General features: G+C 27.7%; 3 protein-coding genes across 7 annotated transcripts in view; all 3 read left to right on the top strand.

The window, feature by feature from the left end:
- The window catches only part of LOC130672532 (uncharacterized), a 4231-nt gene extending 3332 nt beyond the window's left edge, over positions 1 to 899 (top strand). The window contains exon 2 of the mRNA XM_057477200.1: positions 1 to 899. This exon is cut by the window's left edge and continues 1619 nt beyond it. The gene's annotated coding sequence lies outside the window, so the exon portion shown is untranslated.
- A 3634-nt stretch (positions 900 to 4533) lies between these two features.
- On the top strand, positions 4534 to 19185 carry LOC130672531 (ubiquitin carboxyl-terminal hydrolase 31-like). Its single transcript, XM_057477199.1, has 4 exons — positions 4534 to 5607; positions 14963 to 15336; positions 15436 to 16852; positions 18378 to 19185. Exons 1-4 carry the CDS (start codon positions 4741 to 4743, stop codon positions 18510 to 18512), a joined length of 2793 nt encoding a protein of 930 aa, XP_057333182.1. The 5' UTR covers positions 4534 to 4740; the 3' UTR covers positions 18513 to 19185.
- Positions 19186 to 22772: 3587 nt separating this feature from the next.
- Positions 22773 to 59830, top strand: LOC130671174 (protein tweety). Of its 5 annotated transcripts, none has more exons than XM_057474900.1 (7): positions 22773 to 22892; positions 34598 to 34806; positions 47313 to 47920; positions 50339 to 50872; positions 52174 to 52413; positions 54584 to 54777; positions 59690 to 59830. In XM_057474900.1, exons 2-6 carry the CDS (start codon positions 34669 to 34671, stop codon positions 54753 to 54755), a joined length of 1692 nt encoding a protein of 563 aa, XP_057330883.1. In that variant the 5' UTR covers positions 22773 to 22892; positions 34598 to 34668; the 3' UTR covers positions 54756 to 54777; positions 59690 to 59830. The 5 variants fall into 5 exon arrangements, with proteins under 5 accessions (XP_057330883.1, XP_057330885.1, XP_057330886.1 ...); XM_057474902.1 differs by lacking the exon at positions 22773 to 22892 and adding an exon at positions 23659 to 23811 and having other exon boundaries at positions 52174 to 52266; XM_057474903.1 differs by lacking the exon at positions 22773 to 22892 and adding an exon at positions 23659 to 23811 and having other exon boundaries at positions 52177 to 52266.
- The last annotated feature ends 7012 nt before the right edge of the window (positions 59831 to 66842 follow it).

Genomic DNA, 66842 nt, shown 5'->3' on the forward strand with positions numbered 1-66842 from the left:
AAAAAGATTAAAAATATCAATTCATTTGAATCTTTTCCAGTTCCTTGGAAGTTTAGAGATTCTTATATTATTTTGGGATTGAAAAGTATTCATTTTATGTCCAAATGAAAACCTTTGGGTATAGAAAGTATTCAAAAGGATTCAATTCTCATCTTTTTCAATGAACATTTTTAATGAATATTTTTAATCAGGGTAGTCCGGTGTCGTTGTTTTCAGCACCCGCACAGTAAAAAAGGATTCGTCAAAATTGACACTTGCCGTGTCTGGATCAACTCTGAATCAAGTTTTATTAATGACCCAAGTAACTTATTCGGAATCTTTTTGCAATCAGTTTCGGAGTTTTTTTATACGGGAATTTTCAATTAATTTTTATAGTTTTGTTTTTGACTCTGCATAAACAGCAATAAATTTAATAGAACTTCATTAAATAATTAATACTATTAATTGATTAATCAAATAATTAAATTTTGCAAAAATCTACGCTACTTTATGCGACTTGAGAATTCGAACAGTATCAGTGACATCTATCGCCAATTCAAGATTTGCAGTTTAAAGAGTCGTAGACAATTAGCTGACCTGTCCTTCTTTTATAAAGTAATTAATGGGCTGGTAGATGCCCCTGAAATTCTGGCTGATTTTGGCTTTATTTGTTCGAGAACTGACCTGAGAACTAAGAGGATACTATCGGCTCATAGGTCTGGCAAAAATTATGTGTATCATGGGCCAAAAAACAGAATCGCTAGACTGGTTAACCAATACTCTACTGATACCAACTTTTTTGGTGGATCCTTCTCCTCATTCTCGACGGCGGTGAAAAAGATTTTATGTACTATTTGATTCTATTAGGTTGTCTGTAATAATACTTATACAGGCAATATGGTGCAATATGTTTTTCTTTTTTTAAATTAATTTAAAATGATTATATTTTTGTTGTACAATGCCGATTGGCGTAAAATAATAATAAAATAAAATGAATAATTCATATAAAATGAAAAGCGCATTATGATTTCAGTGTATCTTGTTCTTTTAATATTAACATAATATTCTAATTTATATTTCATAAAAATATTTGTAACGAATGTGAAACTGATCTTTTATATTTGATATATATAAAATATTTGAATAACTAGAAAACAAATGCCTTCTTCTCTTGTTTTATAGATGCGCGACTAAAGTCAGTCTTATATTTAAAACTAAACAGCATGAGTCTTGTATTCAATAAACTATATTTTTGATTGCCTTTCTTTTACTGCTATTAATTGTGGTGTTATTATTTCTATTTTAAGTGTGTGATTCAGCACAGTGGTTAACACATCAGACTTCGAATCAGAAGTGCGTGTAAGGGTGTATGTCGTGTGAACTTACAAATATAAAATTTAAAAGAAAATAAATTATTTAAATCTATTAAGTTGAATTATCGCGCAGAAAATCAAATTTATCTGAGTAAAAAATGAAGTGAAGAGTGCGTGACATCTATAGAGAAGATGGATATCTCATATGTATTATTTATAATCTCATTCTTTTTTTTATGACTCGTATATGATATAATAAACTTGTTTAATTTTGTATGAAGAATTTCAAATTTATAATTTAAACCGTAAAATTTTTTAACAAGTTTGTATTTTTATTTCTTAAATTTTAAATAAAACTTCATGATTTTAATTTCTAAAATTAAAAAATTATAATATATGACAGTTTATTTACAGAATGTTTAAATAATTTTAAAGTAACATTGTGTTACATAGCTCACAAGTATTCAAATCAATTATTTTTTATCAATATCAAACGTATAAGAGAAAATAATCAGAAATATTTTTTTATATAATAAAAAATTAATATCTGCTACAAAAATTATTTGCCAAAATCTATATAAAACCAATCACTTTCTTCAATTTTTCAACAATTAATTAAAATTAAATTGCATTGAAAATTGTTTGCCAGTTTTTAAATCGAAAAAAAATTTTAGTGAACTTACAAACATTACGACTGTTAGTAAAGAAGGAAATAATTTTATTTTGTTATCTTTGGATTATTTAGAGCACAATAAATTAATAAAGTTAATTTAAATGTGAATTGTAATTATTGCGTCGTCATATTTTTAAAATATGCTTCACTATACAGGGTTGGGGGAGGGGGTGTACTTAAGGAAATAGTAAGTTTTTGAGGATTCAAATACGTTAAATCTTTTTTTTTTCAATGATACCCAAAGTAGATAGAAAAAATTTTAATTTTTTCATGAAAATATTGTCATAAAAAATGATTTCTTAACTATTAAGAAATGATTTTTTAAATAGTAAAAAATATATGTTAAATACAAAGAAATGATGTTTAAGAAATGATTTCTTAGATACTAAGAAATCATTCTATAGTGCATGATACAATTTACAAGTTTTAAATAAATAAATTAAAATATTTGTACCTAAATACGCTTTTTTCATTTTTTGTTCTAAGGTAAGAGATCCAGTACCCGACCACTCATGTATTTGTATATCTATATTTATTAAATTTTACTAAATATAGATATACAAATACATGGAGTGATCGGGTACTAGATCTTTTACCTTACTTACATTTTATTTAATTGGGTAATTATATAGAACTGGGGCTGCCTAAGTTTTTGAGGATAAAAAAAAAAATTATTTAAGACAAGTAGGGTAAGAGTACCAGTACCCAGCCCCTAACCAGTAACCAGCCGGTCATATACTTTAACATTGGCTCAAAATATATACCCTGATTAAACAACTGAATTCAATCGAATTAAACAGAATTGAATTTTTAATTCTATGTAATTTAGATAAATTCTGTTGATTCGGTAGGAAAACCCGAATTTATCCAAATTGAAACGAATTTAAATAATTCTATTCTGTTTAATTCGAAAATAATTCTCAAATTTCTGGTTCCGATTTCGAACTAAACCGAATTAAAACCAATTCAAAAATTTTAAATCAGTTTTATTCTGTTTGATTCGAAAATAATCCTTGAATTCTTTTAAATTCTGTCTTACCAAATTTAACAGAATATAAAGGAATTGAGCAGAATTAAAATTTTTAATTCGGTCGAATTCAGTTGTTTAGTCAGGGTATAGATATAATTTAACATGAGGTGGCTGGGTACTGGTGCTCTTACCCTACATTGTATTGGTGTCATTTTTTTCAGCTTTTCGGCGGATTTATTATTTTTTATTGATATTTATTCAAAAACTTTGTTTACCTCTTTGTGTTTTCACTTTTATATCAAAAATTTCATAGTTTTTTCAGTTTTTCAAGGATTTTTCTATCAAAACTATTTTCTGGGTTATTGTCATATTCATTTTCGTAAAGTAGATTAAAACTTAAGAAAATATATATATATATATATATATATAATATATATATAATTATCTTTATTTGTTCCAAAATTCAAAAATCATCAATTGTCATGAGTGTGAATGTTGCAGACATCAGACAAATTTAAAATTATAAATAAACAGGGTTAAAAATTAATAAAATCAAATGATACTGAAGTTAGCCAACGTCTATTAATTTTTCAATTTTTTTTAAACGATAAATTATTGAAAAAAAAATATTTGAAAAAATCGCACCTGTAGTTTTAAAAATTTTTTACATGTCCATATTTTTAGTTTTTATTTTTTCGTAATTGATTTGTCAAAAAAAAAATCCAAAAATTGTTAACTGTCTGTTAACTTCACGTTCATAAAATCAAATTTTAAAAAATGCGCATTTAAAAAATTTTCAAATTAAGAAGTGCATTTTTTAAAATTATCTTTTTTATTATTTACCCTCTTTATTCATAATTTTAAATTTGTCTCGTCTGCTACATAATTGTGCGTAGCATGCAGACATGAGACAATTTACTAATTTCAAATAAATAAATTATTTAAAACAATGAAATTTAAAAACTTGCGCGTCTTTTTTTTTTTAATTTTTATCTAAGTATTTTTAAATTTTTATTTTACTTACATTTCATTTGTTTCTTCCAAAATTGAATAATTTCCAATTGTCCGTTACATTATACTCATATATATATATATATATAATGATCCTGAAGATAGCAGACATTTAAAAATTTTTGAATTTTTTTTTTTAACAAATCAATTGCAAAAAAATAAACTAAAAATATGCACATGTAGAAAATTCAAAAAACTACAGGTGCAATTTTTTCATATATTTTTTTTTATGATTTATCGTCCAAAAAAAAATTCAAAAATAATTAGACATCTGCTAACTTCAGTATCATCTATATATATATATATATATACATTTTCATATTTAAGTATTTTTAAATTTTTATTTTACTTACGTTTCATTTGTTTCTCCCAAAATTGAATAATTTCCAATTGTCCGTTACATTATACTCTCATATATATACATATATATACATTTTCATATATTTACAATAATATATGAATTTACATTATCAACAGTTAAAATTACAGAGCCAACGACAAAGAGCGCCACAGTATAATATCTCCAACACTAAAAATTGGAGGTCGCGTGATCAAGTGAAATCGTGGAAGTGTTGTCCCATGATATTGTCTTCAGTTAGTGGCAATGGCAAATGGCTGCCGTATTCATAAGCTTATTAACTGTCCAACATAATACTGAATAATAATTACATCAATAATTACAACTATGTAACAATTAAAAATTCAAACATTCAAAAAAACAAAATTCAAATGATCATAAAGTAACGACAGTAAGTGTTTAAAAAAAAAAAAAACCAAAATTGTGTGAAGTGGAAATGAGTATTGAGAAAATAGGCTCGGTGATGAAATCAGTTTCTGAGGGCGAGTTGGGTGTGGGAGAGGTTAAATCCGAGAGTAAAAATCGTGAAACAAATTCACAATTAAAGCGAACACTGACGTTAACTAAAAATCAATTTCAAAACGCAACAAGAATGTCACGTCGACGGCTTAAATTTCGTGATACTAAAGACAGTACCAATAATATAACAAGTGCGCGGGAAAATTCACGTAATAATATTGGGATAGATCAAAATAATCATATTAAAATGAATGATATTAATTATCAAGACCGACAAATAAGTAATAAAAAAATATTTCGACGGCCTTCATGGAAAAAAATAATAAATAAAATGGTACAACATATGTCTAATGTCGGTGTACAAAATCATAAAGTATCACGACATGATGAATTTAAATCTAGTGTCAATGACATACGTGTACCACCACCTAGACCACCCCATATTCCTCCAGATCGTGTTCCTGGTGTTATTGGGTTGAGAAATCACGGCAACACGTGTTTTATGAACGCTGTATTGCAGTGTTTATCACATACAGACATACTTGCTGAATATTTTGTACTTGACAGATACAAATTTGATTTATCGAGAAGAAATAAATTGAATTCTAAAAAATATGGCACTAAGGGTGAGATAACTGAACAATTAGCGTTGTTATTAAAGGCAATATGGAGCTGTCAGTATGATCCTGAAATGAGCACAGCTTTTAAAAATGTCGTTGACAAGTATGGCAGTCAGTATCGTGGTAATTTACAACACGATGCTCAAGAATTTCTTCTTTGGTTACTAGATAAAGTCCATGAGGATCTTAATCAAGCGACGAAAAAAAAATACAGAAGTATAAAGGTGATTATTTATTTTTATTTGTTAATTATTTTATGAGATATTTAAATGTTAGTCTGTTAAAGACTTAGGTATGATTAATTTTTAAATATCTTAATTGTTTTATTGTTTTAAAGTTAAGGCGTGTAAAAATGGTCAGGATATTCCATGGCCATTGTTTTCATTAAATACACGGACTTATATTACGATAACAAATGACGTAACAGCGCAGAGGAGAATGACTGCATTTGTAGAATGAATCATTTCGACTAAACTTAAACTGTCTCGCTTGATTCAATACTACATAATATCACCATTATTTATATTCCGCCGTTATCTATTTTATCGGGTTATTGTTATTATTTCCAGTATGTCGGTAATAGAACACTTGTAAGATCGATCAAATTACCGCTTCGAATTAATTATTTGAGTTTAATGTCTTCTAAGATATTCGGAATTTGTTTTATTTAAGGGAGAGACAAATATTTGAGGGAGAGACAATTTTTTACAAAGAAAATGATGATCTTGAAGGCAGCAGACATTTAAAAATTTTTGAATTTTCGTATTTCAACAAATCAATTGCAAAAAAATAAAATAAAAATATGCACATGTAGAAAATTTTAAAAACTACTGGTGCAATTTTTTCAAATAATTTTTTTTTATATTTTATCGTCTAAAAAAAAATCCAAAAATTATTAGTCGGCTGCCTTCAGTATCGTAAAAAAATGTCTTATTTTTATATGATACTGAAGTTAGCCGACGTCTAATAATTTTTGGATTTTTTTTTAGACGATAAAATATAAAGAAAAAAAATATTTGAAAAAATTGCACTTGTAGTTTTTTTAATTCACTACATGTGCATATTTTTAATTTTTGTTTTTTTTGTAATTTATTTGTTGAAAAAAAAATTCAAAAATTATTAGACGTCGGCTAACTTCAGTATCATTATTTTTATTGGGACTTATTGCAGATAATTTTTTTTTTTATCAAAATTACATGGAATGAAATTAAAACTTAGAACTGATATATTTTTATAAGTAAATTTTAAATAAAAATATCTCTTACTTGAACGTAAAAAATTTTGTAATAAATTTTACTTTACAATGGCGCGTAAACTGGTGCCAGGTCGAATAATTACTCTATTGTTTCTAAATATTGTTGGGTTATGGGATAAAAAATACTTAATTTTAATTTCCAGTGATTTTTAAACAAAAGATAGTAAAAAATGAAAACAAAAGATATTAATTTTTATTCTTTTAATATTTCTTTTGTTTTTAATTTTTATTTATAGCAAGTTCGGATTATTGCTCATAATGTATAGGTTAGAGAGAGGTACCATTTGTAGCCACTGCTATATTTTTGTACATTTAATACTTTATTTTTCGAGTATTAGAATAAAATTTAAGTTTGAAGAATAATCTTGATAATTAATTATTATTAATTTTTTAAATAAGCTCCTTGAGTGTACCCATAGTCGCTCACTAAAAGTTGTCATGTACCATTACTCGACCAACACATGGCCCTATAGTCGCTCAAAAACAATATCAATTAAACTATGATAAGTTTATTGATTTGGACAAATAATTTATAAATTATACTACTTTATTCTTTCATAATATAAAATTTCATGAATTTTAAAAATGTATTTAATAAGATATAGTTATAACAATTCGAAAAAAATTTGACGTACCCTAAATTTAATCTAACGAATGAACGTTAAAGTAAAAAATGCCCGGCTTTGCGCGATTTTGAAAACAGTCATTTAATTTAAATTTATAATCTATTATAAAATAATTTGATACATGATATTTAAATATATTTAGATTCACAAATAAATATTTATCAATAATAATATTTTTAGTTGTAATTTTTTTTAATAAAAATTATAAAAAAACGCCTTAAACAGTTAAAGTGAGCGACTAATGGTACTGAGCGGTCATAGGGGCTTTTACCTTATTTAATATCACGGGCATTATTCGTGAATGCAAATAAGTATGAAAAAAAGCGATGAGGAAAGTCAGAAATAAATGGTGTTTAGAATAGTGATACAAGGAAAGAAATGCTCAGCAGAGTCCGAAAAAGTATTATTTATTAAAAATGTAGTGAAATATTTACCCAAGAAAATGGAGGCTCGAATTACTTGCAATAAAACTTAAAGACTGTAATTTAAATATAAAAGTGTAAAAAACTACACAGAAAAAAATGATTTATTGACACATAAAAGTTTGCATTATGAAATGAAAACAAATTTCTTGGCTCAAGAAAATTTTTTCTCGCTCCAAGAAAAATTTAGTTTTCAATTTATTTATTTATTTAGCAATAAACCCAACAGCCATAGCCACAGGGTAACTTTTACATAAAAATACAAAAAAACAAAAAATATATTTGCGGGCAGATGTGCCTCCGAATAAAACTAAACATAATTTTTAATATTGCAATATTATATAGTAAAAAAAAAATAACAAAATGAAAAAGATAATTTTTCCTTAAACATATACATAATAATATGTACCTGAAGATCGGAACGTTTTTTGCAGAACGAAAATAAAAAAACAAAATGAAATTTAAAAAATCTCCTTAAGCAGTCAAATTACATAGTTGTCATCTTCATTGCGCGAAAAACGTTTCGATCTTCAGGTACATATAATAATAGATTTAGCGCAGTGAAGTTACTATTTTGCCGTGATGCATTTGATAAGCCCATAGGATTGTCCATTATGTCAAGCAATCGTTCCCGCTCACAGAAACAGAGATCCGAAATTTAAAATGCAAAAGAATTTCTCAGGACAAGTAAAAATTATTTGCGCCAAGAAATCCTTTCTTCTGTGAAAGAAACGGAAATTAAAGAATTAAGATCACAACAAAAATACTTATCACGAGCATTATTTTAAATATATCAATAGTATAAATTAGTATCCTTGTCAATAAGTTGTAAAGTAGATCAATTCATTTAAAATTCTTTCGAACCAGTATGACTACTTGTATGTTTACTTTTTTATTCGTTGATTTGTTCCTTATAAAATAAAGACCTGGTTTTTTTAATGACCTTTAGCGCACTAAAAACAAATTTTTTTATTTGTTCACTTTGTTGCATATTTTTAATATTAATATTTAAATGCACGAGTGATTAGTTGCAATGAATTATAATGACGACCCGGAATTTTTTAAAAAAGTTGGTCAGGGTCACAATACTTTCTGTTTTTTTTTTTTTTTTTTAATTTTTATTTTGAATCCTGAATGTCCTTCCTGCATGTGTGTTTTGATAATTTTTTCTTCTTTAGTTCTTAATTAATTGATATTTAATATCTATATCCTCTCAGAGACTGGCTAATAAATACTGGATACACGGACTGCGATTTATTGAATGTAAAAGATCATCAACACCTAAAATCTGTTGCAAATTATGTTATCGACTGCTTAAAAGTGCGCGTATGAAAGAGAAAAAATGATCCTTGACTACCTCATATTGCAAATGATTATCTAATTGGCATCAGTTGGCAATTTGTTTTCTACTCAAAATTTTTTTTTATATATAATTAATATTTAATATTGGAAACGCGTTACCTATTTAGTTGCCGCGTAACGAAGGATATCTCGAGCTATTAAAAATTTGATAGATAGATTTCGTTATCAATAAGTCTATTTATAGACCAAACATCACTCGCGAGACTTGTAATCTTTTTTTTTTTACAATAATGTATAGTATTAATGTAGCAAGTGAGGAAGGGACTGGTAACCTTGGAGCGCGCGGTTTACCAGAACCAATCAACAAGTTCCTCGTGTTCACAAAACCAATGTTCTGTTATTTAATGTCGTCACATACATTTGTACTGTTATATTATTTAAATTTCGACAATTATTTCTTACCACAATTTACAATAATTACTAAAATAAATAACTCTGTGTAATTTCGTTTAAATTAATTTTACTGCACAGTAAAGAAAAATTATTTATATTTAAAAAAGTCAACAGTGTAGACATGAAAAAAATATTTTTAATTTAAATAACACATGTTAATTTTTTTTAAGACCTCATTTTTTTCTAAAAAAATTTTTAATATAAATATTTATATTATAAAATTTAAATATTTTGAAATTAAAATTCAGAGCATTTTTTTTTTTGATAAATATTTTTATGCATTCAGCATAACTTTTAAAATCGTGCTCTATCTTGTAAATAATATTTATCTTTAAATTTGTGTCGCGTAGACGTTAAAAAATTAATTATACTTTAAAAAATATATAAAATAATTGGGAATTTATTTAAAATGTCAATATGTATACTAGATAAATATAAATATGAGAAATTTGATATTCACAACATTTTGTTTGATTATAATGCGTACGATGTAGCCTTCGAGGTGAGTTGCACACACGATGCCACAAGTGTCTTGTCGGATCAATTATCTCTTGTTCATCAAACCTGATACTGTCTCGTATATCTAATTATTTTGAAATAATTATTCCGCCTTAAGTGATTCATCCTTCATATTTTAAATATTTAACTACGTTCCGTGAAATTTTAAAAACAATATACAAAAATAATGTATACTGTATTCAGAAATGTAAAATATCAATTAAATTATTTATATACTTTAGTTTTATTTTTAATTTTCGAGTCATAAAAATTAAAATCATAATTTATTTTAATTAAATGATAATATTTTTATTGTTCATAAGTCAATTAATTTTAATTTCAAGCTGATAGTTAATTTAAAAACCTGAATTTTAATTGAAAATTTGTTTTTTTCGTGTATAATTAATTTTTAAATACGAAAAATTTCATAGCAAAACTTAAATAAACTCGCAATTATCAAAAACTAATTAATTTTTTTAAAATAAAAGTAAATAGTGTATTTTTTAATTAAAATCCAATTCAATATTTTAATTAACCACGATCATATATTTTTAAATAGTCACATTGTATTTTCATCAGAAATTATGCTTTAATTTTTTAATTATGGGAACAATTCGAAATTTTTGTAAAATAAATAAGTTGGCAATTATTCTTGAAAATTAAAAAATTTTTAACAGTACGATATTTTTTCTTATCGTATTTATAATATAGGACTCTAACAAACCACTTTCTCCGATATTTTATGATTTAGCTTAAGCTGTAAGACTCGTGAAATTTTCACGGACTATGCACTCAGCATTAATTAATGCTTGCATTAGCTAGATAGTTTAGTATAAGTGTATCCTAATACAATGAACAAGATATGCTGAAAGTGTATATTGTATATAAACTATGCTAAACTTGCCAAGTATTTTATTTTTATTTATAATAATAATAATAATAACAATAGCTATCGAGCATTGTCTCGTTTAATGATAAGATACCAGACATTCATTTTTATTATTTATAATAATTTATATAATGAGGACATGTCATATTAATTATCGCTTATTTTGCTGAGCCATTTTAGATTAATAAGACATTCTTACCAAATTAATTTCAAGATAAACTAAATTATTTTTTAAATTTCCTTCCAAAAATTTTGATGCGATAAAGCGATTTTTAAAACCGCTGAGTTTTTTAAAGATCGAAAATCACTAAAATCGCTAATATACCCATAGGAAAAAACAATCGATAGTTAAAATATATAAAATCATATATGTTTGCAACAAAAAAATATATGATATATTATATTGTATATTATAAAAAATCATATAGAGATTTTGGCCGATTTAATATAAAATTATATACAGTAGTAAATACATGTATTCCATATATGTAACTTACATGTTTTTTATATTAAGCTATATATACATTTACATTTACCTTATAATATATTGTATTGATATATTTCCGTTTATATTCAAAAAATATATAATTTTTATATGAAATGAAATATATGGTAGCATATAATTTATATTATATATGGCATCATATATTTTCTTTGTTATATTTAAGCATATATTTTATTCGGTATATGTATATGTATATGGGTATATATTCGCATCAAATTAACTAATTTTGAAAATTTTAACTGCAATTTAAAGAGTATATTAAAATTTAGATCTAATTTAATTGGAGTTGGTCATACGAATAAGAAACTTTTTTTTTCCATACACAATATAAATATATGTTTTTATATATGATCAGAATATATTTTTTGTATATGATAGAAATATATATTTTTATGTATGATAAAAATGTAGTTTTCGTATATGACAAGAATATATATTTTCATATATGATAAAAATATATTTTTTTTATATGATTGATATATATATTTTATATATGCTAAACATATACGGACTCGTATATGATGAATATTATATTTTTTAATATAAAAAAAATATATCAGAAAACATAGTTAAATTGGCCACATATATTTTCTGATATTTATCATATATTTTTACATATATGTTATTTCAAATGATACTGAAGTTAGCAGATGTCTAATAATTTTTGAATTTTTTTTTAGACGATAAACCATAAAAAAAAAAATATTTGAAAAAATTGCACCCATAGTTTTTTGAATTTTCTACACGTGCATATTTTTAGTTTATTTTTTTGCAATTGATTTGTTGAAAAACAAAAATTCAAAAATTTTTAAATGTCTGCTATCTTCAGGATCATTATTTTCATACGGGATCCTCCCTAAAATGTGAAGATGATTCAAGGGCATATTATGTGACAATGAGTCAGTAACCAATTGTAATTTAATTAGATGAAGCCCACACTACCTCTGCATCACGCGGCTCTTCACATGCGTTCTAGACTCTTAAGAGAGAAAAGTCGATAATTTTGTGTTGTCATTACATTTACCGTTGCTCTATATACTCTCGACAGTACTATGTACTACAGATATATACACATGTATGTAGTTGCCAAGTAAAAAAATTCTTTTAGCATCACTACAAAAATTAACTAAATATATTAAAGCTAGACTGCAAAGTTAATTGATAGAATCATTTACATTGTGATTACGTCGGGTAATTATAGTATGACAGTAATAATTAAAAAAGAAATAAAACATTTCTATTGATATATTGCACATTATTATATATGTAATTACGTTTTAATTAAATCGCTGATTCAGATATTACGTAAGTTCAAGTTTTTTTTTTCCTTCCGTTTCCGTATCTAGTTGAACCTTGAAATTATTTCATATAATTGTAGAGTCGTAGGCTGGTGTATTGTACGCATGACAAATATTTGTCAGACGGCAACCACATCCACGATGACACGGAAGTCTATGTAAATTGTATACCGACATAATCATAAATGATCTCTGAAACAATATAGAGATTATATGCCTAGTTGATAAATTGACTAAATGTAGTACAGGTTTTGATGTATAGTTCAAACTACCACTCCGACACCAGTTATGTGCGCCAGATATAATAAATATAGACATCCCTGATATAGATTCTCTTGGATGTTAAGATAAAAAACGATAACAGCAAAAAGGGAATTTATTTTCTCGGTTTTAATTTAACCCTCGTAAAGGAAGTTTATGTTTTGTGTAACAATAAACTCTTGATGGATTTTTCCGGTTGATTTTTTTAAAGTCGAGCTATTGAATTTGTCCAAATGGTAGATTTTTAAAGGAATTTTGCCATAACTTATAATAATTGGTCAAGTAGGTTCCAAAAATACAACTCTTTAGAAAATTTGATATATGTATGTAATATAATCAGCCTCGTCGCCACGATAACGCCTCCCAGATAGCAAAATGACGTCTTGATGAGTTCTGAATGAGTTCCTATTTATGATTTGGACGTCTTAAAAACACGTTAAAGAAGTCTTTAAGAAGTTCTCAAGATGTCGAATGCGCCACCTAGCGAACTCAGTAAGACATCTTTAAAAGTTCTCAAAGAGTTCTCAAAGAGTTCTTTTTTCTGACTCTGCAAATAAGACTTCAGAATGAACTTACCATGACGTCTTAAGGAGTTCCTAATTTTGACTTCATTTTGACTTCAAAAAAGTTAAAAAAAGAATACATTTAGACGTCACAAAACTGACGTCTTATTTATGAAGTCTTCAAGAACTCTTAATTTAGAGTTCTTAAAAATGACACCTTTAAGAAGTCATTATAAGACTTCTTGAAGACTCCTTCAAAAATACGTCGTAAAGCAGTCATTCTGACTTTCATGCTGTCTGGGCTACAATTCTTATCGGATCCTAATGAAACTTTATACACTTATTCTATAGGTAATTATCTTGATCACGATTGAAGATGGGCTAAATCGGTTGATTACTTTAGAAGTTATGGTTAATTGAAATTTTCACGGTTTTTCGAAAAAATCTGTTTTTCACTATTAGTTGATAGAACTTTAAAACTAAAATTTAGGAAAAGTTTCTTAACCACGGTAAAAAATATTTTGCGGATATCCCCGAGTCGAAATTTAAATCGTAGATTGAACGTAGTAGACTTGACGTACGAAAACGTAAATAAGAGCCTTGTAGGAAAGACGCTTTTACGGCCATTTACGTCTTCAAAGGTTGAATTTACGTTTTCAACGTCTACTACGTTCAATTTAGCTATAGCATCAAAAATAACATAGTAAAATTTCAAGCGCATATCTTGAATAGTTTTTTGAGTTGAAGCCATCTGAAGAGCAGCCGCTTATCGGTTCTCGAAAATACATTTTTCAAAATTACTGCAGTTGTAACTCGACGATTCAATCAAAAATGTAATTTTGCCAGGCCAAAAGTCATAAAATTTTCACGTGAAATTTGAAATTTTTTTTGGAAACTCCTCCATTTTGCTAAATTTCAAATTTTTTCTTGGCCCGAGGGCCATGGTACAGAAAATATCTTCTAGTTTAATAAACTTTTTGGTTTTTTAAGAGGGATTTTTTTTTAGCCTTGGAAGATTGTAAATAACTCGCTGAATTTTCCATTTTTTGGTCCAAAAATTTCATCTGGTATTCATTATATATCCACAAATATATCTTTCAAACATTAAAACATTCTATGCCGTAGTTTTCTTTGAAAAAAATTTCAAAAATCATCTTTTTTTCAGACCGTCACACTAGTGGTCTTGATGTCTGATAATTTTACTGCTTTTATGAGAACTCAAAATTTTCAGAACATCTTTAGAAAAATTCACTTTCCATTCTAGCTGTCAAATTTCATTTTTTTATTTAAAAAAATTTTTTTTATCAATTAATTTATCAAAAAAAATTAATTTGAATTTATTTGTCATTTTTGTTAATTACAAAAATTTAAATTTGATAACAAAGAACGCTATTGTTAATAATTTTTTTTTCTATCTCATAAATTTATTATCAACGTAAAATAATAATATATATTTATTTTTTACCTGTAATTATATAACCCAGTAAAATTACAAAGATAAATTTCGACCCAAAAATAATAAGTATTTAAAATAAAATAAATTTTTTAAAAATTTCTATTGTTCTAGAATTCTTTTGGACGACCAGATCACGTGGTAGCCGACGAAACGTTAGCGAATCACGTAAGATGCAATCACTCATTCGTACACGAAATATTTCAGGCACAATTTCGTTCAAGTTTGACGTGTCCAAGATGTCAACGGCAATCAAATACATTTGATCCATTTCTCTGCGTATCAGTGCCAGTGCCTCAGCAACACCGTCAAATAAATCTATATGTTAATGTTTTGTATACTTCACAACAACCTCGGCAAGTGAGAATCGGGGTCAGTGTAAATCAAATGGCGAATGTTAAAGAGCTGAGGGAGATCTTAGCAAGCGATACAGGAATTGATGAAAGCCACATGCTGCTTACAGAAGTCCATGATGAAGGCTTCCATCGGTAAATTATAACTCTATCTACTTATTATCTACGGTATTTTACTTTTTTAATTTTATCTTAATGCTAATATTATCTACATTATTATTTACTATATTTCAGTACTTTTTCTGACTGCCAACCGCTATCAGTAATAACAGAGAACGATCCTCTCTACTGTATAGAGCTGCCTCAATTGAAAGAACCAACCGAGCAAGCTTATATTCTTCTTGTATGGGTTAATGTACTCGTTAAAGGAGATTTAAAGGAACGTTTTGGTAGTCCTTACACCATGCAAGTATCACGAGAAACTTGTTACGATGACTTGCAGAAGTTATTATTAAAAGAAATGCACACAACATTAACAGACGACGTTTTAACTTCAAGCCAAAGTCCTGGTTTATTTAACATCCGTGTTGCGGATCCAGCTGCAACGCCTATTCAAGACGAACATCCTTGTATTGATCCCTGTGTCGAGCATCCACTTTATACAGAGCAAATTGAACAGGCTCTGGCTCTCTGTGCCGACGACTCAGGTCCTCAGCACGTCAAATTGATATTAGAATGGGATGAAGCAACTAAAGTTAATATTATCCATGATGATACTGATCAAATAGAAGAGCATGCGAGTGTCAAACAATTAAAGACAAATGCTGAGCTCGGTGGCGCTGTTACGCTTGAAGAATGTTTCGATCTGTACACACGCGAGGAAATTCTTGGAGCTGAAGACGCTTGGCACTGCCCTTCATGCAACAAAAAACAAGAAGTTGTTAAAAAACTCGGGCTCTGGTCACTTCCGGACATCCTGGTGATTCATTTGAAACGGTTCCGCCAACAAGGAAAGCAACAGTCGACATCCAAGCTGACAATGCTCGTTGATTTTCCACTGTTTGGGTTCGATATGACACCGCATCTTGCTCATGGCGGCATACAAAATCATACGACTGTCGCTACACTAGGAAGTCTTGGTTGGTCACCCTGGAAAAAACCTAGAACACGTCAGCACCACAGTGCGCCCATAAAGTTCGACGAAAATGTATATGATCTATACGCCATTTGCAATCATCATGGGCAAGATTTACAAGGCGGACACTACACCGCATTCTGCAGAAACCCATATGACAGTCAATGGTATTGTTTTGATGACACCCGAGTTGAAAGTGTTACGGAGACAAGCTTAGTAACCAATTCGGCCTACATGCTTTTTTATCAACGGCGCAGTAACAATTCAACCGGTAATTCATCAGCTGCATCAACGAGTTCCACGGGATCTGGTCTCGATCATTGGGTCTCTCGAATGCCGCCATTTCATTTTAATAATAAAAATTCAGCAAATAATTTTTCAAATAACAAGCAAAGTAAATCACAGGAAATTCTTTGTCAGGATAAAATTGTTGAAGAAAAAAATATAAATAATTTTAATCGCGGGTGCCGTAATTACGCGACACTGCAACCTCAAAAGAGAAACGTAGCAACAGAGACTGAAACTGGGGAAACTGATCACTATTCTGATGATGAAGCTCCTTCGCGACGAGAATGGGTACTTATTTTATTTATTAATTTGTATGAAGTTAAAATATTATTTTCATGATAGCAGCATCGAAACTTTAAGTCTCAGTGTCTCTGCAATCTGTCAAAAAAAGATGATTTCAGTCCAATAACGCGATAGGGTATTACACACCTAGGGAGGAAAGGAAATTCCAACCCACATGAAAGAATAAAATTCTGTTTCTGTTTGTGGGAAAAATGGCGCATGTGCTAATTTTTATTATAAAAAAAAAAGACTTATTCTTCCCTTTAAACAGGGCGGGAATTTAAACTTTCGGCGCAGGTATGGAGAAAATGAATATCAACGAACGTGTAAATTGTGAATACGTCAGCGCGCAGAAACAAACTTGTTTCGTCCCTTGGGAAGAAACAAATAATGTTTCTACTTGCTAACTGGAGGCTTTCGCAATCTAAACTCGCATACTTTAAATTTGTTTCGTAGTATTCAGAGCATTAATTTTATTTACGTAAATGACAGTTCTGACTGTGATTAAGTTTTATAAAGAATTTGTGGGAATAATAAATAGCATTTATTAGGGTGATCCAAAAAATAACAAATTTTTTTTTTTTTTGGAAACAGGTTCAAAAGTTTCATTTGAATAAAAAATTTGGAGTCGAATTCATATTAAATTTCGAGATCTTTTTACTTTTCCGGCGAAACCATCAGACCTATTACGAAATATCAGGGGACCTTTTTTGTAGACAATTTTATTCCCTAGAAGTTATTTCGAATAAAGTTTTTTCGAATTCCGCATTGTTTTCTATTTATTTTTATTTTAATGTCATGCATAAAAAAATAGTCTTGTGATCGATTTTAAGAGCTTGACATTAAAATGAAAATAACTAGAAAACAATGCGGAATTCGAAAAAACTTTATTAGAAATAACTCCTAGGGAATAAAATTGTCTACAAAAAAGGTCCCATGATATTTTGTAATAGGTCTGATAGTTTCGCCGGAAAAGTAAAAAGATCTCAAAATTCAACATAAATTCGACTTTAACCTCAAATAACTTTTAAACAAATAGATTTATCAAAAAATGATAAGAAACTTTTTTTGTAGAGCATTCAATTACCTACAAAATATGCCTGCCATTTATTCTTACGACGCATCGTTAGCTACTTATAAAAATCAGAAGACGTAAAAAAATTTTTTCCATGTTATTCTTATGTCCAACTGAAACTTTTGAACCTTTTTCCGAGAAAAAAAAAAATTGTTTTTTGGATCACCCTAGTATTTATAGTCTTCTTAATTATAAATTGCAAATGACAATTTACGCTTACGCTAATAGTTGATGGCACCAGTGGCCTTAAGTTAAGATTTCCGACACTGAAACTTTAAGTTCCATTGCAGGTAATCATGAAAAATCTAGTAGGTAACTCAGGATGATGATTTCAGACTGCGGGTGATGTCAGCCGACTTCACCCTGGTCTGAAATCATTTTGTTTCATCCCTCGTCACATAATATTCTATTTTTAAAAAATTAATAAAACTAATTATTTATCTTTTTTAAATTTAGGCTTCGCCAAAACCAATCAGAAAGACGTCATCAATAACTCTCACGCCTAGCCAGCCAACAATTAATCACACTAATACCATAACCACTATTACAAATGATTCTGAGACTGCAGTAATACACGAATCAACATTGTAACGTACAATTTGAGCCAGATGAAACTCTGGCTACATAAAATGGATCCGCAATTTATTAAACGGTTTATTAATGTGCAGAAAAATAAACAATTCCAACGAATTTTGTATTTGCTAGTAGTTGGTAGACCAGAAAAAAAAAAAAAAACAAAGTAAATAAAATGCGAGTCATCCAAATTTTATTATTGCAAATAATAAAATATAAATTTTTAAAAAATGTAGCGGGTAAAGCGTTTCGAATATTTGTAAATAAATTATTAAATGATCTGGTATTTGACAACGCACGTCCGTGACAATAAAGAAAAATATATTAATTCATTTTGAAAGTAGTCTAAGTGAAAATAAGTATGATGTGAATTATTATTATTATCATTATTATTAATTATTATTATTATTATTATTATTACTATTATTATATTAAATATATTTGTTTATGTGAAAATTTTTGGACAACTTTGACTGTGAATAAATTATAAACGCGGTTAGTATTTGAGAACGCGATTTATAATAGTGCAGCTCGTTTGATAAGAATTAAAAAAAAGAATTAAATGCGGCGCTTTTAGAAGTTTAACATTTGTAATGTATTTATATCACCTACCATACTAGTGGCCTTACTCTATAAAATAATATTTGAAAAAAAAAAAAAAAAATTATTATTAAAAATTGATATTTTTTTTCACACTTTTTATTATGATTATTAGGCTGGGCCAAAAAAGGAACTAATTTTTTTTTCTTTAGTTACTGTGAAAATATTGTTAAAGATGATGAAAAAAAATCTGGTAAAGTTTGAGCTCTTAATATTAACACTAAGAGCTGGCGCTTCGTGATTTTTGATTTCTTATTTAAATAACGGAAAAAAAATTTTTAAGTTTAGAATTTTATATCTCGGCAATTGCTCATTGTACGGATAAGGTCGAGGCATAATTTAGTAGGGAATTGAATGCTCGACAAAAAAAGTCTCTTATTATTTTTTGATAAATCCATCTGTTCAAAAGTTATCGGAGCTGGAAGTCAAATTTATAGAAAATTTTGAGATCTTTTTACTTTTCCGGCGAAACTATCAGACTTATCACAAAATGTCATAGAATCTTTTTTGTAGAGAATTTTATTTCCTACAAATTATTCTCAGTGAATTTTTTCGAAATTCCTCATTGTTTTCTAGTTATTTTAATTTTGATGCCAAGCTCTTGAAATGGATCAAAACACTACTTTTTCAAGAGCTTGACATAAAAATGAAAATAACTAGAAAAAAATGCGAAATTTCAAAAACCTTTACTGAGAATAATTTGTAGGAAATAAAATTGGCTACAAAAAAGATTCTATTACATTTTGTGATAAGTCTGATAGTTTCGCCGGAAAAGTAAAAAGATCTCGAAATTTACTGTAAATTTGACTTCAAACTCCGATAACTTTTGAGCAGATAAATTTATCAAAAAATAATAACAGACTTTTTTTGTAGAGCATTTAATTCCCTACAAAATTATGTCTCGACCTCATCTGCACAATGAGCCATTGCCGAGATATAAAATTCTAAACTTAAAAATTTTTTTTTTCCACGTTATTTAAATAAGAAATCAAAAATCACGAAGCGCCAGCTCTTAGTATTAATATTAAGAGCTCAAACTTAACCAGAATTTTTTTTTTATCATCTTTAACAATATTTTCACGGTAACTAAAGAAAAAAAAATTAGTTCTTTTTTTTGGGCCACCCTAATAATAATTATTATTATTATTAATGTAATGTATTAAGCATTTTTTTAAGTATAATGCACCAAGTGTTTATAATGAAATTAAACAAGCCAAAATATTTTAAAAATTAATACTATATCAATAGTCTGAAATTATAATGTTATTTACACTAGATAATATAACAGTACACATTGTACTAATTTCTTCCTCTGATAAATTTTCTTCGTGATTTTAGACTTTGAGTAAATATCGAAAGAACAAAGAATGAAAAAAAAAATATATAAATTTTTAATGAATAGTAATAGTAATAAAAAACTAAATAATAATTTCAGTATATTAAATTGTTGTTTATCTAATAATTATTTTTGTTTTTTTTTTTTTTTTAATGAATATTAAATATATATATTTTTTTCTTTGTTTAATTGTACTGTTGAATAATGACATTTTTAAAGTCTCGAGTAATTTATTATTTAAAGTCAAAATTTTAGTGATATGAGATAAAAAAATAAAAGTTTATATATACATATATGTAAATATTACATATTAAAATGTCGGAAAAATAAATAAAATATTTAAGTTATTTTGAGGTAACAATTTTATTACTAGTCACGTAAAAGATAAAAATTTTTGACTAAAGTATAAATAAATATAAAATATAATACACATATATCAAATTTTTAATTATTATTAAATATATATATATATATATATATATATATATATATATATATATATATATATATATATATATATATATATATATATATATATATATATATATATATATATATATATATATATAAATGTATTTTTTTTTAAACATAATGTACGTTCGTTAACTGACTGATATAATTTTGTTAAAATAAACGATATTCCATGTATTTAAAAAATTAATTATATTTATAAATCCTGTAATAAATAATTTGAATTTTTTTTTTTAATCCTTCGTATTCATAAAACCAGATAATTTTATGATCCTGAAGTTAAATGATTCTGAAGTTACGAGTGTGAATGTGGCACGTATTAGACAAATTTAAAATAATAAATAAATAGGTAAAAATAAATATTTATAAAAAATGCACTTAGAAATTTCAAAATTTTTTAAATGCGGATTTTTGAAAAATTTTATTTTATTAATTATCTACTTTATTTAGTAATAATTTTAAATTTGTCTGTCTGCCACATTCACACTCATTCTGAAGTTAACAGATAAAAGTTTTCGGACTTTTTTTTTCAAAAAATCAATTACAAAAAAATGAAAAATAAAAATATGCACATGTAGATAAGTAAAAAAAACTACAAATGTATTTTTCAAAAATATTTATTTTTTTATAATCTATCGTTTAAAAAAAAATTCAAGAATTATTAGACGTCGGCTGACTTCAATGACCTGAAATTAAAAGGCAATTAACAATTTTCAGATTTTTTTTTTTTTTCAAAAAACCATTACAAAAAATAAAAACTACAAATATGCACATGAAGAAAATTAAAAAAACTACATGTGCAATTTTTTTATAATTTATCGTTTTAAAAAGCTTCAAAAATTATTAGACGTTGGCTGACTTCAGTATCATAATTTTCGTTTTTTTTATAAATTTTTATAATAAATAGTATAAAAATTACCAATTGGTCCAACAAATTTCAGAACAGAGCAACAATTAACAAAAAAGTTTTTTTATTCGAAAATTTTGTACCGTCCCTTATTGTCCGAAGACAAAATATCCGAATACATTTCATCTGAGAGGCAAAATATCCCCGGACTAAATACTCGATAGATAAAATATCCCCGACAAAATGTCTTATAATATAAATACTTTTAATATAAATAGTACGGTACCCTTTTATCAGAAATGTTTAATATATTTGCACATAAAATTTGAGTGTGTGATATTAAAATAGATCAACACATATCCTTGAAATCGTACTGTGCCCTTTTTCCACAGATTTTGCGTGGGTATTATTTTGGAAATAACTCAACACAAATTCTTGGAATGGTACGGTACCCGTTTATCGAAAACCATTTATTATTTTTTCACTTAAAATATATTTTTCTGAATAAGATTCTTCGACAGGATACTTTGTCTCTTGAATATTTAGTCCGGGAATATTTTGTATTCGGATATTTTATCGCTGATGTTTTATCCGCGAACTACAAGTCGTGCTACAAAAAATTTAACATCAATTTGTTCAGATTGACCCTAAGAAATAATTGATTATAAATATTTCTAATTTTCAAGTTCGAATTTTATCTTTTTACCAACAATCTGACAGAAAAATTTTCATCATCTAGTAAAAAATTTCCTCATTTACTTTTTTTTCACAAAAATTTTTTTCATTTTATCTTTACCCGGATGTTTTTTTTTAAATTTATATAAATATATATTAACAACAAACTAATATATATCCAAGTTCTCCGAAGTTTAAGACAATAAAATATAAATTTATTGACAAAAAATGTTATCAGTAAAAAAAGTTCGACAGCAGCATTTATTTATAAAACCAAAAAAAGTTCAATTTTCCTCGCGGGAAGTTGAAAATCGCGCCAACTTGGCGCATTGCCATTGGTTGAAAAAACCGCCGCCATATTATCCCCTCGAAAATACAACCGGTCAGTCGAGCTTGGAGCTCCGTTGTGTAAACATCGTGTAAAAACAGTGTCCTAGTAGTTATCAATATTTCGGACTAAAAATCTTCGGTAAGTAATTCAAAAAATCCTCAAAATATTTTAAAAATTATTCATAGCAACAAATATTTTCTCAAAATCATTTTATCCATCTACTCAAAATAAAAAGACCATCAGAACAATGACACTTTAAATAGAACGTCTTCCATTCATCTTATCCATTTTAAATTTAAATTTAAACGTCCATTTTTAAAATATTTTTCATTTAATGACTTCCGTGTCTTAGATGAGACAATTTTTCGTCTTTTTCTTCTTATATCGTAATAATACATCGGGGGATTATCCCCAGGGTAATCCGTAACAACAAGTCAGCGCCGCTCCCTCGAGGAAGACGGGACCAGGTGGCGCTCACAGTTGGCTCTTGTACTCTTATGTGTATGTCGACTCTCTGAGGGATCGATACACGGGTGTACACACGTTCATATATATTTATATACACACATACATATACATATATATATATATCTAGGATCATTTATCCATAGGATAAGAGTAGAGTAGACTGTCAAAGTGTATGTAGGTACGCGTGATATTGCGTGGTGTTGATTTTTACTCATATAAAAATATACACCCACATATATATATATAAATATATGTGCATATATTTATATACACCCACATTGTAATAAAACATTCACTGACATTGTACCCTTACTCTTGATATGACGGGTATGAAGTGCCAAGTAGTGGATATGTAGGATAGGGTGGGATTGTCAATTGTGATATATATGTATATATATATATATTTATAGGAATTTTATATCTTTAAAAGACGTAGCTCTTGTATATGTAATTTTACTCTTTGTTACTCATCTCGGCTCTCAGTGTCTACTCTGGCACTTTTACCATCGAGGCCTGTTGTGTTTATGCGGGCAACGCTGCTACTGAACAGGAAACAAATCAGACTGGATGGAAAGATATATATCATAATGTATGGTTCTATTTTAATTTACCTAGTTTTTAGTTTTTTTAATCTCGGTTGTGTTTTTTTTTTTATTTACTTTGATAGATAAACCGAATGTCGATGAACTTGGCTTACAAATTTATTTAAATCCACTCATGGCCGATGGCCAAAGTGCTATTCTCTAATGATATATTCAACAATAAAATATCAATGCTGATTTAAATTTTTGGGTTTTTTTTTGTGGATACGGAAGTCTGTATATGGAAAAAATATCCTGAAGTTAACAGACAATTTAAAATTTTTGGATTTTTTTTTCAACGAATTAATGACAAAAAAAAAAATGAAAAAATGCACATGTAGAAAATTTAATAAACTATAGGTGCAATTTTTCAAAATATTTTTTTTTTATAGTTAATTATTTTTAAAAAAATTCAAAAACTGTCAGACGTCTGCTTACCAGTATCATAAAAAAATATGATCCTGAAGTTAAGTGACAATTAAAAATTTTCGGATTTTTTTTTCAACGAATAGATGACAAAAAAAAAAAAATGAAAAAAATGCACGTGTAGAGAATTAAAAAATCTATGGGTGCAATTTTTTTAAATATTTTTTTTTTTTTTTATTATTGTTAACAGTGTATAGCATATTTATGCCTTTTACACTTCTTGCCTTTAATCGCAATCGCTACCTTTTTTCTATTCCCTCCTCTTTTTCATGCGGCTGTGGACCGACTTGTGCTTCTGTACTGCATCATTACGTGATGCCCTATACCCCACCTTTTTGCCGTGGGAGTATAGCGGCAAAGGGAAACCACAGAGAAAACCTTTTGCCAGTACAGCTGTCATTTTTCGGAGCAGGTGAAGTTCCAGTGATCGATAAAATTCCCATTTTACCGATCACTGGCTCTTCAGTCCGCGCCTAGCGCACAGAGACGTCCGATCAAGCTCAATGCATGGCTAAGCGGTCACCCAGCCAAACAGTAACCACGCTCGGTGCTGCTTAACTTTGATGATCGCCCGAGCCACACATGAACCGATCGGCTGCCTCTGCCCCCTTTGCAATTTTTTTAAATATTTTTTTTTATAAATTATCGTTTTGAAAAACAAATCAAAAAATTATTAGTCGGCTAACTTCAGTATCATAGTGTGAGGGTGAATGTAACTGACTAGTGGGAATTTTAAAAATTTTTGAATAAATATAAAGTAAAATGTAAGGAGAATAAAAATTTAAAAATGCGTATTTAGATCAATAGAAAATCTGTACGCGCATTTTTTTAAATTTCATTGTTTTGAATTTATGTCTGCTACATTCACTCGGAAAAATTAGACGGGAAAATTTTATGATACTGAAGTTAGCCGACGTCTAATAATTTTTACATTTTTTTAACGACAAATTATAAAAAAAAATTATTTTAAAAAATTGCACTTATAGTTTTTTAAATTTTCTACATGTGCATATTTTTATTGTTTTTTTTTTTTTTTTTTTGTAATTGAATTGTTGAAAAAAAATTCCTAAAGTTGCCAATTGTCTCTTAACTTCAGGATCATAAATTTTTTAAATTGTGATTTTAATTTTTATGACATTTATGACTTGGAAATTTAAATTAATGTAAAAATAAAATATATGATTGAGTTAATTTATGAAAGTACTTATATATTCTATTTCTGGCTGATTTTTGAACTTCTTAATAACTTAAAATAATTTGCTCGAATTTCAAAAAAAGTTGAGGCCATTCTCCGACAGTGCTCCCGCTTTTTTTTTAAATATTCAATGACTCAGCTGTTGTAACTGTATTAAAATTTTATTAATTAGTTAAAAAAAAATTAAAACATTAACTGAATAAAAGGTAACGTAGTTAATAGTTCGCTGAGATATACATGGAGAAAAAAATGTACGAATTTTCATTATGCTGTTGATTAAACCTGAAACAGAAATTTGAATTCAAAAAATGATTATGCTGTACGGTAATTATTATTTTGGGCCTCTTTATATTTTTTATTTTCTGCTATAATTCCTAATTTAGACAAATAATATATTCATTACAATTTATCAATAAATTTTAAGTGTACGATATTTTTTGTAGTGTAGCATATTAATTTTTTGGCAACTCAACTTCCTGTTTAAAGTTTCGTCGACAGCATAATAAAAATTCGTAGATTTCTTAAGCCCATTTTTCTCCGTGTAAATTTGAATGAAAATTACTTATTGTTGTTATCAATTAAAAGCTCAATAAATTTCGGCCTTCAAAATTAGACATTTCGAATCATAACATTGATATGATTCCACTGAAATTTATTTACCAAATTTTGTTTAACTTTAAATTTTAATAACAACTCGAAATAATTTTTTTCCAAATCTACATCTCCCCCAAATCGTAACCACGTCATCTTTTTTTCCATTCATACTTTAATTTTTTTTTAAATTAATAAAATTTTAACACAATTATGGCAGCTGAAAGTATGAATATTTAATATTTTTAAAAAGTGGGGGTTCACTGTCTGAGAATGCCCTTAAATATTTTGAAATTGGGGAGAGCCATTGTCTGAGAATGCCCTTAACAGTCAAGATTTATTCTTTACAAAGAAAAATATTTCTTTTATAAGCATCAAAATTACAAAACTTCAGTACAATAACTTTTTCATACTTACTAAAATTAATTACATTCAACTTTTATCAATAGTAATTATCAGTTCAATTTGATTTATTATTAGTACATAGTAATTTATGTTTTTTTTTTATTCAACATTTTATGCCCACAGTAATAATTATATATTTTTTTACTGTATCGAAAAAAAAGCAATTTATTTAATGGGAACAGTTGTAGTAATTTAAGGATCGATTTCAAAGCCGCCCCATAAAAATGAATGTAATACTTGAATATGATACAAACACAAAATCATCGATGCGTGACAGGAAACTATTTACATGTTTGTACCTTTCGCGTGTTACAACTTTACATGTGTATTAAATATTTGTGTAATATAGTCTACCGATCGAGGATATGTAAATTAATCATTTTTTTTACCATAAGATTGAGCGAAATTTGTTGTGATTATTTTCTCAATCACACAATAACAGAACCTTGTTCTTGCGATCAAGATTGTAACTTTAATAGTTTTTTGTTTATACACTGAATTTTATTTTTATTCTTATTGAGTAAATAAGACTTAGTTACTTAGAATAACATCCTATATAAATCAATTAGTGTATCATTAGACTTTAGTTTAATACTTCTATTTATAAATGCCGCTCGTAAGATAACGCCGCGAATTTTCAAATAAACCTCGAGGAATAATAAAGTCTTATTATATATACTCTTTGACGCTTATTATATATACATACATATATATATATATATATATATATTTACTTCAAGTGCTTTATTATTACTCCGATCCGTCTTATTTCATATTATATGTTATATATTATATATAGTAACAGTATCGCGCATTGAATATTAAATTATTTACTAGCGCAGAGAACTTTCACTTCAAAATTCGTTACAGCAAAATTTAGTGAAAACAAATTTATTTTTTAAATAATCATTAGTAATGTAGGGTTGGTTTTTTTTTGTTTTTCATTGTTCAAAGCTGTCTTCGCTGGCTTTTTCCCTGTTTTTTACCCGAGGGTAATTCGATTCTTTCTTGGCTGTGTACTGTGTGCGTGTCAGTAACAAGGGCTGAATTTTTTTTTTTTTTTTTTCAAGCTACCAAAGGACTCCCTCTTTCTTTTTACTTAACATTACTTTATGCTATGTGGCTGCACTCGTACAAATTATCTCACCATGAAAATATATTTGCTTTGTATTTTATACGTACTGAGTATTTACTGTTTTTTTTTTTTTTGTAATATTATGCTGCAAAAAATTGGGAGTGAATTCGGAGTGATTACGGATTTTATTTAAATCACTTGCAGTTCTGGAGTTTAAAAAAAAATCACTTTGCATACGGAGTAAATAGGGAGTGATCTAGATTTTATTTAAATCTGCATATACTTCAAAGCAGATTTTAAATATTAAAATAAACTCCCCTTTGGAGTGAATTTCACCCCGAGGGGATTAAGGGGGACCACTAGTGTTAAATTTTGAAAAAATTCATATTTTTGTGCATATTTCGATAGTCTAGAGCTTCAAAAATAACATACTAAAATTTCAAGTGCGTATTTCAAATAGTTTTTTTGAATTACAGCCACAGCCGCTTACTGGTCCTCGAAAATACATTTTTCAAAATTACTGCAGTTATAACTCGAAGATAAATCATCCAATCGATTTGATTCGAATTGCAGCTTCTTTTATATATGTTTCTCCATACCATAAACCTCCAGTTTTCCGATCGAATCAAAAATGTAATTTTGCCAGGCCAAAAGTCATAAAATTTTCGCGCGAAATTTGAAATTTTTCTTAAATACTCCGCCATTTTGTTAAAATTTCAAATTTTTCTTGGCCCGGGGGTCATGGTACGGAAAATATCTTCTAGTTTAATAAACTTTTTGGTTTTTTTTTTACAAAATTTTCAACAAAAACATCAAAAATATGTATTTTCGCACGTTATAAACTGAATTTGCTAATAGATAATCAAATTTTCACGAATTAATGAATTCATATCTTCAAATGCGCCGAAAAGTAGAATATTTTCAAAAAAAAAAAGTTAAAAAATATGCATTTTTCGATTTTTTATTGCCAAAAATAGGTGGAGCCGTGATTGTAAACAATTACCGGTTTTTTTCATTTCGTGCACTTTCGGGACTTTTTTTTTGGAGCCTTGGGAGATTGTGAATAACTCGCTGAATTTTCAATTTTTTGCTCCAAAAATTTTATCTTGTATTCATTATATATCCACAAATATATCCTTGAAACCTTCAACCATTCCATGTAGTAGTTTTCTCCAAAAAAATTCCCAAAAATCATCTTTTTTCAGGCGGTCACACTAGTGGTTTCCCTTAAATAAATAAACAGTCATCCGCTCCGCATTCACTCCACCCCAGTGGCAATATTGATCAATTCTGGAGCAAATCTTGAGCAAGTCAAGGAGAATACAACGAAATATTATATCTATATACTGTGATTTCAAGATCTTGACTAAGATAACTAGGGCACATCCACTCCGGATTTACTCCGTTAATTTCTTAGTGTTCGATTGATATTTTTAATTTAAAAAAAAAGTACACAAAGAAATATTAATTCTCCAAGACGTTAAAAGCTATCCGTCATGTTGAATAATAGAAATAAAAAAAAACTATTAGCATTAATCTTGTATTATTGCTGCGAAGTTGCATACATTTGTCATATTTAGAACTTTGAACTCGGTATCCTCTCGCCACATAAGTCCTGAATGTTTTATTATTATTTTTTTTCACTGTCCGTACTGAGTAAGGGATAAAAAAAATTCTTAGTCACATCTGGTGAGCACATATTTTTATGTATAGCTGACTAAGAATCCAGTACACATACACGTATTTTTGTTATGTTTGTACGATACGAGTAGAGGGATTCCGGGTTCTTTTGTAAGTGGACCCGGCCGAGAAAATACAGCCATCTGCCCTCATACTGTGTGCTTGTGCTACGTTTAGCTGTCCGTTATCCTTGTACGCTTAAGATATAAAAAGAAAGAGAACTGAGTATGAGGATTAGAGTAGACTTTGGAAAAGGTCCCAAGTAAAGACTTTTTACATTTAGAGAACAAAGTTTAACAAGTAAACGAGTATGTAATTTTATAAAAAAGTTTTTCCTCTCAAGTGTTGATGTGAGTTGAAGTAACGGTACGTTTTTTTATAGGAATATTAAATTGAATTAATAATTTACTTATCACTATGATTGATATCTTAAGTTATTAATTTATGTACCTAAAGATATGTGTGCTTTTGAGCTGATAGATTTATGTGTTGAATTTTAACGCTATTCCCTTGCTAGTTCAAGTTGGACAGCCAACTTTAATCATTGATCACACGAGATTTCCTCGTTCCATTTTATATCTTATCTTATTCAAAATATCGACTATTTTTTTTTCAAAAATTACACGGAAAATATTGTTTGAGAAGACAAAAAAAAAATACTGTTGAAAGTTGAGCTCTTAATATTTAAATTAACAACCGCCTCATCGCAATTTTCGATTTCCCATTGAAATGACATGGGAAACATTTTTTTTTAAGTTTGAAATTTCATCACTCACCTGGAAGTCAGTGTATCGGAAAAATCAATGAGAATTTCTGTTGAGAATTGAACGCTCTACAAAAAAGGACTCCTATCATTTTTCGATAAATTTAATTTTTCAAAAGTTATTCGAGGTCAAAGTTGGATTCATAGTAAATTTTAGTATCCCCGGTGGAAATTTTTCGTAATTTTCTCTGAAAAACTCAGTTCTAAAGGTCTAAAGACTTTTTCAAAGTTCTAAAGACTTTTTCAGAGGAAAGTCAGAAAAATTTCCACCAGGAATTATTTGAATTTCCCGGCAAAACTATCAGATTTATTACAAAATGTTGACCTTTTTTGCAGATCATTTAATTTCCTACAAATTAACTGTAATACAGTTTCCGAAATTTTTTAAACCCAGGTCAAAAATAAAACTTGATTTAGACTTGGTTTACCAAGTCGAAGTTTAGGGTCGTTTTTCACAAGACAAACTCGACATTTTTTTACGGAAATACGAAGTGCATTGAGTTTTCGCCTTGGTTTAGACTTAACTGGCTTACTTAGTCATGATTTAAGACGAAAAAGTTGAAATCAAGTCGAAATTGACTTGGTTTAGACTTATTCGACTTGAAATATAAGGAAAAGTCAAAACTAAGGTGAAATAAATTTTATATATTTAGGCGAAAGTAAGGCAAATAAATAACTTTTTTTCGACTTGGTTCAGCAAGTCAAAAGTAAGATGAATGACCATCGTGCTCGAAGTTAAGACGAATAAGTTCAAACTAAGATCAAAAAATACAAATAAGTTGAAACTAAGATGAAAAAAGTTCAAAAAGAATAAATTTAAGTCGAAAGAGTCGAGATTTTATCGAAAAATCGTCGGCAAATCGATAACTTCAAAAGAAAATAAAGTGAAGCGGGCCTGAATCAAGTTTTATTTTTGACCCGGGAAGTTCTTTACTTAATTAAGATTTCAAACTTGAACGGTATTTTTTTTACTTCCAAACCATACTCCGATGATTTAGGACATGATACGTGATAAATCTATGGTATGTGTTATTGAACTGTTAAAATCAAATGCATTGTTTTGTTCACTTTTATTTGTATTGTTTCCACCGACACCTGAAGAAGGAATAATAAATTCTGAAACCTTGCGCTAAATAGTAATTAAATATCAACTTATTTATGATCCTGTCCTCGAAGTATGGTTTGGAATTAATTCATTGTCAGGATCGGAATCATTTTTTAAAAAGGTATTTTTCTTTTTATCATCTGAAATAATATTTTCCGTATAATTTTTGAAAAAAAAAAATAGTTTACTTTTTTGAATCAGTCTATTATGTACCCTGATATATGTGGTTTTGAACCCACAGATTTATGAGTTAAATTTTAACGCTATGATCCCCTTACTAGTTCAAGTTGGACAGCTAACTTTAATCATTGATCACACGTGATTTCCTCGTTCCATCTTTCAACTATACAAGTACATATATGTTGGCATTTAAATAATGTATATATTTATACAACGTGCTGAGAATGTTCTGTTAGAATATTATTTATCGAGATAAGTATGTGTTACTTAGTATGTAACATAAGTAATAAGAAGTGTAATCTCGGTGCTTACCTCATGATTAAAATGCGTCTTAGTTTTTAATAACAATAACATTTATTAATATGTCATTGAAGTAGTTTACACGTAAGGATAGATTTTATTTAACAAAAGATTATTTGTCATTGTGTTTTATTTTTACTCATGATAAATTTGTTTGGTATAAAAATTTTTTAATTAATTATCATTGCGGTCAAATATTTCAGTTATTTGCCTGAAGGCTTTTCAATTATTTATTGGAAAAATTTAATTGATGTTCGGTACAGAAAATTATTTTTAATTTTATTTTATGAGAATATCAACATCAATGATGTTTATATTTGAGGTCATAAAATATTTGCTTTCATAATAAAATAATAATGATTATTCAAATAATATTAATGGAGTCTTTGTGTAAAAATATACAAAGTAAAATGAAATTCTATGATATAATGATAAATCTAAAAACTTTGAAATTTTAAAACAGATACTAAAATACACTGATTACAAAAATTACGGGATATAAAAAGAATTACAAATTTTTGAGTGATTTTCAACATGCTGTAACTCGGTGCAAAATGGTCGTAGAGTAAAAATAAAAAAAGCAAATTGTAGCCTCATGTTTCTAGTTTTCAGATCTGGACTTGAAATTTTTTTTATCATGTACGGTTCCGAAGTAATTCAAAGAAAACCGACCCAAAAAAATTTTCCAAATTTTTGCTTGTCTTCAAAAAAGTCTATGAGCTTTGATAAATTTTTTTGATAATCTGACCTTATGACTTTTTTTAGGAAATTTTATGCCCTTTAATTTGCCGCCCTTAAAAAGTCTCTACGACGATTTGGCGCTTAGTTATCATTGATCAAATTATTGATTGTCAAAGCCAAAATGGACTTTTTTGCTTTGATCAATGATAACTAGGCGCCAAATTATCATTTAAAAATATTAAGTAAAAAATTATCGTTTTCAAAATTTCTGTAAATATTTTTAAAATTTTTAAATGCTGCATTTTCTTTTTAAATTTAGTACTAAATATTTGCGTATACATTTTTTAAATTTTATTGACAAAATTTTAATTAAATTATTTGTTATGATCACATTAAGTTTTATTTATATAATTGATATTTGTATTTTTTGAAATAAAATAAAATGTGGAAACATTTGGCGGGAAACTTTTATCATGAAAAAATGAATAACTATTTTTTAACATTCTTATCGTGAATTTTATTATGAACGACTATCGATAAATTACGTATGTTTATATTTCAAGGTTTTAAAAAATTATTTTATGACGTTTCAATTGTACTCGCGTATCAGCGTTAACTTGACGCAATTTATTCAAAGTTGGATTCTTTATGTCTTTAGATTTTATTTTGAAAACTAATTTTTTTTTATTAAATTAAAAGGAAAAGTTTAAAAAATATATATTGCCTATTATCTATTTTCGAGTCTTATACAGAACGAAATAACAAAAAATACACAGAGGAAAAGGATTTCTTGCCCTAATAAAATTTTTTTTAAGACTAGAAAAAAGTTTTTTGGCATAAGAAATTTTTTCTCGCTCCAAAATTTTGTTTTGCCCTAAGAAAATTTTTTTTTTTTAATTCCTAATGCAAAAAAATTTATTGACACGAGTAATAATTTTATGTAAGTGAAGGTCGGAATATTTTTCGATATGAAAAAAAAAAATTGGAAAGTAAAAAAATCTAATGGAGAACCAGATTTTTGAAATTTTTCGCATATTGATGCTGGTATGTCAGCCGAAAATTTCAGCCACTTCCAATTTCCCTTAAGTCACTTTTAAGCAGTCAAATTACATAAATTTTTTTCATTTCCGTTGCGCGAAAACGTTCCAATCTTCAGGTACATATTTTTTGCTCCAATAAATTCTTTTTTTCTGTGTATTTTGATATCTTTGACAAAAATTTTTCAAATTTCAAAACAAATTTTTACATTAAAAATAATAACTGCTAATTAGACATCGAATAACACAACTCTTTTAAAATTTTTCATGCCCGTGAACTAGTCTTTTGTGTATTTTAGTTGAGAAAAATGTACCGGAAAGAAGCGCAAGCATCGATTCTCTAGATTCACGAGCTAATCTTAAAGCCATGATAAAACCCAATTTAATTCTAAGCCAGTAAAAATTTAGTGTCTGAAGTGCGCATAAATTGACAATATATCAGATGTAAATTTTAAAACAAACAAGAAAAAGTACACACTCAAAATTTGATGGTCTCGACCGCTTAAAAGATAACAGCTTCCGTAAATTCTTAAGAATTAACACAAATCTACCAAATTAAATTTTAATTTTCCATTAAAAATCACATACGTTAAAAAAATATGTCTTATATATTTACCGATAAAAAAGCTAATTTTTTTATCACAATCGCGATTTTAAGTGTAAAGATTTTCATTTTCAGTGTACAGACATTTATTTTTCCATCGGAAATAAAATTTGTCATATGTATTATATTTAGTGGCAACACAATGACTGTCAAGCTTACAAAATACTTTTACATATATCCATACTAAAAATGACATGTTTGACACGATAGGTAAGCCTGATGGTGATCAGTTAGAGAGACGAAGTAGCAACAACTTCCGTCGATCGATTCTCTACTTCGAAGCTCACGGTTAACTCCCTGGAGTTCACCTTTACGCCACGCCTTGTGTCGTTCACTTCTAGGATTACGTTATATAAATATATATATATATATAGATCAAAATTTAGTATAGCGTTAAATTACAGATACACTCAACTCAGCACTTTATTTTAAATATTTATAAAAGATCCATCCAAGTATTCAGTCTTGAAAATTTTATGCCAGCTTGGATGCTAAATATATAAATTAATTTCGCCTACCTTTTCATCCGTTTAATCGTTTGATAAACGGATTGTTTACAAGAGATGATGACAAAGGAAAAAGATAATAAACCTAGAGAACGAGAGAGAGAGAGGGAAGGAGATTTTAAGTGAATAATCAAGCTCCAGTTTCTTAATCTCAATAACAAGATGACAAACTTATTGTTATTATAGTCGGATATAACTATTTAAAATACATAAAAAATAATGATGTTATTATTGTTATTGTTGTAGGCTTCGTAGTATGTCTTGACAAGTGAGAAAGACTTTCGAACGAGGGTCTCGGCAGTCAAGGGTTCATCACGATGGTGGTCGGTCATCAGCTTCCGGAACAGTACACTGTACCACAACTAGCCATTTTCTTTCACAGTTTGCCGCATCTAAATGTTTCGTTCCATTTGGTTAACAACACCTTTAATCCTGGCTCTGATATATATCTTGAGGTAAAATTTTTTAAATATATTATTTAAAGCATTTCACAGGCTTCAGTGAAACCATTTTTAGGGTGTCCGTGGAATGGAACACTTGTAAAATCGCTCAAATTTCGGTGTCGAATTATCGATTAAAGATTGGTGTCTTTTAAAAAAACTTTAATCAATTAAATATAGAATTTGAATTTAGAATTTCGTTTATTAATGCCAAGGCACAGGCCAAATGGCAAATTTCATAACATAGTAATTACATTTATTACAAAAGAACATATAGTTGTGAGTACATAGTACAACTATATTAAATAAGAATACTTATAAATAAAAAATCGACTATTTTTTTTCTCGAAGAACCTTGAAAAATCGACAGAGTATCTCTAGACACAGCCCGTGTAAAAAAAATTCGTTCCAAAAAGATTCCAAAAGAGTTCCGCATGTGGAACTTCTAAACATGAGACAGATTAGAACTTTTTTGGAACGTTAGTAATTTTGATGGTAAAAAAAAAAGTTTTTATGAGCGAATTTAGAGTCAAATAAGGACGTTCTTGGAAAGTTTTTCGAATTTTATATGGACATTTTAAAAAAGTTCCATAATCACCACTTTTGACATTTTTCGGAAGCTAAAAAAGATGTTCCAAAAACATTCAAAAATAGTCCAAAAATCGTTACTTTACAACCTCTTATAGAACTAAAATAGACATTCCAAAAAAGTTCCAGAATCACCACTTTTGACTTTTTTATGGACTAAAAAAGGCATTCCAAAATCACTAATTTTGCATCTTTTGTAGACTAAAGACGTTCTAAAAACATTCCAAAATAGTTCAAAAATCACTACTTTTGAATTTTTTATAGAACTAAAAAAAACGTCCATAAAATTCCAAAAACTTTCAAGAACGTCCTTTTTTGACTCTAAATTTGCTCATAAAAACTTTTTTTTTTCCATCAAAATTACTAACGTTCAAAAAAAGTTCCATTCGAAGTTCTAATCTGTCTCATGTTTAGAAGTTCCACATGCGGAACTTTTTTGGAATCTTTTTTGAACGAATTTTTTTTGCACGGGAGACCCTGTTAAAATATGAAACCTTAATATTAATATTTAAAGGTAGCGGTTCGCGATTTTCTATTTTCCATTTAAATAACATGGGAAAAAAAATTTTTTATAACTGCTGCCTTTAAAGTTCAATATTCGAGCGTCGTGTGGCGCGAGTAAAATAGGTCTTTCTCTCGATAACTCGACGAAACTATAGAACGATGTCGAAAAATCAGCTGTTGGACTTTTCAGCATGATTTTACTGTGCTGAAAAGTAATTGCCTATAGGAAATGTATACAAATTACCAAGCAACCGTCGTTCACTCGAGTTAGAAAAAGATAGTGATACTTTTTTCTCCATATACTCCTACTGTCGCATTTATCCTGAAATTCGCACATGCGCAGATAGAAAGACGACAATTGGAAACCTGCATAGTGATCATATGTTTCTTATTCTTATTGAATATCATAACTTGTGTGTTTGTATTGTGAAAATAATATTATTATCATATTATTAATCGTTCATTAAAAATTTTCACATTATTAAAAACAGTCACAGATTTTAATTAATAAAATTAATAAACTAATTGATAGAATTCAATTGAAAAATAAAACATGAATAGATTGTTATTATTTACACTTGTACAATTGTTTATATTTAGAAGGTAATTTTTTATTCTTTAAATGATTGAATTCCTCTCAATTAAACTTTAAAGGCAGTCGTTATAAAAAATATTGTTCGATACAAAGGATTAAAAAGAGGGTTACGGTATGCATGTATTGTCAACACTCGTCTAGGGATATGTTACATTCACAACGAGAACTCGTACCTACATCTCTCTCGCACTCGCTTCGCTCGTGCGAGAAAGATGTATGTACTCGTTCTCGTTGAGAATGCGGCATAACCCAAGACTTGTGTCGCCAATCCAAGCATGCCGCAAACCCTCTTTTTAATCCTACGTATCGAAAATAGCTATTTTCTCTTAAAATCAATCAGAACACTATTTTTTTAGAAGCTTGGCATTAAAATGGAAATAACTAGAAAAAAATGCAGAATTTAAAAAAAATTTATCAATAATAATTTGTAGGAAATGAAATTGCCTACAGAAAAGAGCTTATAACATTTTATGATAAGTCCCATAGTTTCGCCGTAAAAGTAAAAAGATCTCGAAATTTACTCTAATTTGACTTCGAGCTCAAATAACTTTTGAACAGATGGATTTATCAAAAAATAATAGGAGACTTTTTTTGTAGAGCGTTTAATTCCCTATAAAAATATATCCTGAACTTATCTGTTCAATAAGTCATCGCCGAGGTATAAAATTCCAAGCTTAAAAATTTTTTTTTTTCCATGTTATTTAAATAGAAAATAGAAAATCGCGAATCGTCACCTTTAAATATTAATATTAAGGTCTGATATTTTAACAGGGTCTTTGTCTACAAATTCTCGATGTCGATTTTTTCAATGTTCTTCGAGAAAAAAAAAAGTCGATTTTTTGAAACACTCTAGTCCTCATGTCACTGTGACTATTGTAATTTTTCTATAAATTTTTGATGCAAAAAATACCGTAAAATTCTCTGCGTGTACTATGAAAGTTAACATAAAAATTAAATTTATATTCTTAAAGCTCGAGAAAATTTACAATTTTATGTAAAAAATTAATTTATATTGGGATTTATTTAGAATGAAAAAATTAACTTTTTTTTTTATTAAAATTCATGCTGGATATCAGATTAAAGCTTATGATCGGTAGACTAATATAATATTTTATAATACATTTTTTTTTTAATTCAACTGATAATAAAAACCAATAAAAGACACGTTCTCTTCCCGATCTTCGATTTGAGATTTAAAGATATTAAAAATGTTCACAATAATATATTGGTTTTTTTTTTTTTTTAATGTCTCTTACTTACAAAATTTGAACGTGAAAAAAATAAAAATTCATTTGAAAAAGTTCGAAAAAAATTAATTTTCAACAAATAATACGGACGGAAAATTTAACGGTACTTTTTACATAAAAAATTTATAGAAAAATTACTAGTAATATTGTGAGGACAGTATGAATAAATTATGATAAAATTTACTGATAACATAGAAATTTTTCACATAAATCAAGCAGAATTTACAACGTGCATTGTAATTTTCACAAGGCAACAGATTGAATTTTAATTTACAAATTTTTACTAGATGTGTCGTAATTGATTATGATAAATTAGAGTATTTGGTAAAAATATTCGTAAAAAAATGAAATGAAAGCAATAAATTTAGAAAAAAGTTACAATTAATAGAAAGCTGAAAAAATGGGTCAGGAACACTCAATAGCTCAACATACATGTAATCACTTAGTAACAAAATATAAGTATGTTAATTTTTTAAAATGAATGATAATTTATTTATTTGAATAAATCCCCGTTAGCGATAATGAAAACGGTCAACGTACTAAATTTATCTATAATTTGATAAGCATTCAAATACATATCTATAGTTACAATAAAAAAAAAATTCTCAAAATGTTTTACATACACAGAAAAAATATTCTTGATTCAATAGAAATTTTTTGAAAACTTTAATTTTCTCGGATCAAGTAGAAATTTCTGACCAAGACAAATTCTCTTGGCTCAAGAAAATCGACTTGTTTCCCGAACACGTTTGTTTTCAAAAATATTTTCTTTACTCAAGATAACTTTTTTCTGTATGATGCTAGCTTACGCCTCAAAACGTAACGTTATTCGTTCTAACCTCTCAGAACTAGATTGAACGAAAAGAGCCGAATATTTCCGAACAAACTCGAATTTGAAAGATTTTGGATAAAATTACAGCTGTGTAGTACAAAGTATCAAAAAAATTTGAATTCTTAAAATTTCTATTGCAACCAGTTTTTTTTAGTTATTTTTTTATTGTAAATATTAAAGTAAAGTAATAAGTTTCTATTGGAGTTACCGACCGAACGAGAGTATTATACTCGATGTCACTAGTTGTCTACGATATTTTTTGTTCAAGTTATTTATTTATAAAAAATTACTCCAGTGATTATTTATTTAATTATTAAAAATTGTTAAAAAAAGTTTAACTTGAAGTTCAAAATCTGTTCCAAATTTTGAAGATCTACATATCGAACCTTTTTAGGATCTTTTTAGATGGAACTTTTTTTATACGCGTATAATACACCTGCGGGTATTTTGAATTTTATTTATGTTGTTAATATAAATGTGTTGAAATTTGATTTCATATCCATACTCATACTCATAATATAAAATCCATATAACAAAAGCTTTAAGAGAATTAAAAGTAATGAATGAATTATTGAATAAACAATAAAATCAAATTTTATGTGAACACGTTCGTTAAACGCGTAATATTGAATTTAAAAAATAATTAACTCGATGCTAATAAAAATGATAATTTAATTTTAGTAATAAAATTTCAAAATCAATCCAGATCGGTAATATTTAGTATTAAAATTAATAAATACGCTAAAAATTTGAAATCAATGAAAACACAATAGCCATTAATTATTTACAGTACAAAATAGTCAATAAACTACAATACTGTATTATAATTTTACGTGAAATAAGATAAAAAATTATATATAAATTGAAATAATTTTTAAAATAAATACGTACAATTTATATTAAACGTTAGTAGTTATATGCAATCAATAAATGTTATTAACCTATTTTATAAATGAGAGTTTGCACAGTTTCAGTTTAAATAAAGTTTGCTCCAATTAATAAAAGACTAATTTGTAAGTTTGCTCAAATGTAGGTTTTATAATTATTCGTGCGATATGAATTTACAATTTACATATGTAATTTTTTTTAATTTTTTTTCATCAATTCGTCTAAATTAATTTTTTTTACTGAAACACAAAGTGATACTTTATTTAATTGTAATATTTTTATGGATAATTGAACATAATTATTAAATAATTTGTTTTTAATTACCCAATTAAATTTAACGATTAATTAGAATTTTAATTACCGGCATCGTTTGAATAAATGAAGTTAATTCTCATTAATATATATTGTGTTTATATCAAAATCTATTAATATATTTTGTTTTGATAAGACCAAGTTCAAGGATAGATCTAATTTCCTTATCAATCAAAATTTAATAAATGGAAGGAAGTGTCCATCTGTCTTTATCACTCGGATTAATCTTCTAATGCATTAGACCGAGTTTCGTTTAAACCGTTGATTAAAATTTTAATCTTTGTAAAATCTTTAGATATTTTTGTTATTTCTATAAATAACTGGGTAACTAAGTGATGATAAAAAATCCGATTAAATTATTGATTAATAATTATCAATAGAATAAAAATATTTCAACTGTTAAGTGTCAGAATAAAATAATTTTTAAATAATTAATCATAAAAAATATATTTTATATTTGCTCGGGTAAAAAACTCAAGATATAGCTACTGCTTTATATACAATTGTATTATCAGTATATATTTAACAAGAAAGTTATCAGTAGATTATAAAGTGACGCACGAACAATTATTTAATTATAGACAATGAGAATCTAATGAGTCATATTTAATTAATTGTATGATATAGAAAAAAAAATTGGTCTATCGGTTGACCCTGCGGGCTAGCCCCAAAACTTCCCGCTGTTTTCGAGCTCGAAAATACTTTTTTATGCCATTGTTTTCGAAAAAAAAACGTTTTTTAGCATTTCTTCCTCCCACGATATCTCACGAACGAATTAACCGATTGAGATAGTTAAGGCGGCAATCGACGAATTTTTTTGAGATCTAGACCTGATTAGATTTTCAAGTCAATCGTTCAATTCGTTTTAGAAAAATCAAAAAAAACCAAAAAAAAATGTTTTTTTTTTTCGTGTTTCGCAAATATTTTTGAGTCTACTTGATCAAATGGTCTGAAATTTTCAGAAAATCATTCAAATCGGTTCATTAGTTAAAAAGTTACAGACCGGTCACACAAACACACATCCACACACACACGCACATACATACATATAGACACTATAAGGTACTATTTTAGAATTATGTTTTGAAACTGCTCTCATTTGTAACAAAATTCCCCAACATGAAGTTTTTAATCGACTTTATTTTTGACTATTAAAATTCAAAAGTTTGAAAAAAGTTTAACTTTAAGTTCTATCTGTCTCGAATTTTTAAATTCTACATGTCGAACTTTTTTGGATTTTTTTTTTAAATGAGTAGTCAATTTACTAATTTGAAAGAGAAAAGATGATTATGAACTTCGTAGGCAATTAACAATTTTCGGTTTTTTTTTCAACAAATCAATTATAATTTTGTATGTAAAAACAAAAAAAAAAAAATGAAAATATACACACGTAGAAAATTAAAAAAATTATAAGTCTAATTTTTAAAAATATTTTTTTTTTACAATGCATCGTTTCGAAAAAAATCTAAAAATAAGTAGAGATCGGCTAAGTTTAATATCATGAAAAAACAGTGAAAAAATAATTTTCTTTTATTTCACTCAAGGGAAAATTCATTTTTATCCACATCGAATATTTTTAAACTTCTGTTGACAGTATTTATAAACTGTCAAATTATGTCATGAGCTATACAATCCTGTCACTCATTCTAAAATAAAATTTATCGTACCTCAAATCAATAAGTGACATCATTAAACTACTTTATCAAAAACAAATGTTTTAATATTTGAATTTAAAAATAAAAACGATTAATCATAAAAGAATTATATATTTTTTTATTTATAATAATAATTATTTAAGTGATTTTTCTATCAATCTCTTAATTGACATGCGTATGATTTTTATCTTATCAATATTTAAATCACCTATTAAATTTTACTAAAATAACTTATTGCTCAGAATATATTTTTAATTAATCATATATTTTACACGATAAATTTGTTAAGTGACTAATTCAAATTTAGCACTTTAGTACCATCTACATTATTTTATTGTTATTAATCATTTATTTATTTATGTTGTCATAGCGTTTAATTTTTTTTATTTATTATTCGTCATAGAAACGCAGTTATCAGTTTCAGTTTTTATTAATAAGAAGATGACATATTTTGTAATTCTTACTCTAAAATAAATAATTTCAAACGAAAAGAAAGTTTAACATTATGATGCTGAAGTCAGCAGACGTCTGGTAACGTTTGGATTTTTTTAGTTACGGTAAATTATGAAAAAAAAAATATTTTAAAAAATTGCACTTGTAGTTTTTGAAATTTCCTACATGTGCATTTTTTTAGTTTTTTTTTTTTTGTACTCGATCTGTTGAAAAAAAAATCCGAAAATTATTAATTGTCTGCTACCTTCAGGATCAGGTTTAAAATTTATCAAAATTTATTAGCAAAAAATGATTCAATATTTATTTCCACGGCATCAAGTCGATCATTGATCGATTTAATCCAAGGAAAATTTTTATTTTTGAATAATTAACAAAAAATAATTTTTTTCCATAAAAATATTTTTTTATAAAAATATTATTTTCTCTCAGTATATAAAATTTTTATATAAATTAAATTAGTCATGGTAGTCGCCACTAAAATTCAAAAATTATTTCGAAAAAAAAAAACAAAATTTTTTTTTTAACTCAAAAGTCTTATGAGTTCCAAAAAACCACAGGCAATTTCTATGTCTAGTTTTTAGAGTTTTAATTTCAAAATATCTCAATAGCTATTCAGTTTTTTAAAAAAGTCAAAGATACATTTTTTATAGCAAATTTCAAGCGCTACAAAAAAGATCTCTTACAATTTTTCGAATAATTTAATATTTACAGAGATATTTGTAAAAAACCAATCGCAATTTTTTTAGATAACTTTCAAATCTCCGGGAAAATTTTCACGTTATTTACTAAAATAAATGTACTTTTTGAAAGGTTAAACTTTTTCATCGACTCTACGTCAAAGTCCATTTATTTTCCAATAACTTACCACAAGATTTAGTTAGAAATTTTTGAAATTAACAAAGTTATAGTTTTTTTATACGAAAAGTAACTTTTTCTTTTTTTCGTAATTTAAAATTAGAATTGATGATAAAAATCGATAGAAACTTTTACAAAAATGTTTGAATAATATCTTTATAAGATTTTCATCAGTAAAAATAATATGTACCTAGTCTTGTGTCTACAACTGATTAAAGACGCTGGGGTCCTTCAGACCTTTTGTGACCGTCATTAAATAATTCGCGCCGGAAATGTAACCGTCGAGGATTATAAGTGTAAGTGTAGCAATTATGAGACAATTTAAATTTTAAATAAATAAATTAATTAATTAATTGAAATAATAAAATTAAAAAAAAAACCGTCCATAAAGCACACCTGCGCTTTCGCGCTTGAGGTGTGCAAAAGCGCGTACTGATTTTTCAATTATTTAAATACGCATTTTTTATTTTTTATTCTACTTACATTTTATTCATTTATTATAAAATTTGAAAAATTGCCGATTGTCAGTTACATTGACACTCATCGGAAATTACATATATTATGTATAACGTAATAATAAATCAAAATATATAAAACAATTTCATTAATTTATAACGCGACTTCGAAAATCGGGTCAATATAAATAATTTTTCCTTATCTATATTATAAAGAGAATAAGGAAAATTTTGTTCCCGCCATATCTATATGATAGAATTAGTTAATGTTATTGAAATTGGTATCATTAGATAGGTCTTGCCTTGAATTTGTGCCTTTTCATACTTTAAACTCTTTTTAATTGCCAAGTATTGAGATAAATAGATTTATCTATATCATTCGAATTACATTTAAATTACGCGGGAAAAAAGACGATCGTATTTATTTTCTTTAAATAAATTAATACTTAAATTATTCTGTCACTAAATATGACTGAATGTCACTGAATATATAGCTATATTATTTATATCGCGTTACTTATTCCAAAATGACAGATTTTTATGCTCCCTTTTGGTTTTAGGAAACTTCTCAAAGCCAAAAAAGTGTGCATAGAAAAAAAAAGGATTCATTGACACAAAAAATCTTTACTCACCTAAAGAAAATTTTTACTTACCCCAATAAATTTTTTGCATTGTAAATTGAAAACAAAAATTTATTTAGAACTAGAAAAAATTACTCGGTGCAAGGAATTATTTCTTGACCAAAAAAATCTTTTCTCGCCCCAAGACAATTTTTGTATTTAATTGATAATGCATAAAATTTCTTGATGCAAATTAAAATTTTTGCAGCAAGAAATCTTTTTTTTCTGCGTAATTTATAAATTTAATAGTGATATTTGGGCAGTCGCGTAGTGACTGGGTTGCTCGTATGTATAAATTTATTAATAAAAAAATGGACCACTTAAAATTATCTATAATAATTATCTATAAAGTGACGGTCGGTTCACTGAAAAGTAGAGTATGTTAAAAGAATGTCAGAAAATGGTTAATAATTGAATTTTTTTACTGCAACAGTGCCAAAGACCGTCGAGAAAAGTTCACCGCTGGTGCAATTGTTCTATTTACTTTTACTACCTCTCGGGTCATATACTTATGCAACCTATATAATACTTTTAGTTATTTTTAACTGAAGTTTTAATAAAAAATTTTCTTAAATTAAAATAAAAATATATAAAAAAAAAAAAAAAAAAAAAACAAATAAAGTAATTGATGTAATTGCGTATTTTAAAAGAAAGAGCAGAGTTGCAGTCAAAAATATATACGACAGTTTGCTAATCTAGTAGATTTATATTTTTTCATATATATACTTTAATATATTTCCTGGTTTCATAATAATATTCTTATTATTTCCATTTCAAGAAAAACGTTCTCGACTTCTACTCCCGCCCATTCTCCAGATCTGTAAAATCTATAGTTCCCGTAACCTTTGCCTTAATTTTAACCCGACCTTTTAAAAAATTTTGCTAGAAAATATGAAAAAAGAAGTAAAAATAAAACAGCCTTAATTTAATTTGAAAAATAAAATAAATAATTTATTTAAAATAAAAAATTATAATATTTCATTACTCAGGCTTGTAATTCAAAGTGATTTATGTACAGCAGTTTATTATTGTCTGAAATACTATTCTTTCTCTACCACAACTTAATAATCCAAAGCATTACTTTTTTTTCTCCAACTCATTTGTCAATCTAAAGTATAGTTAAGACATTATATTTAAAAAACAGAAATGGATTAAAATAAAAAGTAAAAGCAAAAAAAATAATAAAAAAATAAAACTGTTGTGTATTTCATCTCTATCTCACTAAAAATCCACAAGTACAGTGGAAAGAATTCAGGCCAAACCCAAACGAGAAAGCACAATACCCGACGAGTTTCAACAATAGACAAAGAGAACCCGGTTGGCATAATGTGTATCCCGTAGAACCTACGACCTCACTATGCTGTGATATTTCCTCTGTTTTACTCTACTTCAACTTCAACTTCTACTTCTACTTTTATGTCTATTTCTACTTCTACTTCTGCGCCATTTTTATATTCATTTACTTCAGTTAAAAAATTTCATTCAAAACAATGGATTTTTAAATTTAACACGATTCTGAACTTGAAGTTGATCATTTTTTGAATTTAAAAAAATTCAAGAGTAGAAAAAAATTTTAACTCAAGTTATAGGCGAATAACTTCTTTTCAAGAAGTTTTTAGACAAAAATAAATCGAGTGGAGAATTTTGTTGGCTAGAAAAATTTTAATAAAAAAGACTTTAAGACCCCACTGTTAACAATTTTGTTAAAATTAATTGAAGTTATTAACAAGTTCAAATCAGTCAAAAATATGAACTATGAATTAACTTATTTATATACTTTATTTTGACATCTCCGAGTCATAAAGGTCATGAAAATTTAAATCACGATGTAGTTTATTTTAATTCACTCCAATGATTCGTTTTTCAATATCCAGAAGTCAATTAATTTTACTCCCGTGTTAAAAAAATTCGTTCCAAAAAGATTCCAAAAAAGTTCCGCATGTGGAGCTTCTAAACATGAGACCCCGAGTCGAAATATTAGACGTAAATTGAACGTTCTTAACGTTTTAAACGTAAATTGAACGTTTTGAACGTAAATTGAACGTTTTGGATATTAAAAACTCAATTTGACAGCTTTCAACTTATTCAAAACGTAGATTGTAGTATCGTAAATCGAAAACGTAACTAAAACCTATTTAGACTTACAATAAAAAAACATAACCATACCGAAAAATTTTTTTCATCCATTTTGTTCTCTTGGATTATAATCACGTCAATTCCGTAAAATTTTGTCTTCCACCTCTCTTAAATAAAAAATTCGTATTTTGAAAAAGAATTTTTTTCAGTTTCATACTTCTATCTTTAACACTATATATTTATACCTGTTCATATATTATGATATCAAAGTTATGAAAATTGTGATTACAAATATTGAAATAAATTAATTAATGTTATCATTAAACTAAAATCATAACTCATGAAATTACCAATTTTTTATGAACCAAAATACAAAACAATCGTTCAATTAACTTTCAAAACGTTCACTTTACGTTTAAAACGTTAAGAACGTTCAATTTACGTTTGAAACGTTAAGAACGTTCAACTTACGTATAATATTTCGACTTCGGACAGATTAGAACTTCCAATAGAACTTTTTTGGAACGTGAGTAATTTTGATGGTAAAAAAAAAGTTTTTATGAGCGAATTTAGAGTCGAAAAAGAACGTTCTTGGACATTTTTTTGAATTTTATATGGACATTCCAAAAAAGTTCCATAATCACCACTTTTGACCTTTTTCGGAAGCTAAAAATTTTTTGAGTTAAAATCCAACTCCATATTTTGATTGACCGCACAGAACATATATTTTTAAATAGTCACATCATATTTTCATTAGAGATTATACTTAAATTTTTTTAATTATGTAAACAAATCCACATTCCCCGTATAATTAATAAATTTCATTAAATTTCCGTGACAATTATCTTTGAAAATCTAAAAAATTTTAAGCAGCGCAACTATGTACGGTCTTTTACCCTCATCAGAACTGTTCAAGAATGAGGTCAGGAAGTTTAAAATTTTTTAAAAAGTTCAAGAAATGATCAGATCAAAATTCAACGTGGTCCCAAATTTCTAAGCTCATCACTGTCATGAATAATTTTTTAACAAAATTTTCTTTTTACACGGCGTACAGAGAAAAAAATAGCGTATTCTTGGCTATAAGTTTTTATTTAAGAGCGTAGAAAAGAGGTTAACGGACGAGAGATGATAGTGAGAGAATATAAAGAACCCTAGAGACGAGGCTCGAGATAAGAGTGTACCGGTAGATACTCAGGCCAATAAAAAAATATATAAAAAAAAGGTTTTAATTGGTCGTCTGACGCACCTGCCTAAGGGAAAAAGCTCGTTGGACCGTAAGATTGATATTCGTATTAATCGATCGTAAAGTACGACGAAAGACGACATTTTAAGTGCAAGCTTAAGCTTTTTAAATGCTTATTGATTTTTATTTATTGTCTCCAATAAATTTAATCCCATCAAATAACAATAATTTTTTATTTTTTATTTTATTTTATTCCAGAGTCTGGGTATATTAGGAAGCATTCCTGCTGCCTGGTTGATCTTGACACTACTCGTATTGTTAGTTTATCTTGTAACGAGATGTTGCGATCGAAAACCACGTCCACGAAGATCAATAACTCTATTGAAATGTTTACTTGCTATTTTGGCAGTACTGTGTTCTGGTGCAGTTGCAGTAGGACTTTATGGAAACGATGATGTACACAATGGTCTTGTACAATTTTTAAATGCTGCTAAAGAGATTGATAAGAGTATCATGTCTGTTAAAAATCAAACAGAAACAATAGACACAATACTTAGAAAAAATTTAAAACCTGGACTAACGTCATTTGGTGATGAATTGGATGCACCAGTTGGTAATAAAACAGCTTACGAAATTTTGATGCCAATATGGAATCAAATGCTTAAGAATACAACGATTGCTGTTGAACGTAGTGGTGAATTAAAAAAACTGTTGTGTTGTATTAATCTTGGTAAACCTATTGAGCTGGTTGATAAAATTGAATCCTTCAGATGGCCTGTCACTATGGCTGTACTGAGTGCTTTACTTGTACTATGTGTGGTTCTGCTGGTCGGAGTCGCGCGACATTCTCGCTGTGCCCTCATTACGTGAGTAATAAACCGATCGATAAATTATTTTAATAATAAATTACCTGATGTATGTTCTATCAAACTTTCGTGTCAATCTGAGATATTGTCTAGACGATTGACGTCAATTTATCATCGGAAAATTTACCATCGGTTACTTTTTAAATTCAACCCCAGTTCCCGCGATAATTTGATTTTTCTTAAAAAATTGATCGAAATGTTTTTTTTACATTTCGCAACTGAATAGAAGCAAAAAACAAAATGTTTTAATAATTTTTTCACTTGAATTCATTACCATTTTTTATATTATTCTTAAGGGGTAACGGTAACCGATTTTCAATTCAATTTAATTCACGGACGAACTCTGGAAACGTAAAATAGAGAGTCTTTAGCTTTTTTTATAACCTTAACAAAGAGCTAGAAATTTTGTATTTTCAAAAATTATAATTCGTCTCCGAGAAAAATTTTTTTAAAATTCTCATTTACTCTACGAGTGCAACAAAGACGTCCCGTTTATTTTTCTGAGTGTGAGAAAGAGGTCCGGTAGCGTATCCCCTTAAAACCAAGTACTTTTATATTTAATATTGTCCAGATAATTTTTTATAGAAAATCGACCGATAATTATTTGACGTCAATTGCAGCGCAATTGTCAGGTTTCTGGTCATAATATTTCCGTGTTGATCCTCGATATAAAAATCCAGGACTAGAATATCCTAAACGAAAAATTCCGTGACAAGTATTGATGTTTTATCAGGAATATTTTTGCAGGGATAAATTTTTTAGGATTTTATTGTCTGGTGATTTCTTGCCTCTAATATTATGACCGGATTCCCAATTGCCATTCAATTTCTCATGATCTGACGAAACAAAAAAAATGACGTTAATTTTTTAGGTAATGGTCTATAAGTGGGGCTCCACAAATTTTTCATCCTTCGCGTACTTGATTAATATTTTATTATAGAGTAAGTCATATAAAAACTTAAATTTTAAATTAATGATAAAAAACTATTCACTTAATAAATAAAAAAAAAAAACAATGAACATTGACAAATAATAAAATAAAGTTTCATTTAACGACAGTGATTGATTGTTTATTAAACTGACATACCATTTTATTTTGAATTAAATAAATATTTACAATGATTTAATATTACTCATAGTCAGGAAATTTTTTAGTTATTTGACTAGAATACTTGGAACAGTCAAGGAATTTCAGTTTCAAAAATCTGCTCTCTTAATTTGAATCAGTGGAATTCCACTGGTTCGCCAGTGAAACCTCACTGGTTTACTAGTAAAACTCACTGATTCGACCAGCGGTCTTGGCGGCCATTTAATCCCACTGGTTACTCAGTGAACTTCACTGGTAAACCAGTGAATTTTAATGGCGGACGTAATAGTCACTGATTTATCAGTGAGAATTTCCACTGATTCACCAGTGAGTTTCACTGATTCAACAGTGACCTGATATAACTTTCGTCATAACCCAACTTATACATATAGGGCATGATTACTTACGTAAAATAAATGAATTAAAAACATATTTACGCAAATTTACTATCTCCAACTTTCATTACATTAACTGTATTAAAATTATTCAAAGCAATGTGGAGAAAAGAAACTGCACTTGGAACTTTTTTCGAAATTTTACAAATATAATGGTCGATTAAATTATAAAAATTATCAAGGCTTGGAAGATGGCTTAAATTAAAAACATAATATAATTTATGTAAAATAGAAAATGCAATAATAGGGTCACAATTTGGCTTGAAATTTATTAATTAATTCAATTGACATTAATAAACAAACATCAGGTTATGTATAACTTTCTATAACCGGTATAACTAATCATAGGTCGCTGTTGACAACGGACACTCGAGGTACTTAAATTTCGCACTGGTTTGAATCAGTGAACCCAATACTCACTGGTTTACCAGTGAGCAACTTTGAATCTCACTGATTCACCAGTGACTTTTTTACTCACTGATTGAACCAGTGGATTTCTCACTGATTCAAATTAAAAGAGTAGTCACCAGTGGTAGATTTACACTAGGGGCAGTCAGAGCAAATTTTTTAGGGCGGCAATATTTAAAAAAATTAAATATATGAACTATAAGTTTAAGTAAAATTCCAGTATTGGGGCGGATTTTTTTCCGGTGCCCAAAGGCGGCATTAAGTTTAAATCCGGCCCTGGTAGTCACTATAAGTTACTTTTTGACAGTTTTAGAATTTAAAATTATAAAAAACAAAAAGAAAATTTTTTGTTCCAATTGCAGAATCTCTCCCCTACTTGACAACCAAATTTGGATCAACGTGATATGTATATTATTTTATATTTACTTGATATAAACATATAGAGCCCCGATTATAGACCATTACCATCTTTTATCACAACATCAAAGTACAGCATGAATCTTAACGAACTAATATTTGTGTTATCAGATTTTCTGTATTTGGTCTCTTTGCTGTCATAATATCATGGCTAATGGCTTCATCGTACCTGGCTACATCGGTATTCCTCGGTGATTTCTGTATATCCCCTGATGGTTATCTTACAAGAAATAATCCAACACCAATGGCTAGTGAAGTACTTAATTACTATATGCACTGCGAAAGCACCCAAAATAATCCATTCACACAACGATTGAGAGAAGGACAAATGGCTGCTGGTTATATGAGAATGAGTTTGGCTGCTGTTGAACGTATTGTCCTGGACCTATACGATAGCCCATCACTTGCGCCGAAGCTCAGTAGCCTCAAGAATGAGGTGAACGCCGTGGACCAACTTATGCCAGGTTTAACTACTCTTCTTAACTGCAAACCACTTCATAGGCAATACGTTAATGCCGCCAAAGGTCTCTGTCATCTTGGACTGTACGGATTGACATTTATGCTGATTGCTAGTTTTGCTGCTGGAATATTTTTTACTATCTTAGTTTGGGTTGATTCCCACACGTGGATTTATATCAGAAAACGGTAATCATTTTCTCTTATTGTTTGAACAATAACTCAATTATTATTTTATAAATGTAATTTTTGGAACAAAAATATTCAATTTTAAAAATAAAAAAATTTTATTCTTTCACATCAACACTTTATGATCCTTATCAAAGTGCTCTAGTATTGAGACATGAGTACTACACAGTAAAAAATATTGTGTTAAAATCAACACAATCTGTATGTTAGAAACGGTCCACACAATATTTGTGTTATTTTTCAACACAGACTGTTTCTGTTGAATTTCAACATAAAATTTGTGTTAAAATTTCAACACACAATTCGAGTAATATGAGAAGTAACTTCAACACTTTTTAAATGTTAATGGCGACACAAAAATAATGTTAACTTTTACATTTTATTTTTGTACCGTTAATTATTTTTAGGATATCAAAAGTGTCAACAATTATTATTTAACATTGAGCTATTTTGTGATAGTAAACATGATCCTAAAGTTACCAGACAGTTAACAATTTTTCAATTTTTTTATCAACAAATCAATTACGAAAAAAAAAATAAAAAATAAAAATGTGCGCACGTAGAAAAGTAAAAAAGCCACAGATGCAATTTTTTAAATATTTTTTTTTTTTTTTAAACTTTACGAATCATGAACTTTGTCAACTTAATTTTTTTTATGTCTAATTGAAAATAAATAAAATCAATGTCACAAAAATAATAACTAACCAAACAAAACTGATGCTTAATGTCGCTTCCCGCGTGAATAGAAGAAAGACATTTTTTTAACACAATTCAACTGTCGCTTCAACACTTTTTTTGTGTTGATTTTAAAGTAACACTTAATAAATGTTGATAATATCGATTTTTGTACTAGGTAACACTTTTAAAGTGTTGAATATTAGATCGATTAAAAATTTTAAAGTAATACAGAGAATTGTGTTGATTAGACACAAAATAATCAACACAAAAAATTCAACACGGACCGTTTTTAACACAGATACACAATATTTTTTACTATAGTAAAATTAAAAATAATTATGATAACTTATCTATTATTTTTTTCTAATTATCGATGATTGATATAAAAATTTTAAAAAAGAAGTAATTGACCTTGACCTAGTTTTGAATTTTTTATCACGACTATCAATCATTTAATGATAATAATATTTTTCTACGCTTATCAATACGAGAAATCAACTATTGTTATATTTTATAATTTATCAGATTACTATCAATCTCACTTCTGATAAATTTTTATGTATATAAATATAAAGAAAATGAAAAGTGTATGATTGTTTATAAAACAATGAAAATTGTTCCAGAAGGGATTACTCACAAGTTGACGAGCAGGATCCATTTTTGCCACCATCAGCGGCGTCGCAGGCCATCGCAGCCAGGACTCTTCGTGGCCAAGGGTCGTACCCGCCTACAGCCCCTTCTCTTAATCCAAATTCTCATGGCACGAATAATACAATTAAGCAGCCTCTTCTGCTAACGCCGCCCCCGCCATCCTACGCTACCGCAACAGCTCGAGCACGTCAGCTGCACGAGAGCATGTTAAAGTTTGTGCATGTTTTTGTTCTTTATTTACATCATTCATATATTTAATTATTATTGTCATAGAAATCAGTCACTTTAATAATGTTTATATATAATTATATACTAGACTGTACCAAAAAAATCAACTATTTTTTTTTTTTTATAATTATACGGAAATTATTGAGCGAGATGATGAAAAAAAAATACTGAAAGTTTGAGCTGTTAATTAAAAATTAATATCAACAACCGCCTCAATGCAATTTTCGATTTCTCATTTAAATAACAAGAGAAATTTTTTTTTTAAGTTTGAAATTTTAGATCTGCCGTCAATTGATCCCTACAAATTGATCCCATTAACATTCGGTTGAAAATGATGAAGATCAAGGTTTTGGAGATGATGATAATGAAAGTTATGAAAATTTTGATGAAACTGATGAATCAGAAGATCAGTTGTCAGTTGGATCAATTGTTGTGTGATCACCTGCCAGGGATCAGTTGTTATAGAACCGAAATTTTATCACTCATCAGCGAATCAGTATCCGAAAAATCAATGGATATTTTTTTTTTAAATTAAACGTTCTACAAAAAAAAACTCTTATTGTTTTTTACTTTTTCGGTGAAACTATCAGACTTATCTTAAAATGTTATAGGATCTTGTTGTAGAACATTTCATTTTCCACAGCTTATCCCTTATAAAATTTTCAAAATTCCTGAAAGGTCATTAGTTATTCACATTTAAATGTAAATGGAAATAAGTAAATCTTTCAAAAATTTCGGAAACTCTTTAGGTAATTTGTGGAAAGTTAAATAATCTACAAAAAAGGTTCTATAACATTTTGTGATGTCTGATAGTTTTGCCGGGAAATTAAAATAATACTAAAATTTACTATTAATTCAACTTTGACTGAATAACGTTTGAATAATTAAATTTATCAAAAAATAATAAAAGACCTTTTTCATAGAGCATTCAATTTTCAATAAAAATATCTATTAATTTTTCCGATACACTGATTCGCTGATAAGTGATAAAATTTCCGTCTTTAAAAAAAAATTTCCCGTCATTTAAATGGGAAACCGAAAATTGCGATGAAGCCGTTTATAATATTAATTATTAAGAGCTCAAACTTTAAAAGTAAGGTAAAAGCCCTATACCCGCTCAGTACCATTAGTCGCTCACTTTAACTGTTTAAGGCGTTTTTTTTATAATTTTTATTAAAAAAAATTACAACTAAAAATATTATTATTGATAAATAATTATTTGTGAATCTAAATATATTAAAATATCATGTATCAAATTATTTTATAATAGATTATAAATTTAAATTAAATGACTGTTTTCAAAATCGCGCAAAGCCGGGCATTTTTTAATTTAACGTTCATTCGTTAGATTAAATTTAGGGTACGTCAAATTTTTTTCGAATTGTTATAACTATATCTTATTAAATACATTTTTAAAATTCATGAAATTTTATATTATGAAAGAATAAAGTAGTATAATTTATAAATTATTTGTCCAAATCAATAAACTTATCGTAGTTTAATTGATATTGTCTTTGAGCGACTATAGGGCCATGTGTTGGTCGAGTAATGGTACATGACAACTTTTAGTGAGCGACTATGGGTACACTCAAGGAGCTTATTTTAAAAATTAATAATAATTAATTATCAAGATTATTCTTCAAACTTAAATTTTATTCTAATACTCGAAACTTCAAAAAATAACTAAAAAAAAAATCTGGTTTTTCATTTTATTTATTAATTTATATTGAGTGATTTAATCTCAATCCAATGAAAAGTGAGCGGATATCGGGGCTTTTACCTTAAAGTTTTTCCGTAATCTCGAATAAAATTTTCGAAAAAAAATAGTCGATTTTTTTGACAGTCTACTATGTACAAGTCTATCAATTTTTTATGCTGCTTCAATACTTTTCTTTTTCTTCATTCAAGATAATAGATCTAATTTACAAAAAAAAAAAGATTTATAATTAGAGCTGCTGCTTGCTGCAATAGATGTTAGTTGTGCGTTTTTTTAACAGTAACATGGATAGGATTTTATTACATGTTTAAAAAAAAGTTAAATTAAATAAAAAGTTTTAACAGTTTTTTGATATATTTATTATTAATGAATTAAAATAGATTTAAAAACAAGTTTAATATTATAATTAATTTTATTTTATAATTAAAAATTTACAGAGGTGGGGGTGTTAACGGGAGTGGAGGAATCGGAGATCACAAACTGTCTCAGCATAATCAGCAATCGGCAAGTGGACGAACTGAGCACCGTTCTGGGCACGGAGATCAACCTGGTCAGTACGCAACTTTAAGTAAACAGTGCAAGACTTTAGAATCTAATGATTTTTACTGAGGACACGCCCCCTCGGGACCTGGTAAGATTTATTTTTATTTTATTATAAATAATAAGTACAGTAGACTCTCGATTTTCTTACGTCTGAACCTGTCTTTTTGTCATTTCTTACTTTAACTGCCTTATAGCTCTGTCCGCAGAACTCTTTCCATACTGGTTTACCCGACAGTCCATCAATGTTAGTGTATAGTAAGCAATCTAGCCAAAATAAATTTTCATATAAATATTAATATTAATAATTAACAAACTACACGGAAAGAACAAGATGATACCGGCTATCATCTCAGATTATACTCAGTTATATCTGAGGTAAAAAAAATTTCAGATAGTACCCTGTGTAATCTAGATTATACTGAGTTGCATCTAGATTATACTTAGTTTCATTCTAGATGTTACTCAGTAACATCTCAGATTATACAGCTCTAGACTATACTGGTTTTCATCCTAGATAGTAACCACATACATCTGGATTACACTCCGTACCATCTCAGATTATACTCAGTACTATCTGAGATTTAACTCAGTTACATATCAGACATTTTTTTTAAGCGCATGCGCGTTTAGTATACTAGATAAACATTGATAAATAATAAAATAAAGTTTCATTTAACGACAGTGATTGATTGTTTATTAAACTGACATACCATTTTATTTTGAATTAAATAAATATTTCCAATGATTTAATATTAGTACATATAGTCAGGGAATTTTTTAAATTATTTGACTAGAATACCTGGAACAGTGAGGGAATTTCAGTTTCAAAAATCTGTGGTCACTATAAGTTACTTTTTGACAGTTTTATAATTTAAAATTACAAAAAACAAAAAGAAAATTTTTTGTTCCAATTGCAGCGTCTCTCCCCTACTTGACAACCAAATTTGGATCAACGCGATATGTATATTACTTGATTTTTGCTTAAGATAAACATACAGAGCCCCGATTATAAACCATTACCATCTTTTATCACAACATCAAAGTACAGCATGAATCTTAACAAGAACTAATATTTTTGCTATCAAATTTTCTGTATTTGGCCACTTTGCTGTCATAATATCCCTGGTTAAAAATACTGATTGAAAAGAATTGAGAAGCGGCCACTCCATGCAACTGTATATCTATATATACAAACAAAAAAATTTAAATTATTGAAAAGAATTCGAATTTCTTCATTTTTAATTCTTTTCAATTAGTATTTTTAACCAGGGATCATGGTTGATGGCTTCATCGTACCATTTTATTTTGAACTGAATAAATATTTCCAATGATTTAATATTACTACATATAGTCAGGAAATTTTTTAATTATTTGACTAGAATACCTGGAACAGTCAGGGAATTTCAAATTCAAAAATCTGCTCTCTTAATTTGAATCAGTGGAATTCCTCTGGTTCGCCAGAGAAACCTCACTAGTTTACTAGTAAAACTCACTGATTCGACCAGTGGTCTTGGCGGCCATTTAATCCCACTGGTTACTCAGTGAACTTTACTGGTAAACCAGAGAATTTTAATGGCGGACGTAATAGTCACTGATTTATCAGTGAGAATTTCCACTGATTCACCAGTGAGTTTCACTGATTCAACAGTGACCTGATATAACTTTCGTCATAACCCAATTTATACATATAGGGCATGATTACTTACGTAAAATAAATGAATTAAAAACATATTTACGCAAATTTACTATCTCCAACTTTCATTACATTAACTGTATTAAAATTATTCAAAGCAATGTGGAAGAAAGAAATTGCACTTCGATCTGTGGTCACAATGACACTATGTTCCTTGAAGATCCTTTATTCTTGCACAAATACACGAAACATTCACACAGACGTACCCCCACCCCAATTACCACGCCTTTTAACCTCACGATTTTCTCCTAAATATTCCCGAGGACCGGAAGAAAATCTTAAGTCTACTCACTACTGTATCAATACAGTGCAATTTATAAAGATTTTATATTTCTTTGAATTAATTCCTCAAAAGAATTTAATCACGAGGTTGAGTTACTTTGAAACCTTTGTCATTTAATGCTAAAGTTTTTTCCACGTAATTAAACACAATTGTTATTTTTGTCACAGTACTTTACAAAGTCTTTAAGAAAGATGAAACTTTTACAATAATTACCCTTGTATAAATATTACAACTTTATTTTATTTATAAAGCGGCAGCCTGATATTATTTTTACTAAAACTTTTATTGTTTTTTTAATTTAAAATAAATCATCCAATAATTATTTTATGAAAATAATAAGAAGTTGTTTTAAAACTTTCAATCTCTTCTTGAAGATGCGATACAAAGTAAAAGAGCAAATTATTGAGACTGTAAGAAATATGGGTGGAATTTTTTCATAATTAAAGTTGATGAACATTTTTTTAAAACTCCCTTCTGCAATAATTGGAAAAAAAAATAAAAAACATTTTTTTTGGAAGCATGTCTCTATAAAAAGATTTTGTGAAGCTTAGTTGGTTTTTTTATTTTCGTAAACCAAAAGTTTTATTTTCGGAAGCCGATTGTTTTTGTAAAAAAGGCAGCTTTAAAAACAAGAACTAAATTCATTGATTTTTTTATCTCGTCTTTTTATCAGTAACTTTAAAAAGTAAAGTTTGACATACAAAAGTATTTCTTTTAGTAGATTTCATATAAATTCGTGGCATTTGTCCTCATGGTGGATTTTTAAAAGAATTTGACATCATTTATTATAATTAGTCGAGTAGATTCCAAAAATACCGTCACTTAAAATTTTTATTGAATTCGAATGAAAATTTGCGTACTTATTTTTTGGTCGAAAATCAAGATCAAGTCCGACCATGAGCCCAATCGGTTACCAAATTATTTACACCACATGGACTAGGAATTTTTCACGTGTATTTACTAAATTTTACTAAATAAAGAGACATAAATACATCAAGTGATGGTACCGTCACTTATTATCCGAAGACAAAATATCCCCGGACTAAATACTCGATAGATAAAATATCCCCGACAAAATGTCTTATAATATAAATACTTTTAATATAAATAGTACGGTACCCTTTTATCAGAAATGTTTAATATATTTGCACATAAAATTTCAGTGTGTGATATTAAAAATAGATCAACACATATCCTTGAAATCGTACTGTGCCCTTTTTTCACAAATTTTGGGTGGGTATTATTTTGGAAATAGGTCAACACATATGCTCGGAATGGTACAGTACACAGAAAAGAAGGATTTCTTGGGGCAAGAAAAATTTTGCATTATCAAATGAAAACGAAAATTTTCTTGGGACTAAAAATTTTTCCTTGCCCTAAAAATTTGTTTCTTGACTCAAGGAAATTTTTTCTCGCCCCAAGAAAATTTTCGTTTTCAATTCATAATGCGAAAAATTTCTTAGGACAAGTAAAAATTTTCTTGACGTAAGTAAAAGTTTTTTGCGCCAAGAAATCCTTTTTTTCTGTGTACCCGTTTATCGAAAACCATTAATTATTTTTTCACTTAAAATATATTTTTCTGGATTAGATTTGAATCGTTTATTTGAGAAACCCCATAAGTCAAGAAAACAAAATTTGTCAGGAAACACAAAAAACATTTTTTTGGAAAAACTTGACTTAAAATAATGAATAAATAATTGGATAAAATAATGTTGGCGTCTCTGAAAAAGATTCCAACAAGAAAAATTTAATTTTTTAACTGAAACTACTTAAAAAAATTATTTAGAGTTGATTGACTTATGGGGTTTCTCAACCAAACGGAAAAAAAGTTATAAAATCATTGTTTTTTTAAATTTTTCCACTCAAATCATTTATTACACTGATAAAATGAAGTATTAAATATGTATTTGAACTCTGAAACTCAGAAATTACAAACAATTATAATTAATTTAAACATTTTAATTAGTCATATAACAGTCAACAATAAAACAACATTTGAAATTAATTTCCCAAAAAAGCGCGAATTTTAAATTAAAAAAAAAAATGATTTCTGTAACACTAAAACTGCATATGTTTATTTGAGTCATTGACTTATGGGGTTTCTCAATTAAATGAAATTGCTGTCACCCCGTTAATTTTTTTTTAAACGCTAATTTGATGAATATTTTGATTGATTTCTATGGAAGGACATCCAAAGAACCCAAAAATTCAAAAAACCCAATTTCGTAAAAAACATGACTTATGGGTTTTTCAAATAAACGATTCATTTATCGACAGGATATTTTGTCACTAATTTTTTGTCTCTTGAATATTTAATCCGGGGATATTTTGTCTATCGGATAATTTGTATTCGGATATTTTATCCGCGAACTACAAGTCGTGTTACCGAAGTGATCGATTACTAGTTCCCTGATCGAGTACTCGGTCTTTTAAAATTTCTTTACCTCATAAATAACTTTGAAACCGAAACTCAGTGCAATATCATTGAAGATAATTAGTACCCAAGTAGCACAGAGACAACTTTAAGATGTCTTTTAAAAGGACAAGACAAATTTTTTTTTGTCCAAAGTCATCTTTTTTGGTATAAATACGACATGCAAATGTTTGTTCCGAAGACAGAGAAGAATTGTGTTGTTTTCCTGTCTCATTTCAATTAAAAAACCATTTAGATGACTTATTTTATCACTATTTGTAATTTACTTTTTGTCGTCACTTGTGTTAAGTCTTTTAAGTAGACATTTTTTCGGTGACATTAATTTCTGATCGTTTTGTCAGCATATTGCTGCCTTTTCGATATGTCAAAAAGCAGCCTAAAAACTGATATCTTATAGATGTCACAAAGGCAAGTGTGCTCCTTGGGTAGTCATTGAAAATTTTTAAAAAGTGGAAGCACTGTCCAAGAACGACTTTAAGAATAAAAATAATTTCCAAAGTTTTTTAACATAAATTTCATTTAAAATTAATATTATAATATTATATATTAATTAAATTTTTTTTTTTCTATCAATGATTGATTAAATTTAGGGAGAGAGCCTCCTTGGACACCAAGTGTGGCGTCCTTCACTGGCACAATGTCTCATAACTCCCACGGTCCTGCCCATCTTGCCACATTTCAAGACTCTCGAAAAACCCAAACACTGGATCCCAAAAATCTTGCTAATTTAAAACGAGGACCTACACCAGCCTGGAATCAAAATCGTCCACTGCCACCAAATCCATCGAGTCAGCCGTCCTGGGAATTTGAATCACGATCACAAACAAACATGAATCAATTTCGTTCACTAGTTAAAAATAAAACACCAAATATTAGAGTCCAAGATCAAGTACAGGACCAGGTAAGGACACTCGATCGTAATTTCACACGTGGACAATTTAATGGTACAGCGCCAAACAATGTTGTTCCAAATATGTACGGTACTTATAATCGCGCACAAGCACGACAAGAAAAAGCATCTGCGGTTCCTACTCTCAGTCAGGTTCAAGGCAGCGATCCTAATTTATATGCCGTGACAGAGTTATAAGATAATAGATGACATCAATATTAACAACAAAAACAACAACTAAGGTCCTAATTATGGTATTTAAATATATGAAAAAACCAAAGTAATAAACAGGTGAAAAATAAATCGAGACTGAGATTAATATATTTAAAAAAAAATAAAAAAGAAACAACAAAGAGGGGGCGAATAATCTCGGAAAAACTTAACGATCGAAATATTTATACAATGAGATTTATATCGATTATTAATATATAAAGAACCGAATCTCAAAAAATGTCTAACATTTATAATAAAAAAAAAATAAAAAAAAAAATAAAAATAATCTATTGGTAAATACGAAATAAATATCACGATAGATTTAATAATCACCCTAAGGCTGTATAATTGCCAGCATATTTTTTTTTATATATATATAGATATATATAAAAATGAAAAATTGTTATATACCTAGGGTAGATTCAGTAGATTCAATAGTTGATCAATATCACATTAAATGTGAGAGAGAATACCAAAAGACAATTTTTTACAATATTATTTATACGTTTAAAAATACCATATATATATCGCGAAATTGTAATTTAATGTAAAACGAATTTCATATTTTTTTTGTTTTTTTATTTTCGTCTCGAGTTATTAATTCATTATGTTAATATCCCACCTTTATTTAGATAAATAAAAGTTACCAATTTAAATATTTATTATTAAAATATACGATTTGCGCCAACGTGTACTGATAAGCACAAGTTTCTTAACTGATAATAATAATAATCGTAATTATTATTATTTATAAGCTAAAATTACAAATATCGTTTAAGTTTTTTTTTTAAATATTAAGTGAAAGTTTTTTTGTACGCAATTATTTAAATAATAATAATAATAACAATATATTTTTACTGTTTTGAGACTGTACTTTTTTATGATCCTGAATTTAGCAGACATTCAAAAATTTTTGAATTTTTGTTTCTCAACAAATCAATTGCAAAAAAATAAAATAAAAATATGCAGATGTAGAAAATTTTAAAAACTACAGGTGCAATTTTTTCAAATATTTTTTTTTTTATGGTTTATTGTCTAAAAAAAAATTCAAAAATTTCTAGACGTCTGCTAACTTCAGTATCATACTTTTTTTCAGTACTAATTTAATTGATTCTGAAGTTAGCGGACGTCTAATAATTTTTGGATTTTTTTAAAAATAATAAACTATCGAAAAAAAAATATTTAAAAAATTGCACATGTAGCTTTTTTAATTTTCTACATGTGCATATTTTTAGTTTTTTTTTTTCGATATTTGTTTAAAAAAAAAAATCCAAAAATTGTTAATTGTCTGCTGACTTATGATACTGAAATTAGCCATGATTCTAAAGTTAGCAGACAATTTAAAATTTTCGGATTTTTTTTTCAACGAATCAATGACAAAAAAAAAAAAAAATGAAAAAAATGCAGGTGTAGAGAATTCAAAAATCTATGGGTGCAATTTTTCTAAATATTTTTTTTTATAAATTATCGTTTTGAAAAACAAATCCAAAAATTATTAATCGGCTAACTTCAGTATCATAAATTAGCCAACGTTTAATCATTTTTGGATTTAAAAAAAAACGATAAATTATAAAAAAAAAAAGTATTTAAAAAAAATGCACTTGTAGTCTTTTAAATTTTCTACATGTGCATATTTTTAGTTTTTTTTTTTTTTTTCGATATTGGTTTGTAAAAAAAAATCCAAAAATTGTTAATCGCCTGCTGAGTTATGATACTGAAATTAGCCGTCTAATAATTTTTGGATTTAAAAAAAAACGATAAATTATAAAAAAAAAAATATTTTAAAAAAATGCACTTGTAGTCTTTGAAATTTTCTACATGTGCATATTTTTAGTTTTTTTTTTTTTTCGGTATTGGTTTGTAAAAAAAAAATCCAAAAATTTTTAATTGTCTGTTAACTTCAGTATCATTGCTAACTTCCGGATCATATTTAATCTAAAGATATTTGTAATAAAAGCTGTAAAAACTGATAAAAAATAAATTTATGTGTTTATAATTATTTATTATTTGATGATAAAAAAAAAGTAATTAACTGCCACTGCTCAGGCATCTTCTACACTTAAAAGTACAAACCGTAATCCGGTGGTACGTGGTTTCCTATTTATTTCGCGTACATACATAAATAAATATAATAATAAATTTATTGTATGGAAACCCGGGAACATAAATAATAAAAAAACAAATGGTTCTAAAATAATTAAATAATTTTAAATATGTGTATTATTTATCTTATGCGGAATAATAGATTGTATATTTAAAAAAACAATTAATTAAAAAATTCCCGTGTAAAAAAAAATTGTTTCAAAAATACTCCAGAAGAGTTCGACATCTGGAACTTTTAAGCTGGAGACAGATTTGAATTTTGAGGAACTTTTTTGTGATCCTGAAGTTAGACAATTAAAAATTTTGCATTTTTTTGTACCAAATCCTTAAATAAAAAAGGCATGAGATGTATGAAGCCTTTTTTCCGATTACTTGATTGGTCGAAAGCAAAAAAAAATATACAAACAACACGAAAATATACATTGAAACAAATATATGAAAAACGACACGCGCGCGCTTGCGCGCGAAATATTATGCTAGTAAATTATAAAAAAATACAAAATGAGAAATTTCACATTTAAAATTTTAAAAACTTCAGGTGCAATTTTTTCAAATATTTTTTTTTATAATTTATTGTTTAATAAAAAATCTTAAAATTATTATATGTCGGCCCAGTCTCATACTTTTTTGTAATTTTGACGCTAAAAAAAAATGATACTGAAGTTAGCGGACATCTAATAATTTTTGGATTTTATTTCAGATGGTAAATTAAAAAAAAAAAAAAATTTGAAAAAATTGCACTTGTAGTTTTTTAAATTCCCTACAAGTGCATATTTTTAGTTTTTATTTTTTTGTAATTTATTGGCTGGAAAAAAAATCCGAAAATTTTTAATTATCTGCTAACTTCAGGATCATAAAAAATTTTATGACTAAATTTTGAGTAAAAAAAGTTTGTTTTTAAAACATAGTTCTAAATTTATTTTTACTACATTTTACCCTCGTTTCAAAAAAGTTTCCATTAAAAACCAACAGCCTCCAGAATTAAAAAACTACAATTTTGAGTTTTTTTAACTTTTTCAAAACGAGGTTCAAAAAGATGTAATAAAAATATGTGATCAGAAAATTTTTTTTCACTCAAAAATCGCTCATATAAAATCTTTTTTTTTTACGTTCGAAAAAAGTTCCACTCAAAATTCAAATCTGTCTCGCATTCAAAAGTTCCACAGGTCAAACTTTTTTGTAATTTTGACAGTAAAAAAAAATTTCATGACCAAATTTTGAGCAAAAAAAGTTTGTTTTTAAAACATAGTTCTAAATTTATTTTTATTACATTTCACCCTCGTTCCAAAAAAGTTTCCATTAAAAACCAACAGCCTCCAGAATTTAAAAAACTACAAATTTGAGTTCTTTAACTTTTTCGAAACGAGGGTAAGATGTAATAAAAATATTTCACTCAAAAATCGCTCATATAAAATCCTTTTTTTTTTACTTTCAAAATTACGTTCAAAAAAAGTTCCACTCAAAATTCAAATCTGTCTCGCATTCAAAAGTTCGGTCAAACTTTTTTTTAATATTTCTGTAACAATTTTTTTTTACACGGAAATAATTAAAAAAAAAAATAATTTAACTCGCTACAACGAAATCTAACGGCGATTATTATTCCGCAATTAAGTTCGATGTTAACTTTGTAAATACGTAGATAAAATATATAAGATTATTTAAATTAAAATAAATAACAAGTGTAAAGTGTGGCAATTTAAAAGAGATATAATCATAACTGTTTAATTAATTTAAGTCAGCCATCATATTATTTAATAATTATTCTTACATTTTATATTCTTATGTTTCATTCATTTAATTTAATTAAAAAAAAAAAAAAAAAAAAAAATATACCAGTGCCATTCCACCAGCATTTAATTTATAAATTTTTTCATCTTTATATAAAACATTCGTTTCTTTTTCTATATCATATATTATAAATTTTTCTGTTTGGAAAATAAATGTGTTTTTGTTTTTTATAAATTAATTAATTAATTGATTAATTAAAATATTAAGTAAAGTAGATGTAAAGATTTAATTAAAAGCAGTTAGAAGTTTAATGAAAGATTTAACAATCGCGAGTATTTATATGGACTGCTTTAGTGTGGGACTTAACCCGTTGTAAATATTTGTAATATTTATTATAAAAAAAAAAATAATAATAACAATTATAATAATAATATTAATACGTAGAATATCTATAGATGTGACTTTTAGTTTATAAAAAAACTGAGTTTTTAAAATTGAGGAATTAATAATCGAGTGTCGCTGGCAGTAGCCAAAAATAATTATAAATATTGACAAGATAAAATGAAAAATGAAAATGCGAATTAATATAAATAAGATAAAAGGTGTAATGTAATGTTAGAAATAAATAAAATAAAAACAGATAAGAGACATTTAAATGGTAACACTACTTTATCTCTCTGCATGGAAAGAACAAAATGATACTGGCTACCATCTCAGATTATACTAAGTTACATCTGAGGTAAAAAAAAATTTCAGATAGTACTCAGTGTAATCTAGATTATAGTGAGTTGCATCAAGAGACACGGTAGTATCTCGCGCCAAGTACACGTTCAAAACACATGAATATGAAATGTCGTCTAGATTATACTCAGTTACATCTGAGGTAAAAAAAATTTCAGATAGTATCCAGTGTAATCTAGACTATACTGAGTTGCATCAAGAGACACGGTAGCGTCTCGCGCCAAGTACACGTTCAAAACACATGCATATGTGTGAAGTGTTATCTAGATTATACTCTGTTTTATTCTAGATGTTACTCAGTACCATCTCAGATTATACTCAGTACTAATTGAGATTTAACTCAGTTATAACTCAGCCGTTTTTTTTTCTAGCGCATACGTATCTACTATACTAAACGCGCATGCGCTACAAAAAAATGTCTGACATGTAACTGAGTTAAATCTCAGACAGTACTGAGTATAATCTGAGAAGGTACTGAGTACCATCTGAAATGAAACAGAGTATAATCTAGATGACACTTCACACATATGCATGTGTTTTGAACGTGTACTTGGCGCGTGACACTACCGTGTCTCCTGATGCAACTCAGTATAGTATAGTCTAGATTACACTGGGTACTATCTAAATTTTTTTTTGACCTCAGATGTAACTGAGTATAATCTGAGATGGTACCCAGTGTAATCTAGACTATACTGAGTTGCATCAGGAGACATGGTAGTATCTCGCGCCAAGTACACGTTCAAAACACATGCATATGCGTGAAGTGTCATCTAGACTATACTCTGTTTCATTCCAGATGTTACTCAGTACCATCTCAGATTGTATTCAGTACTATCTGAGATTTAACTCAGTTACATATCAGACATTTTTTTGTAGCGCATGCGCGTTTAGTATACTAAATACGCATGCGCTAGAAAAAAAAATGGCTGAGTTGTAACTGAGTTAAATCTCAGATAGTACTGAGTAACATCTGGAATAAAACAGAGTATAATCTAGATGATACTTCATATGCATGTGTTTTGAACATGTACTTGGCGCGAAACACTACCGTGTCTCCTGATTCAACTCACTATAGTCTAGATTACACTGGGTACTATCTGAAATTTTTTTTTACCTCAGATGTAACTGAGTATAATCTGAGATGGTAGCCAGTATCATCTCGTTCTTTCCGTGTGGACAAAATCCCGACAAAATCTCCTTGACAAAATCTCTCCAGGATAAAATTTCTAAAATTATTTTTATCAGTCCAATCCCTGATGCCATACTATCACTAAAAATTTGACGTTCACTGATTTTGATTTACTTCTTATAATTACATAGATTATTACAAGATCTCGTTTATAGAGATCGTGTTCAATAGATTTTGTCCTGGGGAAATTTTGCACCGGAGAGATTTTGTTTGGGGAGATATCATAGTGGAACCCATTTAAATAATTTAATCGTATATCCTAGTCACTAAGTTCACAGTGTTCATCAGCAAAAAAATTATCTCTTGCCAAATTAATTGAATGGCTCAAATTTTTATCAAAAAAAAAAAAAAATAATAACAATAATAAATAAATAGTAGAAATTATTTATTCCGAATTATCTGTCATGCTCGTACATATTGAAAAAAATACAGAGGTTCAAAAATAACAAAAAAATGTAGTAAATTACAGTGCATTAAAAAAATTTTGTAGTTTAATTAATGAATAGAGCTCTACACCTCGATTAAATAAAATAAATTAGTTATTAAAGTAAATAATTAATGGAACCACTTTAATTAAAATATCGTGTATTGTTGAAGACTGCCGTGAAATAAAAAACGGGATCAATACAGTATTCTATGTAACTGTTTATTTTTTTCTTTTTTCATTTTTTATATTTATAATGTGTCAAAATTTTCTAACTTACTATTTTTAAAAAATTAATTACTGAAACTAATTAATGAAAAAAATATAAAATTAAATGATTCTGAAGTTAGCAGACAATTTAAAATTTTCTGGTTTTTTTTTTTTTTTTTTTCAACAAGATGACAAAAAAAATAAAAAAAATGCATTTGTAGAAAATTAAAAAAATATACACAGAAT

The sequence above is a fragment of the Microplitis mediator genome, chromosome 7 (assembly GCF_029852145.1).
Source record: "Microplitis mediator isolate UGA2020A chromosome 7, iyMicMedi2.1, whole genome shotgun sequence".
Taxonomy (NCBI): Eukaryota; Metazoa; Arthropoda; class Insecta; order Hymenoptera; family Braconidae; genus Microplitis; species Microplitis mediator.

Coding starts and splice junctions, on each gene's coding strand:
- LOC130672531 (XM_057477199.1), top strand. CDS start 4,741: ATGAGTATTGAGAAAATAGGCTCGGTGATGAAATCAGTTTCTGAGGGC. Junction 5,608..14,962: donor AAAAATACAGAAGTATAAAG/GTGATTATTTAT, acceptor CTATTGTTCTAG/AATTCTTTTGGACGACCAGA. Junction 16,853..18,377: donor CTCCTTCGCGACGAGAATGG/GTACTTATTTTA, acceptor TTTTAAATTTAG/GCTTCGCCAAAACCAATCAG.
- LOC130671174 (XM_057474900.1), top strand. CDS start 34,669: ATGGTGGTCGGTCATCAGCTTCCGGAACAGTACACTGTACCACAACTA. Junction 47,921..50,338: donor TCTCGCTGTGCCCTCATTAC/GTGAGTAATAAA, acceptor TTGTGTTATCAG/ATTTTCTGTATTTGGTCTCT. Junction 52,414..54,583: donor CTGCACGAGAGCATGTTAAA/GTTTGTGCATGT, acceptor AAAAATTTACAG/AGGTGGGGGTGTTAACGGGA.